The 72,089-nt window shown below is 41.5% G+C and overlaps 1 protein-coding gene across 3 annotated transcripts; it reads right to left on the reverse strand.

The window, feature by feature from the left end:
- Window positions 1-34,390: 34,390 nt before the first annotated feature.
- LOC307127998 (myosin heavy chain, fast skeletal muscle-like) lies at window positions 34,391-48,096 on the reverse strand. Of its 3 annotated transcripts, none has more exons than XM_079819510.1 (41): window positions 48,062-48,096; window positions 47,897-47,939; window positions 46,330-46,548; window positions 46,114-46,257; window positions 45,876-46,032; window positions 45,742-45,769; window positions 45,471-45,579; window positions 45,230-45,322; window positions 45,059-45,122; window positions 44,867-44,965; window positions 44,681-44,784; window positions 44,460-44,598; window positions 44,081-44,199; window positions 43,834-43,983; window positions 43,571-43,741; window positions 43,180-43,480; window positions 43,014-43,078; window positions 42,848-42,935; window positions 42,638-42,755; window positions 42,430-42,553; window positions 42,189-42,325; window positions 41,840-42,095; window positions 41,505-41,747; window positions 41,241-41,417; window positions 41,006-41,151; window positions 40,820-40,910; window positions 40,327-40,716; window positions 39,295-39,421; window positions 38,939-39,057; window positions 38,656-38,852; window positions 38,389-38,572; window positions 38,119-38,284; window positions 37,515-37,639; window positions 37,117-37,425; window positions 36,794-36,997; window positions 36,585-36,710; window positions 36,323-36,493; window positions 36,126-36,230; window positions 35,901-35,996; window positions 35,663-35,794; window positions 34,391-35,436 (listed from the first exon to the last, which is right to left on the reverse strand). In XM_079819510.1, the coding sequence occupies exons 3-41, from the start codon at window positions 46,534-46,536 to the stop codon at window positions 35,422-35,424; spliced, it is 5,796 nt and encodes a 1,931-aa protein (XP_079675636.1). In that variant the 5' UTR covers window positions 46,537-46,548; window positions 47,897-47,939; window positions 48,062-48,096; the 3' UTR covers window positions 34,391-35,421. The 3 variants fall into 3 exon arrangements, with proteins under 3 accessions (XP_079675636.1, XP_079675638.1, XP_079675637.1); XM_079819512.1 differs by having other exon boundaries at window positions 47,893-47,939; XM_079819511.1 differs by lacking the exon at window positions 47,897-47,939 and having other exon boundaries at window positions 48,062-48,095.
- Between the last annotated feature and the right edge of the window lie 23,993 nt (window positions 48,097-72,089).

Raw genomic sequence — 72,089 nt, forward strand, 5'->3', positions numbered from 1 at the left:
TTGTAAAGTAAATAATTCTGGAGATTGTTATTTGATACATTACATCCTGTATAATGTGTACAGTGCTTACTTAGTGGTTAGATAATCTAGAAGTCATTAGTTGTTATAACTTGTTCTTTATGTCTAATGGAGAGGGGATGTAGTGATAGTATAGTTGTATATACAGAAACTAACCACTAGGTGTCAGTATTATTATACTTACCGGCAGAATATACAGAGAGTGAGTTAGACGACCACATGTGTTGTTGCTGTTCCTGCTCGTGACCTGAAAGTGAATTAAAAGATAAGTTTAATTACAAACAGTTTCTTCATTGAAATAAGAAACATTACACCAATGATCATGTGTGAAAACACTTATACATAAATTGATCACTTAGAAATCAAAACTAAGGTTTGAGAAAGAAAGAATATGCATACAACAAAATATAATTGTTTCATAGCAGCTTCAGTAACAAGTTCAAAACAAATTCTGCTGTAAACCGGCTCTAACAAGCCAATATAGTGTCAATATTCAGCTCAAGTGACTTCAGTGTTGATTCAGTTCAGTTGATTTCAGTTCAACTGTAAAATTCCTCAGTTGTGCATATTTGTGTGTAGTTAGATATATGCAAAAACAACATTTTTGGAAGAGTTAAAATAGTTTTGCACAAAGTGTTGCTTTTGCCAGCGATGTCTGATGTTTTGCATGTTGTGTGTTTTGTGTGTAAAATTACAATAAATGGAGCCATATTTTCAGAAATTGTGTGTAAGCAATTAGATAAAACTGTAAATGAATCCAGTTTATTTTAGTTCAGGACTCATAGTCCAGGTGTTAGTAATCTGTGCTTAATCTTTGTTCCAGGCAACAATTTTTTAACTCACGATTAACTAGATTAAGGCCTACTCTTGGCATAATTTAAACCCTGTCCAGGAAACCACCTCTTGAAAATCTGCATTGATAATTCATAAAATGTGGTGTGAGCTCAATTTAAATGACAATTACAGAAAAACACAATCTGACTTAACTATTAACACACAAACTCGTACTTTTCACATTTATGATTAATAGCCATTTAGAAATCATTCACAGTGCAGGGTGGAAAAATTAATTTTGGTATGTAAACTGTATGCTTTACTTGCTTTATTTGTGTGCTTTGGTTCATTGTCTTGTTGCATCACATAACCTCTCTAAAGGTTGAAGACATGAACTGCTGTCCTGTATTTTTTTTTTTTTTTTTTACATAACATTGGTTATTGCTAATGACATACAGAGTAATTAATCTACACTGTGAGCCCGGACAAGTTGAATCTACTTAAAAAATTGGAGCAAACTGGTTGCCCTAAAAATTAAGTAATGTGAACTAAAACGAGTACATTTAACTTAAATTTTAGTTAACATTTTAACTTAAACTTTAAACTTGTTTTAGTTAAAAAAATTCAGAACCTAGATAAAACTCCCCCTGCTGCTACTCTGATTTGCATTTGTGTAGCTCACAGCATGTTCATTTACATGATAAAGCCTCCCCTAGAATTAAGGGGAGGGGGGGTCATGGGGGGACAACTGCCAAGCAAGGCCCACGTCAATTTCCGACAATTTACGGCAGTTTTCGGTGTTGCCTGCAAATTGCCGTGCACAGTCGTAAACCTGAAGTTCCACGGCAATCTACAGTGCCACATACTGACGAAAATCCCACTTTTCATGCAGTGTATTATGAAGTGTATTAAAACCACAAAACTAGTTTCTTTAAAGTAATGGGTCCGTAATGGATGTGTTTCCTTCACTCTTGTCCAATTAATTATTTAATAATTTCTAAAATTCTTAAATTAATTTTATATTTGTAATATGTGTAAATAAATACATTCAGTCAAGTGTATCAGAAATTTTGGCTGGAACTGTAAAAAGAAATAAAATATAACATTTCGTTATTTAGAAATCGTCTCGGTTACGCATATAACCCTCATTCCCTGAAGGAGGGAATGGAGACGTACGTCAGAATGTGAACCGACGAATTGGGATATCGCATGAGAGTCCCTGGGATGGCTCCAGCCATAGGAGGGAGACAACATCTGTCAGGGACAACAGAGCAGACCCTGTCCAGGGAAAGACACGGGCTCACAGAGGGGAGCCTTACCATGGGAGAATACACAAATGGGGCCGCAACATATGGCACCCAGCCAACACAGCAATATTTAGTGCTGGCCTAGCGACAGACACTGCAATGTCGGAAGTTGCAGGGGGTGGTGGAGGAGCTTAACAGAGTTCACCAGTGGGGAACTTACTGAAGCAAAAAGCGCACTTATCCACTCTGAGGAAGGGAATGGTGCAGCAAGCCGACACAAGAAATGGGGCTCCAGAAACAGAAACAAAAGGATGTGAGGACACAAGCTTCTCCACCCGGCCTTTACCGTCTCCCAAAGAGCAGGTCTCCGATCCTCCGGGCGCCCTCGATGACCAGCAGGCGGAGGAGCTGCGACCGGCGGGGCAGGATGTGCCGGATCGCCTCCGTCTGCTTCTGTGCAGCCAAAAACTGTTGGGCGAAGTTCTCGACCGCGTCGCCGAATAGGCCCACCGGCGACACGGGGAGTCCAGGAACCGATACTTGTCGGTTTCCCTCATGTTGACCAGGTTGAGCCATAGGTGGCACTCCTGGACCACAAGTGTGGCCATCGCCTGACCAACCGAGTGCGCTGTCACCTTGGTCAGTGGCGGTACGCAGCTTATCCATGAGTGGTTGGTCAGGACCACCCTGGTCCATGTCCATGAGTGCCTTGGCCTGGTAGACCTGCAGCAACACCATGGCATGGAGAGTGGAGGTGGCCTGTCCACAGGCTCTGTAAGCCTTGTCCGTTAAATTGAACTTACACACTCAACCGGGGAAATGCCTTAGTACCCCTTGGCCTCCCCACCATCCAGAGTGGTGAAGAAGAAGGAGGGACCGCGGTTATCTCCTCATGCACCTCCGGGAAGAAAGGAACCGGGACGGGATGCTGAGAACCCGGGGAAAGCATAGCTGCCAATTTGGGATCTGGCTCGGGCATCGGCACTCTCCCAGGAGGTGACAACGTATCCGAGTCATCATCTCCCGATCACAGCTCACCTTCCGATGCCACGATATCGACATCTTCCAGCATCACCACTGGGTGCAGTGTGGAGGGAATAGGGGCCGAAGTAGCACTCTCCCAGTTTCCACTGGAGGGAGCGTTAGATTGGGGCATATGGGTGGGTGCTTGGCCACGAGAACCAAAGTAAACAAGCCTGGACCGTAACACTGCGATAGTCATGTTCCCGCAGTGAGAACATAAACTATCCACAAACGCTGTTTCAGCGCACTGAACGCCCGAAAACGTGACGGAGCGATTGTGACCATCATCAACTGCTACCTCCTCTGTCAGCTCTAGCCACTGAAAAAAAATAAGCAGAGAAATCAGGTCAATTACAAAAGCTGGTCAATCTGACGTGATGTTGCCTGAGCTCATTACTATTCATGAGCTTGCCCAGTTAAGACCCCGCCCACAGAATTCATCTATCTCAGTGACAGTTTTTGGGGCTTATTTTCCGATAACTACCGGTAGACAATACATTGTCCCGCTTATTATACGACTACTTGCCAAAACGAGGAAAAAAAAACTTAACAATGGGTCTTTAAAAATGATTTTACTACCGTTTCGTGGCTTCCACTGGCAAAATAAATAGTTCCCCACACAGATAGAACTTGACAGTTTCAGGTGTGCGTGGCAATGTCTTACTAGCTGACTTTCACTTTCAATGAAATTCCATTGCAATAAGCGAACAGACTTCTTGCGGAATGATATGAAAGATGTGAATCAAAAGCACAAAACCCGCCATTGACAGTGCTGTCATTCATTATATACTTTGCAGCGGTAATTTTATACTGTAGTGTAGATTTAACAGACCTCTGAACATTGGGAAGGCCCATTCATGTGAATGGAACTTTCTGCAGCACTCTGGTATCTTTGGCATCTCAAACCATCTTTGCTTCTGTAATGCCAAAATTACAAGTCGGCTATTTGTCTTTGAATGTCTATCTAAGGCAGTTGTCGGGTGCCTCACGTTTTAACCGCCTGCTGCGCCTCGCGTTTTTGAAGGAGCGCTCTGAGCACATGAAGTTGAAAAAGAAAATCAACTCTGAGCAGAAAAGCGCCCGACGTCATTGCGTTTTTTTCCCCATTGTCCAATCGAATGAATGGAGAGGTGGGCCTTCCGTTGTGGTGACGGTTATTTTGTTTAGACCGACAGCACAACTGATTCGGGGGTTGCCTAGAAACATTAAAAAAACGCAGCACACTTATTTTTCTAAATTAAAAAATGTAATGTAACGTTAGTGACTAACTAATGGGGGTTTTGCCTAGAAGTCAATCATCTTCGAGATCTTAGAAAACGCCCAATGGCAGTGGCAATGCCATGGGCATGCGGAATTTGCATATGTAACTCCACCCCACCGTGTGGGTATATAAGGAAGTACGTGGGCAATATCGCATTATGTTACCTGCTGAGGAGCCAAGACTGAACTCCCGGCCGTTCCAGCAGTACAGCGGATGTGGCAAAGGGACGTTACGTCTCTGTTCCCTCCTCAGGGAATGAGGGTTACATTCGTAACCGAGACGTTCCCTTTCGTTCAGTCACTACGACGTAACGTTAGTGACTAACGAATGGGGTCCCAATATAATCACGCTACTCGGCTGTCTTCCAGTGCCCTGCGTAAGTGCGAGTGCCCTGTCGTAAGACTAGTACGGACGAAAGACTCCCACTTATCACAGGAATACCAAGGTACACTGGGAAGCATATTCCAGTGGAGATATGCCAAAATGCCTACCCGTAGGGAGGACTTAGAGAGTACACATATGACCCGCTAAGGGCTGCATATGGGAAAACTCTGGGGTACCAGCCGAAGGTGGATTTTTAACCCCAGGGGTGGCAGGGACTTGCCAAGGGAAAGACACCTGCTCACAGAGGAGACTTAGAGTGGAAATATACGTGTGGGGGTCGCCGGAGGGGAACCATGCACACGGGGCACCTGGCCGAACACGAGGGTCTGGGCTCGAGAGAGGGCAGATTGAACTGGCGTCAGCGTAGACAGTGCTGGACGAACTCAGGGCTTTCGGGAAGCTCACCTGAGGAAAATAATCGCACGTATCCAGTCCGTGGAGTGGAATGGCGAGCAAGCGAAGACACCTGAACCTAGTCCATTACCGGCCACTAGTAGAGGCGAGTACATAGTCGGACACTGGCTCCACTCGGAGATTGTAGAATCTGGCGAATGTGTTTGGTGTCGCCCAGCCTGCAGCTGTGCAGATGTCTGTTAGCAAGGCGCCGTGCGCTAGAGCCCAAGAGGAGGCCACACTCTGAGTGGAGTGGGCCCTAACCCCAAAGGGACACGGTCGACCTTGCTGCTGGTAAGCCAAAACAGTGAGACAGCCTCTGTTTTGAGAGAGCTCTTCACTTCCGCTCTCCACCAAAATAGACAAAGAGCTGGTCTGAGGTCCTGAAACACTGCGTCCTGTCTATGTAAGCGTGGAGAGCGCATACTGGACAGAGCAGTGCCAAGGCTGGGTCTGTCTCCTCCAAAGGCAGCGCTTGCAGGTTCACCACCTGATCTCTGAACGGAGTGGTGGGAACCTTGGGCACATATCTGAGCCAGGGTCTCATGATCACGTGAGAGTTGGCCGGCCTGAATTTCAGGCACGCTTCGTCAACCGAAAATGCTTGCAGGTCCCCTACCCTCTTGATGGAGGCCAATGCGGTCAGTAGCGCTGTCTTCATAGACAAGAACTTAATATTGTCCGACCGCAAAGGCTCAAAGGGGGACCTCTGCAGAGCATCTAAGACTACTGAGAGGTCCCAAGAGTATATAAGCTGTCGCAAGGAGTAAGAGTTCGGGGAACCAGGTCCAGCCGTGCCAGTACGGGGCGACCAGAAGGACCTGCTCCTTGTCCTCCCTGATCTTGCACAAGAGCTGTGTGAGAAGGCTCACTGGGGGGAACGCATACTTGCGTAGGCCCCGCGGCCAGCTGTGTACCAGTGCATCCGTGCCGAGCGTGCCCTCGGTCAGGGAATAGAACAGGCTGCAATGGGAAGAGTCGTGGGAGGAAAACAGATCTTCCTGTGTGTCGCCGAACTGTTACCAAATCTCCAATCTCCCAGAAGTGGCTGAAGCCGTGAGAGCTCGTCGGCTGCACGGTTCAGGACTCCTGGAATATGGACAGCACGAAGGGACCTCAGGTGCTTCTGACTCCATAGAACGAGATGGCGGGCGAGTTGAGACATACGGCGGGAGCGTAGACCGCCCTGGTGGTTGATGTACGCTACAGCGGCCGTGTTGTCTGTCCTGACCAGTACATGTTGACCCTTCAGCAACGCCCAGAAGCGGTGCAGGGCGAACGGTACTGCCAGCAACTCGAGGCAATTGACATGCAGAAGGCGCTGGGGTCCTGTCCATGAGCCTGTCCATTGCACATGGCACCCCAACCCGTGGCAGAGGCATCCGTCGATACGATAATATGCCTGGAAACTCATCCTAAGGGCCACCGGCCTGAAGAAATGAGGTTCGGCCACGGGGTGAGGGTCTGCAGGCAGGCCCGAGTCACTGGGACCCGGAGCGTGCCCGAATGCCATGCCCATCTCGGGACTCGATCGCGAAGCCAAAGCTGAAGCGGTCTCATATGAAACAATCCGAGCGGCGTTACCGTGGCTGCAGATGCCACATGCCCCAGGAGCCTCTGAAATAACTTCAGTGGGACCGCACTCTTGCTCTCGAATTAACGAAAGGCAAGTAAGCAGTGACTGTGCGCGCTTGCTGGTAAGCAGCACGCACATGGCGACCGAGTCGGAAACCATACTGAGAAAAGAGATCCTCTGCACGGGGCAGAGTCGCTCTTCTACCAGTTAACCCGAAGGCCCAGACGGGCTAAGTGCCGGAGCACTTGGACTCTGTGTTCGCACACCTGCTCTCGAGAGTGACCCAGTATGAGCCAGTCGTCGAGGTAGTTAAGGATGCGAACCCTGTGCTGCCTGAGTGGTGCAAGGGCTGCCTCGATAGACTACTCCATCTACGATAGATGGATTTTTATTTTATTTTATTAAACTGTGTTCCACAAAAGAAAGGAATATACATGATGGTAAATAAATGATGAGATAATTTAAACTTTTGGGTGGAGTATCCCTTTAACATTTAAAATTCTGGCAAAGGAGAAGCTAAAAGACAAGTGCAAAAAGGGGGGTTCTATGACCTTTTAAAAATAAGTATCAGTGATCATATCAGCCTCAGATTCCCTGATCAGTGTGCTACTAATATTTTGAAACATTCCGGTCAAGGACTTTGTGGACACAGTCCTTTACATCCTTTCCTCCAATTCGAGCAAGTTGCAGCACCTGTTGAAAGTCTATACAAAGTCCTTAAAAAAAACAATTTTTTTCACTGAAATATACCCTAGGAAAAGCAAATAGTGTACTTTATTGCTATACTATTAATAACAGTACTCATATACAGGTGCTGGTCATATAATTAGAGAATGACTGAATTTGGGATTTTCCTTAGTTGTCAGTTATAATCATCAAAATTAAATGAAATAAACAATTGAAATATATCAGTCTGTGTGTAAGGAATGAATATAATATACAAGTTTCACTTTTTGAATGGAATTGGTGAAATAAATCAACTTTTTGATGATATTCTAATTATGTTACTAGCACCTGTATATTCATTATGCCTGAGCATGGTGAAGCAAATTGAGTGCTTTTAACAAATTATAATCCACAGCAACTTTTCACAACCATATAATTTTATATACATTCATAGGTGAAAGAGCCCCGACACATGTTTCTCAGAGGAGTATGAGGAGAAAACTGAATTTTTTCAGCAAGCAATGCATTTTTTTCTTTGCGCAAATTAAGTGTATGCTTGTTACGGCCAGCTCGTTTCGACCGTACATAAAGTATACAGGTACACCGAAATAATGACTTGCAAGATTTTATTAGTCTTCAAAAATACAAATAACTTAATATAAAGAAGTCTAGGGTTCAAAATCAAAGGGGAGAAATCAAAATCCAGATGGGGAGCAGAAAAGGTTGGTATGGGCTGTAAACAAATAAAGGTTCGCAAAACAAGTGACTTCCCCAGAGGCTGTCGATCCCCTGGACGAAGTGAAGAGGAGTGTTTGAATCCAAGGTTTTATCCTCTCCATAATTAAGTGGTGAACAGGTAACAGGGGTGTGCGATCTCCCACGCTCTCCTGAAAGAACACCGCCACCAGCAGGCGATAAAAGTAGAACGCAGGGTCGTAACACCTCCCTCCTGAAAAAAAAAAAGTTTCGGCAACGAATCTAAAAACAAAAGAAAAGACTGTTAAACACCATCCAGAATGAACACAATAAGTTCTGGTGGTCCAAAGGAACGTCGTTTGCTCTTCATTCTTTAACACCTCTGGGCCCTAGAGCTGCAAAGAAAAAGGAACAAACACCGCAGAAATGATGTTATGCTCTGGAAAGTGTGTCAGCTAAAACATTATCTTTTCCTCGAATATGTTTAATCCATCGCATAAGTCGCTGATTTCGATTCCTCATTCGATTCAGGAAGACCAAAGGATTATGATCCGTATAAATGATAATAGGTGCAGCAATTGACCCTAGATATATCTCAAAATGTTGGACAGCCAACACTAGGGCAAGAGCCTCTTTCTCAATGGTGGAATATACCTGTTGATGTCGATTAAATTTCTTAGAAAAGTAACTTACAGGATGTTGAACCTGGTTCGAATCTTCCTGCAAGAGAACAGCGCCCGCACCACAAGCACTCGCATCAATTGCAAGACTAAAAGACTTTTCAAAATTCGGAGCTGTCAAAACAGGGGCACATGCCAGCAAAGCATTACAATTTTCGAAAGCCTGCTGACAGGACTCAGACCACTGAAAAGATAACTTCGGACTCAATAAATCGGTAAGAGGTGAGACTACACTGGTATAATTTTCGCAAAAACTCCGATAATATCCCACCATGCCGAGAAATCGTCGCAATTCACGACGAGTGGTGGGAACTGGAAAGTTACAAATGCCTTCTACCTTAGTCTCAATAGGCTTTACACAACCATTTCCCACTACCTTACCCAAATAGGTAACGGTTGCCTTCGCGAATTCAGACTTAGCGAGATTGACTGTAAGATTAGCCTTTGCTAAACGAGAAAAAAGTTCTTTAATCTGGTTAAGATGCTCAGACCAGGAGGAACTATACAACATGACATCATCAAGATATGCCTCACACCCGGACATTCCATACAGTATACGGTTTACGAGTCGCTGGAAAGTCGCGGGTGCATTTCGAACTCCGAAAGGCAATACCGTATACTGCAGGATGCATCAGGCGTAATGAAGGCAGATAATTCCTTCGCACGATTAGTCAAAGGCACTTGCCAATACCCCTTTAAGAGGTCGAATTTACTAACGTAACGGGCAGAGCCAATATGATCGACGCAGTCATCAACTCGAGGTAAAGGGAAACAGTCCGGCTTTGTCACAGAGTTACGTTTTCGATAATCTGTGTAGAACCGATATGAGCCATCAGGTTTATTTACTAGAACACAAGGAGAACTCCATGAACTGAAACTAGATTCAGCCAGATTATGAGTAAGCAGATAGTTCACCTCTTGTTTCAGCAAATCTCTTTTAAAAGGATTGACTCAATAGGCGTTCTGTTTAACTGGACATGCGGTTCCTACGTCGATATCATGTTCTATGACAGAAGTGCAACCAGGAAAATCAAGGAAAAGAGAGGGAAATGACACCACCAATTCAGTGACATCACTCTTCTCTTTCTCTGTCAAATAAGAAAGATGAGAGGACAGGTTAAGAAGAATCTCAGAGTTTTTAAGTCGCCCGTCGACTTTTTCTCGAGAAAGAAAACTCTCATCTTCATCAACATTCTCTAAAGAATCCCCACTCGTGCTGGGAAAGAGAGGAGATGATTCTGGAAAAGGAGTTTACCACATTAAAAGTAGCAGAACGAACAGGAGCTATATACAATTTCAACAGGTTACTATGACAGACTTGTACTTTTTTCAACAGATAATTATTATTGGAAAGACGTTTAACTACACTGTAGGGGCCTGTAAATTTAGCCTGAAATGGGTTGGCAGGTAGAGGCAGCAAAGCCAGTACTTGATCACCCAGTTGAAACTCTCTTAACTTAGCTTTTCTGTCAAAATGTTGTTGCATTTTTATCTGAGACTTACTCAACTTCTTTTTAGTGAGAGCTCGTGCCTCATACAATCTATGTCGGAATCCATTCATATAATCAGAAATGTTTTCAGAAGGTTGAGACATTCGCCACTGCTCAGCTAACACAGCTGTAGGTCCTCGCACTACATGTCCAAACACCAATTCATTTGGGCTAAACCCAAGGCTTTCTTGGATTACCTCACGTATCGCTAATAACATCCACGGCAGACCTTCTTCCCAATCCGCATCGAGTTCCACACAATATGACCTCAAAAGGGACTTCAGGGTTTGATGAATCCTCTCAAGAACTCCTTGACTCTGTGGATGATAGGCACTAGAAATATTGTGGTCTACTCGAAGTTGACGCAGGGCTTTTGAGAACTGTTTTGACATGAAGTTCGAACCCTGATCGGATTGAATAACTTTGGGAATTCCAAAGGTCGACATAAAATTAGTGAGGGCCTTCAAGACAGATTTTGTAGTGATGGACCTTAACGGATAAACAGTAGGATAACGAGTAGTCTGGCACATAACGGTTAGAAGGTATTGGTGCCCAGTCTTAGACAGAGGCAAAGGACCAACACAGTCAATGATCAGATGCTCGAAAGGAGTGGAAACGACGGAAATAGGCTGCAACGGAGCAACAGGCACTTTTTGATTCGGTTTACCCTTGATCTGGCATGTATGACAAGATCGAATATGTTTTGCCACATCTCGTTTTACCTTAGGCCAATAGGACTGCCGCAAGACCCGATCATACGTTTTACGAACTCCGGTATGACCAGCAAGTCCTTGATGAACCAAATGCAACACAGAGTCTCTCACTGCAAAATGAACCACAATCTGAATTTTAGGTTCTAGAGAAACATCTTTATGCAGGACCACTGTCCGACAAAGCAACCCGTCATCAAGAAAGTACGAAGAGGATGGAGCATCAGAACACTTCTTAGACCCTGCTGCAGAAAATAAAGGTTTAAGAGTGTCATCGCTCCGTTGAGAACAGGGAACGAAAAGCTGCGTCTCGTTGCCATGCTTCAGGGCCTATCTGCCATACAGTCCCTTCAGACGAAAGATGTATCTGTGTTGGCACAGCGCCCTTATATACTTCCGGGTCGCACGAAGATGACTTCATGGGCTGACGTCGGTCAAAGACTTTGCCGTGATTCGAAAGTAGCTTCAGACACCAGTCCCGCCGAGGGCGTTCCCCGTAGCGTCAGCTGACGCAGCGTTTCGTTCCCTGTTCTCAGGGAACAGAGGTTACATACGTAACCTGAGACGATTTCCATTATTTTCTGATGAGAATGTATTTCTACATTTATTTTTCGACCTTCATTTTTTCTCTGTCATGTCTTTTTGTTGTACTACTGTTATGATTACATATGCCTGTTTATTTATTACCCTGAATGTCTGAAATTCACCTGATATCACAAGCTCATAGCATGTTAAATAAGAATTAATTTCAATCACAAACTGATTAATTTCTATACACCATATAAACTGACTTATTGCACTGCTTTAAAGATGTATTTAACAGCACAAACCTGATGGTCCACTGCTAGTGGACGTACGTGGCTCCTCTGTAGGTGTATCACTCTCAGCCTCAGTCTCTCCATCGGTCTCACTTTCCTCCTCTACTATTCCTTCACTCTCAGTCTCTCCAATGGACAACTCTTCCTGCTCTCTCTCTCTGGATACTCTCTGCTCTCTAGCTCTCTCCACACCTGAACCATCTGGCTCTGTCTCACTGTCTACCTTATCTTTTCTTTGGAAGAACAACATGATGTCCCTTCATTCTCTTAATTTTTCATTCTTCTATCGCCCTACAATCCATTGCGCTCTTTAAGATCACTAAACTCTAGGCTTCTGGTCATTCCTAGGATATCTAAGTCCACTAAAGGAGGGAGGGCTTTTTCACATTTAGCTCCTAAACTCTGGAATAGTCTTCCTGATATTGTTCGAGGTTCAGACTCGCTGTCCCAGTTTAAAACTAGATTAAAGACGCATCTCTTTAGCCAAGCATTCACATTATAATTATCTTTTTATACTACAGTTAAATCGGATCAAAAGCATTAATATAATATTCTGAACAGCAGCTACGCTAATCATTTCCCATCTGCTTTTCTGTTGTCATCTCGGGACACTAGTCCCGAGGTAAATAGTTCATCAGCTCCAGTTTGTATCCAGCCTCTCATGGAGACTTCGGATGCCCCGACACCTGTGATGAGACGACTCCACGCCTGTGAAGAGACGACTCAACGCCAGCGTTGTTATGGCCTAGATTAATACACGATTGATTAACTTTTTCGAACATTATTCTTTAACATTGTCTTTTTAACATTTTTACTGTACATCTATGAAATGCACTTTCTGTAAAGCTGCTTTGAAACAATGTGTATTGTGAAAAGCGCTATACAAATAAATTTGAATTAAATTGAAATTTGAATTTTGGTGAGAACTATAGAGCAAAAGCAATGGGTACCAAAAAGCTTATGAATTAATTTACTGAAAATAACTGACTTTCTAGGTAACTACCTATGTCTAAACATTTAATGTTACAACTCATTTACTGAGTAAAAACACTCAGAACCATGAGTTTGTTGATCATATATATTTTATCCCTTTTCAAACTGCCACAAAATAACAAACGGCCAGGTTAAGATTACCTGATCTAACTTTATGCATTTATGCATTACTTCTGTAATGCATTTAATACAAATACAACATATTAACAACTTTACTTACCTCTATGTTTCCTTCTTTGCTTGAAGTCTTCAACTATAATATTCGCGCAAAACTTCCACCAACTTCTGAGTAGAAAAAACCTGCAGACGCATGATCTACGATACTGTTGTGTTCCGCTTTAAGTAGTCTCTCTAGAAAATGTGTGGGTTACCTTTCTATTCAACGTTGCCACTGTCTAATAACGGATGTAAAAAAACAAAACAAAAAAAGAGTTTTGTAAAAAAAAATTCACACTCCACATTTAGGGGGGCTACAAGTGGGTCCAAGCTTGTTGTCACAGGGGCACTGCCCCCCCCCCCACCGCTAGTGGTATCAGTGTATTGGATCCCTGCATTTGGCCTTAAAGTGACAGCAGCTTTATATAAAGAGCTTTGTAACTTTTATACAAGTATTTAAATGAGTCTAAGGTAGTCGTACCTATGCTAGCATGTCGGATGGAGCATCACTGACTGGCTTAAACCACCATGGTGGCATAATGTGCATTTATACAACAATGCAACAATAATAAAATAATGCATTGACATAAAAAATGAAATTTACTTTTGATACTTAAGTACTTTTAAAAACAAATAATTCTGTACTTTTACTTAAGTAAAAATCTGTTTTTAGAACTGTCCCTTGTAAAGGAGTAATATTTGACTAGTAGTACTTTTACTTTTAATCAAGTAATAGAGTTGTGTAATTTGTCCGCCTCTGCCTGTGCTAAAAAAAAAAAAGAACTGGTCTGTTGCTCAGTGGTCCAGTCCTCTAGACTGGGTAAACCCAGCATGATCTGTGTATGATCAATGATCAATTGGACTATCCAATTGTGTACTGAGTCATTTGAATTATGCAGTTGAAAATACATTGCAGACTCCCCAGACCATGTTCAAATTTAAAATTGAGCTTATTCTGGTGACAACCAGTCCTCTCTACTGATGAGAGCAAATTTTGCATCTAATTTGGAAACCAAGGTCCCAGAGTCTGGAGGAAGAATGGGGAGGCACACAGGCTAAGATGCTTGAAGTCCAGTGTGAAGTTTCCACAGTCTGTGTTGGTTTGGGGAGCCATGTCACCGGCTGGTGTTGGTCCACTGTGCTTTATTTGTCCAGAGTCAACGCAGCCATCTACCATGACATTTTAGAGCACTTCATGCTTCCTTCAGCAGACAAGAGATGCTGACTTCATTTTCCAGCAGGACTTGGCACTTACCCGCACTGCCAAAAGTACCAAATCCTGGTTCAATGACCATGGGATTACTGTGCTCGATTGGCCAGCAAACTCGCCTGACCTGAACACCATTGAGAATCTATGGGGCATTGCCAAGAGAAAGATGAGAGACATGAGACCGAACAATGTAGAAGAGCTGAAGGCCGCTATTGAAGCATCCTGGTCTTCCATAACACCTCAGCAGTGCCACAGGCTGATAGCATCTATGCCACGCCGCATTGAGGCAGTAATTCATGCAAAAGGGGCCCAAACACAGAGTAAATATGCATGATTATACTTTTCAGAGGGCCAACATTTCTGTATTTAAATCCTTTTTTTTATTGATTTCATGTAATATTCAAATTTTCTGAGATTTTGAATATGTGATTTTCATAAGCTGTAAGCCATAATCATCAAAATTATAACAAATAAAGGCTTGAAATATCTCACTTTGCATGCAATGAGTGTATATAATATATTAGTTTCACCTTTAAAGTTGAATTACTGAAATAAATGAACTTCTCCACGACATTCTAATTTATTGAGATGCACCTGTAGATGCAGGCTTTCTGGTTTATTATGTGTACCAGGATGGATATAGTCTTTCATACAAATGTATGTTTATCTCTTTATCACTTTATCTCTTTCTTCTTTTTGTCAGCAAATACAAAACTGGTCACAGTGGCCCTCATTTATCAATCTTGCGTAGAAACGGGCGTATATGTTGGCGTAAGATTATGCTTACACTCCTCTCACCGCCTGATTTTTGAAGCTGTGCGCACCTCTGAGATCCAGACGTACGCAAAACCTGCCCTTGATAAATGCCGTGGCTGAAAACGATCGTCATTAGAATAACACGCCCCTATATATTCAAGTCTCTGCCTCCCCCACGCCCTCATTTTACGCCATAGACACACGGAAGACGGCAAAGAAGCGAAACTTCTCTGACGTGGAGATCGAGACCATCACCAGGGAAGTGGAAAAAAAACTAAATTGTTTTATTTGGGAGTTTAAAGAGTGGGATTAAAGGCGCCCACAAAAAGGTGTACGGTGGAAATCCAGTTTAAATAGCTGTTTGGATGAGAAATTACCTATCACAATTCATTATTTTACAGCTCGTGTTTTGAAATAATTAGCGTTTAATTTCATATCACGTCACATGTATTGGGGTGTACAATAGTGATGATGATGTGATGTGATTATTATTATTATTATTTATTTTATTATTATTTAAAAGAAGAAGAATGTCATTTTTATTATTTTGTCAGTCTGAATTATTTTCAGTCCCAGTCCGTGCGCAGCTGCCGGGCCTAACCTTGCGCACAGGCTCGCAACTGGAGGAATACATATGCCTACAAATCAAATGCTTTGGTAAAGTCACACAAATTAAACATTGAAGTCCATGTTGCACAAAAATAAACACTAAAGTTTATAATTACTTCCCTATTCGCACGGGATTAGTATATGTGGGGACCTCTGGTGATTTGTAATAATTGCAGAGAATGTCTGTGATCTTAATCCCTTGCGAATCGGCCATGTCTGTAATATGTAAAGTAAAAATTCCCCCGCAAATGACCTACCATATTTCGCCAAACACCGAGGTCCTGTGATAACATTAGTCCCGTGCGAATTGGCATCTCTGGGATTTGGCCGGGATTAGGCGGATCATTTTTGCAAGGTATATCATTTTTGCAAGGTTTTTGTGTCCTGTACGCATGTAACGAATCATCACTCTGGCAGGGATCCATTTGCATGCTTTTATTAGAGACAGTCGTAGTTGTACAGGCAGGGTCAGACAGGAGCAAAACAGGAATAACAGGGGCAAGCAGAATCGTAATCAGAGGACAGGCAGAGGGTCAGGACAGGCAGTAAACACTCACAGATCGTCAAACAGGCAGGAGTCAGAGGCAGGCAGCAAAGGGTCGAGAACGGGTAGCAAACAGGATCGATAACAGACAGTTGTAATAGAGCAGCAAATAGGAATTTACTTTCACTGTCACTTTAAAATGAAAAGGGTGGAGTAAAGTAATTAGCGAAAATGAGTATATAAGGGCGAGGTCTATTTCACCTGAGAGTTGGAAAAAAGGACCCGTCAATGTTGTTGTTGGTCAGCATAAGCGAGTAGTTAATTTGATTGAGAGAAGTAATTGGTTACCGTGGAAAAAACGTCCGCTTGTTCATCTCACGCTGTTTGGTACGACGCGGAGTCTGTGACTTCTGATGCGATGCACTTCTATGATCGGCTGGAAACGAGACAAGTTCAAAGGCTGTTTCTTTCATCCTGGAGCCTGATGAGGTCCCTCAAAACTCCCCATTCACACCAAATTGGTCAGTGTGCTCACCGCTGCAGTCTCACGCCAACACTCATTCACAGATGCACCTGCTAACATACACGCACACACATACACACACACACACACACACACACACACACACACACACACGCACGCACGCATTCACTTACGCACTTTCTCCTATTGCCTATCTGTATGTTTTGTTATTGTTTAAGTATAATGATTATCACTAAATTTAGATTTGTAGTTGTTTTGGGTTCTCAGCCCCTAAGTACTGTAGCAACAATGAGTTTTGGGGAATAATTAATTCAAATGGTATGAATATTCATGAGTCTATGAATATTATTTGCTTGTTGTACAGACAAAATTTACGTATAACGGAACCTTTAATCATTTAAAAGTAACCTTTATCCAAATTGATTTCTTCATCAATTATCAATCTTACAAACCTTAAGAAACATGGATCTGTTTGATCAGGACAAATAATATCTCTTATGTTTGTACGATCTGCACTACTGAAGTAGTACTACATGAAAATCAAGCTTAAATGGGTAGCTTAGATCTTACGCTTCAGTGACTTCGAGATTTGTGAGCCAAACAATACGGATTCAATTTAATGCAATTATTGGGTTTTAATAAAACAACTACAGTTTACAAAGCTACGATTCATACGGGGAAATATGCATATATATGTAGGAGAAAACAAACAATATGGTACAAACAAGGAAACATGAAACTTAAACGAATAATAAAAAGGGAAGAAGAATTAACAAGAGAGAGAGAGAGAGAGAGAGAGAGAGAGAGAGAGAGACAGAGAGAGAGAGAGAGAGAGAGAGAGAGAGAGAGAGAGAGACAGAGAGACAGAGAGACCGAGACAGCTTCACAGTCCTTTCGTAAGAGCTCACAAGAAATTCATATAAATTTATAATTCAGACAACCTTTTCCAAGCAGTTTGATTGTGAAATAGAATACTTGCATTACTACGGCTTCTCGTGTAAGTGTCTGAGTTCGAATCGTCGGGGAAGTTCGCTAAGGATTTGCGAGTCCCAGGTGAACTTCTTTGAAGTTTAGGAAAGTCCAGAAGTCTGCCGGTTTCTCTCTCCGTGCGGGGAGGCCTTCTCTCAGGATTGGGAAGACCAGGGTTGGTCTTCCCCTTCAAGGCGAAATGCCAAGAGGTCCGTTCCTTGTGGTGGCGGAAATGCAAAGAGCTGACGGTCGGTTCCAGTTTTTATAGAGGGGAAGGCCGACGCCCAAAGAGTTCAACTCTCCAATCTCTTGCGGCTACATGATGCGGTTCGGATCTAATCAGCGTAACACACAGGCCCTTTGTTTAAGTATGATTTGATTAGACAAGTCACGAGGGCTGTGAGGTGTTCAGACTTTGGTCTATCCTGCCACATGACTGATTGAATCATTACTGTTACAGTACTTATTTAAAGTGTTTTCTCTTTTTTCTTTCTTTTTATTGTGTATAAAGTTTGGCGAGAAGGTGGAGGAACGAATCTGCCGACGCAAACTTTCAGGGGTTTGTGACCAGTGTCAGCGGGGATTGCAAGATTTCACCTCTATTGTCGAATAATGTGATTAACACGGACTGACCTGTCACCTTGATATATATTTTTTTTTTCTTTTTCTCTTTGATTTATGTGTCTTATCTGAAACCATGATGAGTGTTTGAAGTGTTGAAAGGAATAAAAATTCCTGTGTGAAAAATGAAGTGACATTTTCTGTGTCTTTCTGTAACTGGGGTTTTTTTTATTGCTATCTTGGGTTATGTAAATTTTGGCAGTTTTAGAAAAACTGTCTGGCGCTCGAAATTTTGAAAGTCATTTAATTGAGGTAATGGCGGCCCCACCGTTACAGAGTGGCGCCCGAACAGGGACTTGAATATGTTTAACCATTGAATATTGGCACAATGTGATTTTGAAAGAAAAAAAAAAAAAAAAAAAACTTCGATTTTGTAAACTTGAAGAAAAAGATTAATAATTTTTTTTTAAACTGTGTTTGAAGTGATACAATTAAAGTACTCATGTTAAAAAAAAATTCTCCTTTTCCTCCCCAATGTGTCACAGTAATTTTGTAATTGTGAGAACTGAAGGTGACTTACTGTGAAAACTTATTGTTTTTGATTTACATACTGGTTTTGTGAAAACTATTGAATTGACTATTTGAGGAAAAGTGTATTGTTTTGTACTGAAAATACTAACAAACACAGGCAGTTATTCATTTACTGATATTTTTATTTATTTCCACACCACACTTTTGCATCCAAACAAACACAACAAATGGCATCTACCCCTCCTTCCCCATCTTCTTTTGTAGAAATTGAGCCTCCACCAGACATATCAACTCCAGTATGGCGACCTCCAATGCCTCTGGTACCACCAACTCCACGTGCTCCTGTCTTCTATCATCCTCCCACTCCATTCAGCCCTGTTCATCCCGGAACCCATGTGCACATGTCCACTCCTGCTCTGCCTGGCAGCACTCCTGTGCATACTCTCACCTGGGCACCACAAGGGGATAACATGCACCTTTGCACCTCATCGGAAGGTGAGACTCATTCTTCTATGGCACAACATGACCTTCCCAATGTTTTACCAACTCCTGGAAGGGAAATGCAACAATTTACTACTCAGGTAAAATGGAACTGGGATGCTTTGTTTGATGTAATAAAGAAACAGGACAAAACAGTGACTGAACTTACCCAGGACGTGAAAGATGCTAATTCTCACCACAAGAGCCAGATTGATGATCTTGCTGCAAAAATGGAGGATAACAAAAATCAAGTTTTCACCCTGTTTACTACTGCTAAGCAACAAGAGGAGTCTGAAGTAGATAAGCTGACTAAAGCAATTAAATGAATGATCACAGGGGAACTTCAAAAAGTGGAATCTACCGTGGTGTCTGAAGTACGTTTCATCGTTGATCAGCTCTGGCCAGAGTTTCAGCAGGACATCCAAGCTGTTCAACATTTATTCCAAACAAGCCATGATCAGATTACTGTAAAGCTACAACAATGTGTTACACAAACGGACAAATGTCTCACTAGTTTAAAAGAGGTAAAAAATGAAGTGGAGAAAGGCTTTCACAGTGTCACAAAGGACAGTGCGGATCAACACCTAAGTATGTTGGCCCCACCAGTTCCTAGCACCACGCCTTCCTTGCCATCTGAAATTACTCCAGTGATTCCTCCAACTTCTTCACCATCTGTGGTTAAAAGTGATCATATAAAATTAACTTTCCCCACATTTGGAAGGCCTTCAGATGATGCAGATCCCTTACTGTATCTCACAAAATGTCAGGACTTCCTGGCCTTACATCCCCTCAGTGATACAGACATCCTGGCTATCTTCCGTACTGTCTTATACGGAACAGCTCGTGACTGGTGGAGGTCAGACGTTCTACCATAAACACCTGGAGTGAGTTCGAGACTGCATTTCTGTCTGCTTTCCTGGCTGAAGATTATGAGGACGAACTGGCTGAACGGATTCGTACAAGAATTCAAGGTGAGAAGGAATGTATTAGAGAATTCACATTTTCTTACAGAGCTCTCTGTAAAAGATGGAAGACGGACCTAACAGAGGATGAGATGGTAAAGATGATACTTAAAAATATAAAGCCTTACCTGGCCAGCCAACTGCGTAGCCGAGTGAATACTGTGGAGGAGCTTGTCAAACTAGGGCATCAGCTAGAAAAAGATTATGAACAACAACTGCGGTATGAAGGTCGAATGGGTTCCAACTATCCACCCCTGACACAAAAAAACCCAGTAAATCGATCTGTTGAAAAAGTTCCAGTTCAGTGTTGGAAATGTAGGGGACAGCATCCACCAGGCAAGTGTCCACACCATGTATTTCCACAGTCATCTGGACCACAATATTCCACCAACTGTAAACATTCCTATCAGTCTAAGTCAAGTGGTCAATCTTCGAACAACTCTGTTGTTGCAACAAGAATGCACACCTCACCATCCGCATCCAAGAGAACCTCTTCTTCTCCAAGTTCTAATGAACAAGTGGTGGTTCCTCAACAATTAGTTGTCCCCATCCGTATCGATACCTGGTTAGGAAAAGCCATTATGGATACTGGTGCAAGCTTCACACTCATTCACGAAAGTCTTATGAGAGCACTTGTATCACCAGACCAGCTTCAACCCTGGTCCCGTGGTCCTCTTTACCTGGAAAATGGAGAGGCAGAGATTCCATTAGGATGGATGAATATTACGATACATCTGCATGACCAAGCTTTCGTGTTACCTGCTGCTGTACTTTCTTCCCAAGCCCTAGCCTACGCTGTAGTTTTGGGGTTGGATTTCATTTTCTTCAGTGGGCTGCAAATCAGTGTCATTGATCAAAAGTATTCTTTTAAGCTTGACCCAACAAAAGAGTACCCCTTTCAACCAGGAAATCCCAGTGTGCCGATTGCAACTCTACCAAAAGAACAACGAGCCCGTCAGCAAAGCCCACAAACTCTTTCCTTGTTGACTTCTATTCCCCCTCCATCATCTTCACTGTTAATTCAACACCTTGACAATATGGATGAAAAGACACTAATAAAAAATGCTGTGGAAGCTGCACATTTACCTTTTGAGGGGAAGCAACAATTACTACAAATCCTGGATGGCCGACCTCGGGTGTGTACTCTTCGTACTGGACGTACTGAGGTTCTCCAACACTGTCTCTACACCACCAACCAAGTACCTATCAAACAACGACCATATCGATTGTCTCCCATGAAGCAACTGGCACTGGAAGAGCAGCTTGAGGAGATGTTAAGCGAGGGAATTGTGGAGCCATCTCACTCTGGTTGTGGAGCCATCTCATGCGTACCCTCTGCCAAACATCACAGAAATTCTCGAATCCCTGTCTGGAGCAGCAATCTTTACCACTATTGATCTCAATAGAGGATACTGGCAGGTGACCATGGATCCCGACAGTAAGGACAAGACAGCCTTCATTACTCCTGCAGGCCTATATCATTTTAACGTTATGCCATTTGGTCTTAAAAATGCCCCTGCAACTTTTCAGAGGCTCATGGAGACCGTTCTGGGAGAACTACGGAGGAAAATATGCTTTGTGTATATAGATGATATCATCATTTACTCACCTTCAGTAACCCAGCATTTCCACGATATCCAGGCTGTGCTTCAGAAATTAGAAACTGCTGGACTGACCATTAACTTGACAAAAAGCAAGTTTTGTCTTCGAGAAATCACTTTCCTAGGACACGTTGTAAATGTAAATGGTATTTCAGCCGACCATGGAAAAACTGAAGCCATTCATTCCTACCCTGTGCCCAAGACCTTGAAGGAAGTTCAGCGGTTCCTTGGGTTAGCCGGGTGGTATCACCGATTTGTTCCGAACTTTTCCAGAATTGCTGAACCCCTCAACGCAGTGAAAAAAAGGGACATCAGTTTCAGTGGACAACACAGTGTCAACAAGCGTTCAACCAATTGAAGTCTTGCCTCACCTCACCCCCCATCCTTGGGCATCCTGATCTTCACCGCCCATTCATAGTATACACTAATGCCAGTGACACTGGTTTGGGTGCCATTTTGGCACAACGGAGGGATGCTGGTAGAGAAGAAGTTATAGCCTATGCAAGCAGAACCTTAACAGGAGCTGAGATCAACTACACTGCAACGGAGAAGGAGTGCCTTGCAGTCGTCTGGGCCCTGGAAAAGTGGCAACTACGGTGGCCCAGTAGTGCACAACACAACGAAATTTAAAAAGCATACATAAGTTCACAACACAACAAAATAAATCCACAACACAACGGAATGAAACCACAACACAACGAAATCAAGCCACAACACAAAGAAAAATCCACAACACAACGAAATCAAGCCACAACACAACGAAAAATCCACAACACAACGAAATAGCCACAACACAACGGAAATGCTCCCAACCACTCGGGGGCACTCGGAGCGCTGTAAAGTTGCCACTGTTCTATAGAGTTGGCAATCTTACAAAGATATCAATACCACAATTAGTTTCAACAGTATGAAGGCTAACCATTGTTTATCTATATGAAATATTAATTTTAAATCACATCACCTACATGCATTATAGCTGCATATTTATGCTCGAGAATGCTTTGACCCGATACCACGGCGCTAAGGCAACGTCTGCCAATTCCACCAATTGGTTGAAATGTATAATTTGTATGAATTAAAATTACTTTTTAACATTTAAAAACAGACATGTTAAAATTCCACAGCTTGATTGTATTGGTAAAATTGACTTAATAATGCACAACACAACATTGGAATTTGAAAATTAAAAAAAAACAAGTTAATTTAATTCATACAAATTATTTCAACTTGGTGGAATTGGCAGACGCTCCCTTAGCGCCGAGGCAGCGGGTCAAAGCGTTCTCGAGTATAAATATGCAGCTATTATGCACGTAAGTGATTTTTAATTGATATTTCATGTCGATATACAACTGCACACTTAAAACTGATCGTAGTGTTTAAATATTTGTAAGATTGGCGAATCTATATAGAACAATGCAAGGAAAACTAACTTTAGCGCACTCCGAGAGTCCCCTAGTGGTTGGGAGCATTTCCGTTGTGTTGTGGCTATTTCGTTGTGTTGTGGACTTTTCGTTGTGTTGTGGATTTTTCGTTGTGTTGTGGCTTGATTTCGTTGTGTTGTGGATTTTTCTTTGTGTTGCGGCTTGACTTCCTTGTGTTGTGTCTTGATTTCGTTGTGTTGTGGTTTCATTCCGTTGTGTTGTGGATTTATTTCGTTGTGTTGTGAACTTATGTATGCTTTTTAAATTTCGTTGTGTTGTGCACTACTGGGCCACCATAGGCAACACTACTTATAGCACAAACTTTTCACAGTTGTCACCGACCATTCTGCACTGCAGTGGGTAATGAACTCCACCAAAACCACTAGTCGTCTCATCCGTTGGGTACTGCGATTGCAGACATTTGATTGTATCATTGACTACAGAAAGGGAAAGCTAAATATAGCTCCCAATGCTCTATCAAGGTCTTCTGTTGCCTCCACATGTAACCTGTACACAAGCAGAGAAGATCCAGAACTGCCTGTGTCTGATGTCGCCTTGTGGGAAGAAAAACACAAAGACCCGGAAGTTACAAAAATACTGCAAGCAGTTGCAGAAAATGTTGCCAGTCTGATGGAACAGTATGAAATTGTTGAAGACAAACTGTATCAGAAAACATACCTGTCAAATAACCAATTGCATTATCGAATCTACATTCCAACCAGTCTCCGATCCTGTCTAGTGAAGCATTATCACTCCACTCCCATGAGTGGCCATGGAGGGATCTACAAAACAATCAAACGGCTTCAAGAAGTAGCGTTTTGGCCTGGTATGTGGACTGACGTGAAACAGCATGTGAAAACCTGTGTTAAATGTCAAACAGTGAAACACGATAATCAAAAACCTGCCGGAAAACTACAGCAAACCACAACCAACCATCCAAACCAAATGTTAGGAGTTGACATCATGGGCCCATTACCAAGGAGTACAAACCAAAATGAGTACGTGCTTGTGTTTGTTGACTATTATTCTCGATGGGTTGAGGTGTTCCCCATTCGTAAAGCCACAGCACAGAATGTCGCCTCCATTTTTAGAAAAGAAATCCTGACACGGTGGGGCGTACCAGATTTCATCCTATCAGACAGAGGTGTTCAATTTGTCTCAGCTATATTCAGAGAGTTATGTGAAAACTGGAGTATTTCCCAAAAACTAACCACTGCTTACCATCCGCAAACCAACATGACGAAGAGAATGAATCGAACTCTCAAGAACATGATGGCAGCCTACGTGGACGATAATCACCAAAGGTGGGACCAGTTCTTTCCAGAATTTCGATTCGCCATGAATTCAGCCGTTCAAGAGACCACTGGTCTATCCCCAGCAGAACTCCAGCTTGGCAGGAAACTTCAAAGTCCGATGGACAAAATACCTAACTCCAGATGCTGCCTCATATGACGTGGTTCATCATCTTCATCAACTGCAAACTCAAGCCAAAGAACACAGCAAGAAAGCAAAGATGAGACAACTAAGAAATTACAATAAAAATAGGAGAGAGTTGACATTCCAACGCAAGGATCGCGTATGGTTACGTAACTTCCCACAGTCTAGCGCCCAGCGTAAGTTTAGTGCAAAGCTAGCACAGAAGTGGAAAGGTCCTTACCGTATCCTCAAGCAGCTGGGTCCTTTGAACTACCAAATAGTTCTGGAAGACACCGGAGAGGATGTGCGTACTGCTCACGTCTGCAATCTGAAAATGTGCTATCCAACGGCTGAAGAGTTGGAGTTGCAGGAAAAGAAAAAACTCCTGGATCTATTTCAAGAAGTTTCTGATGAGGAAGATTTCTTAGGATTTTAAATCTTGATTATTCCTTAAAACAACCAGGGGTTGTTTTCTTCCAGGGGGGAAGAGTGTAACAGAGCAGCAAATAGGAATTTACTTTCACTGTCACTTTAACCTGATAAGCTTCATGAGCGCGTGCACGGGTTGAAGCGCTATTTTTAGCACGAGTGTAATGTTTGTTAATAGATTTAACGTAAAAAAACATCATTAATCTTGACAAACTATATATCATTCTAAAGGTCTAAACCTCAAGCATCGAGGACAGACCACTGTTTTTCATTGAAAAGCTTATAACGGCTGTATTTTTGCATCAATGTAAGCAATACACATCAACGATTTTATAAATAAAAACAGAGTACATACCTTTAGTGTCCTAATTACGAGCCACACACGCATCCATTGCAAACAATTCCAGAACGAATGGAAAGGTGAGGGTCCACTGAATAACATCCCATAGAGCATTTTAATCCAACGAAACAATAACGGTGTAATATTGATGGTTAATCCTTTGTTTACATTGCATTTCTGCGGAGCGAAGTATCATACTAGACTGTTATGCAATAAAATAATGCACCAAAAACAGTCTCCCGGTAGAATAAAGTGGCATGGGTTTAAAGCTTAGAATGTTACGAACAAAATCCAACTAACCCCACTCAAAAACATGCAAAGATAGCCGCGATATAGTCAAAAATATCCAACCATAGCGATCGTTTTATCTGATGTCATGACGTGCTCATCCAATGATAATGTCTGTTTATCTGGAGCCAATAAAAGCATTGAATCGTCATGACTGACAGAAAATGTAGCCAATGAGCACACGATTCCAACGAGACCTTGCATGTGTATGTTTGTCACATGGGCGTGAATATTTATTCATCTGAATGTGCCAATGTGGCGCTATCTCCGACGAGATGCTGCGAGCCTGACACCCCCCATCTGACAGCTAAAAGCTAACGCGCTAGTAAACAAACAGAGGTCTCTTTGTAGTAACTGTTTGCTAATCTTACTAACTGGACGGAATTTATTATCCAATGGATCGTCAAAATAAGTTTTTATTGTGCTGAGGATGTTTTATTTGAGCTCACTCGAAGCAGCGATGTGGAAAACATTGAGGAGAGTGAAGACAGCGATGACGGTGATATGCTTGTTGACGGAGCTGATCCAATAATATACCGGTGAGTTGCTATGTGTAGTTGTTTATGTATATTGAGAATGTGTGTGAGAATGTATGTATTTTATTGTTTCTGTGTGCTAGAAAAAATGCAATATACCAGTATGCATTATACATATGCTGATATTTTGCATTTTTCCTAGCACACATGGGGAAAAAGTATATAATTTTTCCCCATGTGTGTGTAAATAAAACATATATATATATATATAACACATGTAATTGTTATATATATATATATATATATATATATATATATATATATATATATATATATATATATATATATATATATATATATAGAGACTGTATTTATTTTATGTTTTTCCTGTGTGCTAGAAAAATTACAATATACCAGTATGCATTATACATATGCTGATATTTTGCATTTTTCCTAGCACACATGGGGAAAAAGTATATATAATTTTTCCCCATGTGTGTGTAAATAAAACATATATATATATATAACACATGTAATTGTTTATATATATATATATATATATATATATATATATATATATATATATATATATATATATATATATATATATATATATATATATATTGAGACTGTATTTATTTTATGTTTTTCCTGTGTAGAAAAATTACAATATACCAGTATAGATTATACATATACTGATATTTAGCATTTTTTCTAGCACACACAGAAAAAAAAAAAATATATATATATAATATATAAAATGCATTTTTTTCCCCTGTGCTACAAAAACAAATTGACGAAAAAAGAAAAGTTCTGGACGGCCGACCATCTGTGTGATTGTTGAATGCTCACTGTTTCACCGGCCATTATATTGATTGTAGGACTGTGTGCGAATGTATGGGCCGCCGTCAATATGAATGCTCACTGTATAGCCGGCCGTTAGATTGATGCTTGGGCTGTGTGAGAATGTATGGGCCGCCGTCAATATGAATGCTGTCTAACCGACTGCCCATCAGTTTCATTGTTCATGGGATGGCCTGTAATTAGAGTGAATGATGACAGTGTGATTGTTGATTGAATGGGCAAACTATACAGAAATAGGACATGCAGTGCTAATTCTCATTCCTTTCCTTGCCATTCTACAGGCATCAGGTTGAGTCTTCAGATGAGCTATGGCATCCAAGCACCAGCCAACCAGCAGAAAAGAGAAGAACGCTTTCAGATTCTTCAAGATCTGCACTTGCTGTTGTAGACCTGAATCCGCCAGTAAAAGGCCAGTAAATGTTTTTTTTTTTTACATTTGCAAATTGTGTGTGTTTTTATAGCTATATATTTATATTATATTGTTATTTATATTACTAGTTATATTTATAGTTATTATACTTATATTACTTGTTGTATTTTCAGTTGCAAAGAAGTTTAGCTCTTTTTTATTAATATTTCATTTTTATTATATTTTTATAAGTTCTGTTGTACAAATAAATCACTAATACAAAGTCTTATGGTTCTGCCTATTATTTTATAGTTGAAAAAGCATTCAAGCATCATATATGATGGCTAAAACAGCTTGCAGTACACTTCATAACATTAGGTTATCAAGTCTCCTGTAGGTTTCTTGGCACCTGGACATATTCTTAGAAAAAAGCATGCAGGAACCCCATTTTTCATGATATCTTCGTCAAATTTTAAATATAAACTGATGAGACTTTTGCCTTTCAATTCATTAACTAACTGGATTCCTCCAGGCTTATTTTCATATATTTTTACATCAAATAATAAAGTGTTCATTGTAGCACAAATCATCTTCAAGACACTTCAACTTCTATAACTGTTTGTCTTTCTAAGTTTTTTTCTACTTTAATGTTTGGGTAATAAACTGTAAAGTGTCTTCTTTTTAAAGATGTCTAAATTGTGCATGTAGTGCAAATTGTTTAGCAACTGCAATTGTTTTAGTTGGGAGATGTCATTTCTGGGGATGTGCCTCAAGCAGGCGGAGGGAGAAATGGAACAGACATAGTCTTGGAAAAAAGCTTGCAGGAACCACATTTTTCATTATATCTTCCTCAAACTTGAAATATAAACTGATAAGTCGTGTGGCTTTCAATCCATAACTGAACTGGATTCCTCCAGGTCTATTTTCATATATTTTTACATGAAATAATACAACATTCTGTGTAGTGCAAATAATTTTTGAGGCATTTCAACTATTATAATTTTTTATCTGTTTGAGAATTATCAACTCTGATTGCTTTTTAGTAGAGTCCCAAGTGTCTTCTTTCCAAAGATACCTTAATTGTGCCTGTAGCACACTGTTCTCAGGAGCTATAATTGTTTTAATTCAGGTAGGTCGTTTTCAGCTGTGAGCCCCAAAGTGGGGTTGCAGTTTAACAGGTTAAAATGAAAAGGGTGGAGTAAAGTCCATCCATCCATCTTCTTCCGCTTATCCGGGGCCGGGTCGCGGGGGCAGCAGTCTCAGCAGAGATGCCCAGACTTCCCTCTCCCTAGACACTTCCTCTAGCTCTTCCGGGGGGACACCGAGGCGTTCCAAGGCCAGCCGGGAGACATAGTCCCTCCAGCGTGTCCTTGGTCTTCCCCGGGGCCTCCTCCCGGTTGGACATGCCCGAAACACCTTCCCGGGAAGGCGTTCAGGAGGCATCCGGAACAGATGCCCGAGCCACCTCAGCTGTCCCCTCTCGATGTGGAGGAGCAGCGGCTCTACTCCGAGTTCCTCCTGAGTGACTGAGCTTCTCACCCTATCTCTAAGGGAGCGCCCAGCCACCCTGCGGAGAAAGCTCATTTCGGCCGCCTGTATCCGGGATCTTGTCCTTTCGGTCATGACCCAAAGCTCATGACCATAGGTGAGAGTAGGAACGTAGATTGACCGGTAAATCGAGAGCTTCGCCTTACGGCTTAGCTCTTTCTTCACCACGACAGACCGGTACATCGACCGCATTACTGCAGAAGCTGCACCGATCCGTCTGTCAATCTCCCGTTCCATCCTCCCCTCACTCGTGAACAAGACCCCTAGATACTTAAACTCCTCCACTTGGGGCAGGAACTCTCCACCAACCTGAAGAGGGCAAACCACCCTTTTCCGACTGAGGACCATGGCCTCGGATTTGGAGGTGCTGATCCCCATCCCAGCCGCTTCACACTCGGCTGCAAACCGTCCCAATGCATGCTGAAGGTCCTGGTTAGAAGGGGCCAACACGACAACGTCATCCGCAAAGAGCAGAGACGAAACCGTGTGGTCCCCAAACCTGACACCCTCCGGCCCTTGGCTGCGCCTAGAAATTCTGTCCATAAAAATTATGAACAGAACCGGCGACAAAGGGCAGCCCTGCCGGAGTCCAACATGCACCGGGAACAAGTCTGACTTACTGCCGGCAATGCGGACCAAACTCCTGCTTCGGTCATACAGGGACCGGACAGCCCTCAGCAAAGGACCCCGGACCCCATATTCCCCCAGCACCCTCCACAGGACGCCGCGAGGGACACAGTCGAATGCCTTCTCCAAATCCACAAAACAAATGTGGACTGGTTGGGCAAACTCCCATGAACCCTCCAGCACCCTGTAGAGGGTATAGAGCTGGTCCAGTGTTCCGCGACCAGGACGAAAACCACACTGTTCCTCCTGAATCCGAGGTTCCACTATCGGCCGGATTCTCCTCTCCAGTACCCTGGCATAGACTTTCCCGGGGAGGCTGAGAAGTGTGATCCCCCTATAGTTGGAACACACCCTCCGGTCCCCCTTCTTAAAAAGAGGGACCACCACCCCGGTCTGCCATCCCAGAGGCACTGTCCCCGACCGCCACGCGATGCTGCAGAGGCGTGTCAGCCAAGACAGCCCCACAACATCCAGAGACTTGAGGTACTCAGGGCGGATCTCATCCACCCCCGGTGCCTTGCCACCGAGGAGTTTCTTGACCACCTCGGTGACTTCAGCCCGGGTGATGGACGAGTCCTCCTCTGAGCCCCCAGCCTCTGCTTCCTCAATGGAAGACGTGACGGCGGGATTGAGGAGATCCTCGAAGTATTCCTTCCACCGTCCGACAACATCCCCAGTCGAGGTCAACAGCCGCCCATCGCCACTGTAAACAGCGTTGGTAGGGCACTGCTTCCCCCTCCTGAGGCGCCGGACGGTTTGCCAGAATCTCTTCGAGGCCAGCCGATAGTCTTTTTCCATGGCCTCACCGAACTCCTCCCAGGCCCGAGTTTTTGCCTCCACGACCACCCGGGCTGCAGTCCGTTTAGCCTGTCGGTACCTGTCAGCTGCCTCAGGAGTCCCACAAGCCAGCCAGGCCCGATAGGACTCCTTCTTCAGCTTGACGGCATCCCTTACTTCCGGTGTCCACCACCGGGTTCGGGGATTGCCGCCTCGACAGGCACCGGAGACCTTACGGCCACAGCTCCGAGCAGCCGCTTTGACAATGGAGGTGGAGAACATGGTCCACTCGGACTCAATATCTCCAGCCTCCCTCGGGATCCGGTCGAAGCTCTGCCGGAGGCAGGAGTTGAAGATCTCTCTGACAGGAGACTCGGCCAAACGTTCCCAGCAGACCCTCACAGTACGTTTGGGTCTACCGAGTCTATCCAGCTTCCTCCCCCGCCATCGGATCCAACTCACCACCAGGTGGTGATCAGTTGACAGCTCCGCCCCTCTCTTCACCCGAGTGTCCAAGACATACGGCCGCAGATCAGATGAAACAACCACAAAGTCGATCATTGACCTACGACCTAGGGTGTCCTGGTGCCATGTGCACTGATGGACACCCTTATGCTTGAACATGGTGTTCGTTATGGACAAACTGTAACTAGCACAGAAGTCCAATAACTGAACACCACTCGGGTTCAGATCAGGGGGGCCGTTCCTCCCAATCACGCCCCTCCAGGTTTCACTGTCATTGCCCACGTGGGCGTTGAAGTCCCCCAGTAGAACGACGGAGTCCCCAGTCGGAGCACTTTCCAGCACCCCTCCCAGAGACTCCAAGAAGGTCGGGTACTCTGCACTGCCGTTCGGCCCGTAGGCACAAACAACAGTGAGATACCTATCCCCGAGCCGAAGCCGCAGGGAAACGACCCTCTCGTTCACCGGGGTAAACTCCAACACATGGCAGCAGAGCTGGGGGGCTATAAGCAAACCCACACCAGCCCGCCGCCTCTCACCATGGGCAACTCCAGAGTAGTAAAGAGTCCATCCCCTCTCGAGGAGTGTGGTTCCAGAGCCCAAGCCATGCGCGGAGGTGATTCCGACTATCTCTAGTCGGAACCTCTCAACCTCACGCACAAGCTCAGGCTCTTTCCCCGCCAGCGAGGTGACATTCCATGTCCCAAGAGCCAGTTTCCGTGTCCAGGGATCGGGTCGTCTAGGCCCCCGCCTTCGACTGCTGCCCGATTCGCTTTGCACCGGCCCCTTACGGTCCCTCCCGTGAGTGGTGGGCCCACGGGAAGGTGTCCCCACGTCGCTCCTTCGGGCTGAGCCCGGCCGGACCCCGTGAGGGAAGGCCCGGCCACCAGGCGCTCGCATACGAGCCCCAACCCCAGGCCTGGCTCCAGGGTGGGGCCCCGGCTGCGCCATACCGGGCGACGTCACGGTCCTCTTTTTTTTGGTCATCATAAGGGTTTTGAACTGCTCTTAGTCTGACCCGTCACCTAGGACCTGTTTGCCTTGGGAGACCCTACCAGGGGCATATAGCCCCGGACAACATAGCTCCTAGGGTCATTCGGGTACTCAAACCCCTCCACCACGTTAAGGTGGCAGTCCATGGAGGAGTGGCAGTCCATGGAGGAGAATGAAAAGGAAATGAAAAAGGGTGGATTTTAAAATGAAAAGGGTGGAGTAAAGTAATTAGCGAAAATGAGTATATAAGGGCGAGGTCTATTTCACCTGAGAGTTGGAAAAAAGGACCCGTCAATGTTGTTGTTGGTCAGCATAAGCGAGGAGTTAATTTGATTGAGATAAGTAATTGGTTACCGTGGAAAAAACGGCAGCTTGTTCATCTCACGCTGTCTGGTACGACGCGGAGTCTGTGACTTCTGATGCGACGCACTTCTATGATCGGCTGGAAACGAGACAAGTTCAAAGGCTGTTTCTTTCATCCTGGAGCCTGATGAGGTCCCTCAAAACTCTCCATTCACGCCAAATTGGTCAGTGTGCTCACCGCTGCAGTCTCACGCCAACACTCATTCACAGATGCACCTGCTAACAAACACGCTAACAAACACGCACACACATACACACACACACACACACACACACACACACACACACACACACACACACACACACACACACACACACACACACACACGCACGCATGCCTATCTGTATGTTTTGTTATTGTTTAAGTATAATGATTATCACTAAATTTAGATTTGTAGTTGTTTTGGGTTCTCAGCCCCTAAGTACTTATTTAAAGTGTTTTCTCTTTTTTTTTCTTTTTATTGTGTATAAAGTTTGGCGAGAAGGTGGAGGAACGAATCTGCCGACGCAAACTTTCAGGGGTTTGTGACCAGTGTCAGCGGGGATTGCAAGATTTCACCTCTATTGTCGAATAATGTGATTAACACGGACTGACCTGTCACCTTAATATATTGTTTTTTGTTCTTTTTCTCTTTGATTTATGTGTCTTATCTGAAACCATGATGAGTGTTGAAAGGAATAAAAATTCCTGTGTGAAAAATGAAGTGACATTTTCTGTGTCTTTATGTAATTGTTTTTTTTTTATTGCTATCTTGGGTTATGTAAATTTTGGCAGTTTTAGAAAAACTGTCTGGCGCTCGAAATTTTGAAAATCATTTAATTGAGGTAATGGCGGCCCCACCGTTACACAGTCAGACTTGGGAATAATGCTCAGAAATGTTCACCACGGCAAAACAAGACTTCGGTCCCATGGCATGGCATTTTTCTATTATTTTATAATGTTTCCTGAGGTGTACTTATATTGTTAGTATAATTTTTACATCATAAAATGTCATAATTTAGAAATAAAAGGCATTTTTTCTATACTGCTGTTTGACCTGTGGCTGAAGGCCCTGTTACAAGAGGCGTGTCTGCTGTGAGACTTCAGTAAAAACGCCCACTGTTGTGATTGGCTGACATCTTTGCATTTGATATGAGCGGAGGGGGCGTGGTTTAATGAGGTCTACGAGGCACGAGCAGGCACGAGCTGCTGCCAGAGAGACGGATGGACCGGAGTTCACTTCACATCGGTTCTGTCAGTCTCAGTTCAGTGAACTGTTTTAATTACAGCATATACTTCAGGTTATTAGTCTATTTCTAGTCGGAGGGACTGTCACTCATGTCAGAAAGTTAGTAACTTTAGTAAATTATGGATCAGCGCTGACTGGAGACGCGAACCGTTTAGAACGATTCAGTCCGATTTGGTGAACTGATTCGGTTCACTAAAAAGAACCGGTTCAAAAGAAAGATCGTTCGCGAACCGGACATCACTAATGTACCAGAGACTGAGCTCTAACAAAGTTATTTATAGTAACTACTGAGTTATGAGAGCGCTGTCAGTCAGCGCGAGTTTATTGTGTTTGTATCTGAGAGTTCTGAATAAACACGAGTCCCAGTCACGCCGAGTCCGTCTTCATCATTATTCTACCAACTTTGTAGCACATGCAAAGTACCATTACAGCTGTCGAGATGCACGAGTTATGAGTAAGTGTTGATAATACCATTATTTTTAGATATGTCATATGGAAAGCGTCAGTGACGCGCATTGAGTACACAGCGCAAACAAAGACACAACAGCAGTAATCGAATGTAATCCAGTTTATTGTGGGGCTAGCTGGCTAGCCCAGATAGCCTCATGCTTACCCCCCTTCTGCTTAATCTCGCGCCGCGTTTGGTGCCTCCGCTGTGGGCCAGATGCAGTACTGGGGGTCGGGGATGTTGAAGGCCACCAACCAGTGCAGCCCTTAGCTTCGGCGTGTGTGAGGTTTATCTCTAAAGATGTGACTCTGCTGATTTTGAGCAGAAACGACTGTATGCACATTGTAGAACAGATAGACGCGACGAGGACGTACAAAAACACTGACTCACAAGATAGAAAACACGAAAACACCGTTCTGTCGGGAGAGAGAGAAGGCGCTGCGTGTGCACGAATAATAAATAATTAGCTACAAATCAGAAATCACTGATCACAGATCAGAAGGAACTGAAAAAAGACTTCTGTTTTCATCTATACATCCAAACACTGAGAAACTGCCAGCATTCACTCGTTCACAAGCCTTGATCTCTCGAGCGTTTGCATGGGCGTGCCAGATTCTCTGGGCGGAGGAAAGGGAGGTAACCGTTCCTGCTTGGACGTCAAACCAGGAGACTTCAGGATTGGTTCGTCTGGCCTGTCATTTTCTCAAAGGCAGAGAAAGACAGCCAGAACTCGGGGTTACACCGATCAACATTTCTATCCACTTGGGGACAATATTCAGGCTAGGGGAACTCATATTAATGTTGAAAAACCTCATACAATGAAAATTTCATGCCATGGGACCTTTAATGAAAAACACAAAAACAGAACAGTACAATGACAACTCGCTTAAATGGGCACTTTTACATTTAGCTAGAAACTGAATCTTCCGTCGTATATTGTTATTATATTGCTCAGTTACGTTTTTAATTGCGTCTGTTCTCTAACTGAACAAAATTATTTTTATTATTATAAAACAATCAAAATGATATCGATACGACTGTTTAATTTCATACAGCTATATCTATAACGAAAAAACATTTTCAAGTCTTTACATCATATCCGGGAGATAAGTCAGTAAATTTGAGTAAAATCACAACTTATCCCGTGCGAATGCGCCACGCAAAATTCAGATGTGGGGGAGTAATCTCTAAATCACACGAGGTCCCCAGATAATAGCCTACTTATCCCGTGTGAATAGGGTTCAACTCAAAACGTGCGTACACCACCTCCTGAGCTGGCGTAGGATTTGAGCGTGCCGTACGCCAACGTCCATATTGATAAATCTCAAAGTCACCGTGGTTTTGGGTGTACGCCAGGTGTACGCTGGAAATTTGGTGTACGCACTTTTGATAAATGAGGGCCATTGTGTATAAAGAAAATGAAATGCAAATTGGTATGCATTTCATGCTTATTTTGTGCATAATTGAATGTTTTTATGTTTAATGTTTTCATAATACAGAGATTGAGGGAAAAACAACAAGTGTTCGTGTTGTCTGTTCTTTAAAATATTTCTGTTCCCCTTTTCAGGGAGACTACACATTTATGTGGACAAGTGTAGATGGAACAGTTTTAACAAATTAGATAACTATCCAATCAGAGAAAATGCATGAAGTGACCAGGTATGTAGTCATACATCAGATATTTCTATTGTATAATAGTGTATTGTATAATATTTGTATTCTATAATAGTGTATCTTGCTGAAAATCACTCAAAGGCTAATTATTTGCTGAAATATACAGGTTTATTAAGACAGGTACTTTTACAATAAATATTCATATTATATGACTTCAGTAAATGCTCCTTTCAAGTTTTAAAGATTCATTCTTCTTTGACCTGTGAAAGAAGGAAGAGGCAAACATTAGCCTTATTAACAAAAATGCGCTCCACTTTACATAATGAAAAGAATACTGATGTGGCAATATCATACAGGATAATGCAATTATCAGAATAATGCAATTATCATAGTTCCACTACTTTTGCTAAGAGATAGTTCATGTATTTGGATAAACAAGTTGAATAAATAATGAACAAACAAACAAAAAAAACTCATCAGTCTAACCTTTCCAGCATCACGGCTCTTAACTTTGAGCTTGTTGACCTGAGACTCAGAAATATCAGCACGCTCCTCAGCCTCCTCAAGCTCATTCTGCACCTTCCTCAACTTGGACAGGTGAGTGTTTGCTTGTTCCTCCTAAAGGTTTATATATATATATATGGTTCATGTATCACATATCATCAAATTAGCATTCCATTATAAATAAATACAGTGTCAAGATGTTCTATTATATTTTACATACCGCCTCTTCAGACTGCCTCTTGTAGGCTTTGACCTTCAGCTGCAATTTGTCCACCAGATCCTGTAGTCTGCTGATGTTCTTCTTGTCCTCGTCAGTCTTCAAAAAAATACACATTTACTAGATTAAGTCTTGATCCTTTACTAAAATTAGGCATTGTCAGTACATACACTATTATGCAAACTCTTTTGTCTGAACAAACTTGAGGAATGAGGAATATGGCCATACCTGGTAGGTGAGCTCCTTGACTCTCCTCTCATATTTGCGGACGCCCTTAACAGCATCAACTCCACGTCTTTGCTCTGCTTCAACTTCAGCCTCAAGCTCATGGACCTAAAGAATATTATTGTTAGTCAAACAAATCATAATATATTAGAATATAACAAACTTCACTTTGCCCACATCATAACTACAAAGAGGCTTACTCTGGACTCCAACTTCTGGAGTTGTTTCTTTCCTCCCTTCATGGCCAGATTCTCAGCTTCATCCAGACGGTGCTGCAGGTCCTTCACTGTGACCTCCAGATTCTTCTTCATCCTCTCAAGGTGAGAACTTGTGTCCTGCTCCTTCTTCAGCTCTTCTGCCATCAATGCAGCCTTTTGCATGAATGCAGAAATTCATTAGATCCACATTTTTTTTAAAGTATACAAGTGTCTTGTGAAACATTTGGAAGCTACTGTTGCTCACATCAGTGATGGCCTTCTTGGCCTTCTCCTCTGCATTTCTGGCTTCCTGTACAGTGTCATCAACTTCACTCTGGACATGAATAAGGTCAGCCTCAAGCTTCTTCTTGGTATTTAGGAGACTTGTGTTCTACAAAATGGAAAGCAACAGTTTGAACATTTTGAATGATGCTCTCAATTTCTTTAAAAATCTGGGAAACAATGTGCACTTACCTGAGAGTGCAGCAGCCCAACACGCTCGCTTATATCCACCAGCTCTTGTTCAGCCACTTTGCGGCCTCTCTCGGTCTGCTCCAGAGCAGCTCTCAGCTCCTCAATCTCAGACTGCATCAGAGTGTTTCTGCGCTCCACCATGGCCACCTGCTCCTTCATGTCTTCCTCTCCTCTCTGGGCATCATCAAGGTGCAGTTGGGCATCCTGAAAATTACAAAAGCTTTACAATGAGCATTTCAAGTGGTTTCTGTTGGGCTTTACTTAACATATGTTAGATTATAAAAAATATGAATACATCCCAAAGTCGAACAGATGTCACATACCTTGAGTTGTCCCTGAACATTCCTGAGCTGTTTCTGGGCCTCAGCCGCCTGGCGATTGGCATGGCTCAGCTGAATCTCCATCTCATTAAGGTCTCCCTCCATCTTCTTCTTGATTCTCAGGGCATCATTTCTGCTCCTGACTTCAGAGTCCAGAGTGCCCTGCATGGATTCAATGACCCTCTGGCTGTTCCTCTTGATCTGCTCCATCTCCTCATCCTTCTCTGCAAGCTTCCTGTCAATCTCTCCTTTGATCTGGTTTAGCTCGAGCTGGACACGAAGAATCTTGGACTCCTCATGCTCCAGGGTGCCCTATGAAATATAAAATGAAAATATGCATGAAGACCACAGCATTCATGCAAGTTCTAGCAATAATTCCATATTGATCTCCAGATACTGACTTCAGCCTCTTCCAGGGCGGTCTGAATCTCTGACTTCTCAGTCTCCACTGTCTTCTTGGCCTTTTCCAGCTCATGGATGCTCTTACCAGTCTCACCTAACTGCTCTGTCAGATCTGAAATCTCCTCTATAGAAAGAAAAAATATAATATTTATCATAATGAACATTAATTAATCATATGTGCTTACTTTTTAATGCTCACTAAAATTAGAACATTAAAGGCATAGTTCACCCAAAAAAGAAAATTGTCATTAATTGTTTACCATCATGTCGTTCCAAACTCATGAGACTTTCGTTAATCTTCGGAACACAAATGAAGATCTTTTTGATGAAATTTGAGAGCTTTCTGCCCCTCCATAGACAGCTACGCAATTGACACTTTCACATTTCAAAAAGTTCATAGAATGATCGTGAAACTAATCCATATGATTTGAGCGGGACAGAAAGCTCTCAGATTTCATCAAAAAGATCTTCATTTGTGTTCTGAAGATTAACGAAAGTCTCGTGATTTTGGAACAACATGAGGGGGATTAATTAATGAAATAATTTTCAATTTTGGGTGAACTATACCTTCAACTTTTTCTAATTTAACGGTTTCATTCTTACGCTGCAGATTCTTGTTCTCTCTCTTGAGGGTCTCCAGGTGATCCATACTCTCCTCATAGGAGTTCTTCATCTTGAACAGTTCAGTGCTGAGTGAACGAGCCTCTTTCTGGGCACCTTCCAGCTCTGCCTGACCTTCCTCATATTTCTGCTTCCATTCTGCCAGGACCTTTGATGGAGATATTTCAGGATAGAATTTGTTTAAAAAATGTTAAACAAAGCCCATTCCAGCAATATTTACAAAGAGAATATCATAAGACTAAAATTGTTTACCTTGTCAAAGTTCCTCTGCTTCTTGTCAAGGTTGGCAGCCAAACCATTGGCTCTCTCCACATCAATCATGAGGTCCTCCACCTCACCCTGGAGTCTTTGTTTGGTCTTCTCCAGAGATGCACATTTGGAGTTCACTGCCTCAACTTGTTCCTCTGCCTCTTGCAGACGCTGAGCCAGCTTCTTCCTATTAAGTAACACACACTATTTTGAAATCTAATCTATAAAATAGCTGTGAGAATTGGGAATATAATACAATAATATACATACTTGGACTCTTCAAGCTCTTCAGTGCGCTGGATGGCATCCGTTTCATATTTAGTTCTCCACTGAGCAACCTCACTGTTGGCCTTTGACATTCCCCGCTGCAGCTCAGCCTTTGCCTCCTGCTCTTCCTCAAACTGCTCACGGAGCAAGTCACAGTCATGACGGGCTGATTGCACAGCATGGGCCAGTGCGTTCTTAGCCTAGGAGACAAGGTAACATAATATTAGCTTGTCTCTACAGTAAAGAAATTGACAAGTTTGTACATGTATTGATTATGCTGTATTACCTTAACTTCCTCTTCAACATGCCTCTTAAGCTCCTCAGTTTGCTGAGTAGAAGCTTGTTTGCCTCTGGTGAGCTGAGAAACCAGAGCCTCCTTCTCCTCCAGCTGACGGCCAAGCTCACCTATACAGTTTCACATTCATTGTGTCAGATTGTGATCAGTTCATTTCAAAATACATGGATGTAAGATTGTATTAGTCAACATAAAAAAGTCATCTAACAAGACTTTGTTACAGTGTTATTTGTAATGTTTGATTAATTATTGTTGCTAATTATTACTGATTATTGTTAATTATTGACATTAATTACTTTTGACAATATTAATTTGTTCATGATTGGTCATAATTTGTCATTAATTACCATTTTCAGTCTGAAATCTTGCTCTTTGAGTACTGAGATCATTTAACTGTCGAATGTTCTCATCATTCTTGGACTTAATTTCACTAAGTTGGTCCTCAAGTGTGCGGCACATCTTCTCAAGATTGCCCTGTAAAATAAAAAAGTCATTAGATATTTCAAAAACTCCAAGACTTCTTATATGCTGGGAAAATGAGTCACAATCAGCACATTTACAAAAATCTAAATTATTTTCACTATTATAATGATGTATGATTTGTTGGAACCAGGCATAAAAGCACTGAGCTACACCTATCAGTCATTATTAGTCAATTTTGAGAAAAATCGAGTTAAAGTTTTCTGAAGGTTCCAAAACAAAATCACCTAGCAACCATACCTTAAAATCCCTGGTAATGCATAATCCCATGGTAAAGTAACACGCCAAGTTAAAATGCATACCTATAGGAAAAATATATTCTCAACAATTTTTTCATGATACCACAATTGTTTGATTAACATTGAGAAATACAGCCAATATATTAAGACCTACTGTAATGCAAGGATCTAATTTTTCCCCAACAGTTAACCAAACGTTAACTTAAGACATAACAGATAATGTTTACGTGAATACTTGCCAAGACAGATATTTTGAAATACTGTAATTCTGTGTTCATGTGTATATTGGCATCATACGATCGTCTGAGAAGTGTATTTGTGCGCACACTTCGGATCTGTCAGTCAGCCAGGTAAGATCATCAGCATCAGTTTGACAATCACATTTCATTGGTTCAGACCATCAAGAATTCACTATGAATATTCAAAGTTGGAATGCCGTGAAAATGTACAACTAAAGATACTTTTTAATGTTGAATTACTATTTGGAGCATTGGGATCACTAGAAGAGGGCTTCATGAACACATTTTTGTGAATGAAAATTTTTTTTGACCAAAATTTAAATTTTTCATTTGTTTTGCCTGTAGCTCGCAGTTAGCCTGTGCGCATTCCGACTCATTTTGCCAGCACGGGTCAAATATATTATTTAGAATATTTCTCAACCTTTGCTTTGGCAACAGCTTCCATGTTGCTGGAAAGATCGTCAATCTCCATTTTGTATTCGCTCTTCTCTTTCTCAAGCTTCTGCTTGACACGCTGCAGGTTGTCGATTTGCTCTCCCAGCTCGGCCACACTGTCTGCCTGCTTCTTGCGGAGGGCAGCAGCAGTAGCTTCATGCTGGAGGGTGGACTCTTCAAGATCACGACGCAGCTTCTGAAATTCAGCTTCTCGCTTCTTATTCATCTCGATCTGAGCAGAAGTTGCTCCTCCAGCCTCCTCAAGCCTCTCACTGATCTCCTCAAGTTCCCTGGAGAGATCAGCCCTCTGCTTCTCAACCTTGGCACGAGCAGCGCGCTCGGCCTCGATCTCTTCCTCCAGTTCCTCAATGCGAGCCTATGGTGGAAAGTAGTCAATTAGATTTTTGGTTATCTGTATTTGATCATAATTATCTTTTAGTCTTTTAGATCTTTAGTTTTAAAAACAAAACTCAAAATACCTGAAGCTCCTTGATCTTCTTTTGGAGTTGAGCACCCAGAGATTGTTCATCTTCTATCTTGCTGAGAAGCTGACTTGTTTCAAATTCTTTCCTGCGGGTGTTCAACAATAAGTAGTTGTAAAAAAAAAAATGATAACACAACCATAAAAGTTTTCAATGTTTTCAAAGATGTCCTGCTTTAATTACTTTTTAATTTTTTCATCAGATTGCTGCTTGTCATTCTCCAGGTCCATGACAGACTCTTGGGCTAATTTCAGGTCACCTTCAAGCTTTCTCTTGGATCTCTCAAGATCCATGCGAAGCTTCTTCTCTTGTTCAAGGGAACCCTCAAGCTACAGGACAATGATATATAAAAGTATGTTCACAGCAGAAAACAGTTGAATTGATGAATTTATATAATTAATTTACATAATAAACTCACATCATCAACTTGCTGCTCAAGCTTTGTCTTGGATTTGGTCAAGCTGTTGACTTTGTCCTCCTCGGCCTGAAGATCATCCAGTGTCTGCTGATGTGCCTCTTGGAGGGCTTTCTTCTCCTTCGTAAGTTTGGCTATGCTCTCATCCTGAGCTGCCATTTCCTCAGTCAAGTTCTTGACCTGTGTGTTTTGTTCCAAATAAGCTTACATTAATTCATATTCTATATCAATATATAAAACAAATATTAAATCTAATCTTAAACCAACCTTATTCTCAGTGGCATGTTTCTCCTTCTCCACTTTAGCCAAGGTGAGCTCCAGGTCATCAATGTCTTTCTTCAGCTCAGAGCACTCATCCTCTAGTTTCCTCTTCTTGGCTGTCAGTTCAGCATTGATTTCTTCCTCATCCTCCAGTCTCTCAGTTGTCTCTTTGAGTTTAGCTTCAAGCTGGATTTTGCTCTTGATCAGACCCTCACACCTCTCCTCAGCATCAGAGAGACCCTCAGATTCCTGTTGATAAAATAGATTGCTATTTCATTGGAAACCATATTGCTCATTTTTAATAGAGCCAAAATTCAGTTAATTCAAGGAAATGTTCTCACAGATGCTACTTGCAGCTGCAGATCATTTTTCTCTTGCAGCAGTGATACCATCTTCTCTTCAAGCTCCTTCTTTTTGGCTTCAGACTTTGCTAAAGCCTCTTTGCATTTTGCAAATTCCTCTTTCATGCTTGACAGCTCCTTCTCAGTCTCCGCAGTCTTCAGCAAAGGCTTAATCTTGTAGTAAACCTTCATCCATGGCCAGTGTTTGACATTCATGAATGAGCGGATGTTGTATTGGATAGTGTAAATGGAGTCCCTGTGAATAATTCATCATTAAATGGCATAATCATCAATATGTACTGTTTGCACTGTTATCATTGATGTTATCTTTACTCATGACAATACTAACCTGCTTTCCGTCATTTTCACAAACGCCTTCCTCATCACGTAGCCACGGCCGAGAGCCTGAGTCATTGTGACCAGAGCAGCCAGTTTCTCATCACGCATCTCCTCAAGAGTACCCAGAAGACCAGCTTTGAAGAACACCTGAATTTATGTAAAAAAATAAATCAAAAGATATTGATTTATCCTGTATAGGCTTTATGATCAGGATCAGTGAATCTTTGAAAGTTGTAAAGCTGAATATGAACCTTTGTGTGTCCGAATTTGTACTCCTCATGATCAACGTCGATGGATCCCAGGAGTTTCTCACTGGCCTTCTTGTTATCCATAAACTGTCCATCTGGGATAACCGCGGCATTCAGCACCTTGTATCTGTGGAAAATGAATCAAAATACTTAATGTCTTTTAATTAGGAGCCTCCTACAGGAAATTGTATTTTCACGTAGTCCCATTTACCTCTGCTTAAAGTCACCATATTGGATTCTGCTGGGGAAGCCCTTTCTGCAAATTCTGATACCTTCCAGTACACCGTTACACCTCAGCTGGTGGATAACCAGGAAGTTCTCCATGAGACCTATAATGAACAGTTCACACCATGAACTTGGTAAATTAACTTCATCATATATATTGAGTGCCAGAATATCTGTAAGCTTTTTAATACTTTACCTGGAGTCTTGGACTCATTAGGAATCAGGCAGCGCACAAAGTGAGGGTGAGTGCTCCTCAAGTTGGTCATGAGTTTACCCAAGTTCTCCTGTGGAGAATAGAAAAGGGTTGGAATGCTTTGAATTTCTTTTGTTCAATATTGCTGTGATGTCATCTCTATACATACCCTGAACTGGGAGGACACAGTCTGCATGGAACCACCCTTCTTCTTGCCTCCCTTTTTAGTAGTATCTATTGATATAAAAGTACAAAGGAACATGTATAAATGCAAAAAACAAGAAAGAAATTTCAAAATTGAATTCAAGTTCAGTTAAATCGATTTTTTTCTTTACCCTCAACAACAGGTGGGTAGAGGGTAGCCAGCAGCTTGTTAGAAGACTTCTGGTACAGCAGCAAAACAGAATCATTTAATGGATCCTTGTTCTTGTCCAACCAGCCAGTGACGTTGTAGTCCACAGTTCCAGCGTAGTGAACTAGGGAGAAGTGGGCTTCAGCCTTGCCTTTGGCAGGCTTTGGTTTCTCGAAAGCTTTGTTCTTGCCAAGATGCTGATCATACAGCTTGTTCTTGAAGGAAGCGTCTGAAGCCTTGGGGAACATGCACTCCTCTTCAAGGATGGAGAAGATACCCATGGGCTGTTTATAAAAGAATGTTGTTTATTACCAAAAATATAAGATTTTGAGAATAGACAATGGAAATTAATAAATTCATAAACCATTAAAAACCTTTTCAATGAGCTCTATGCAAGAAGCCAAGTCCATGCCAAAGTCAATGAACTCCCAAATAATGCCCTCCTTCTTGTATTCTTCTTGTTCCAGAACAAACATGGTGTGGTTGAAAAACTGTTGCAGTTTCTCATTGGTGAAGTTGATGCACAGCTGCTCCATGCTGTTGTACTGATGGAAGAAAAAATAACAGAAACATTCACTGACTAAATACTGAATATGATTCAATTTGACATAAAAATAGATACAAGAATCATTCTTACATCAAAGATCTCAAAGCCAGCAATATCCAGCACACCAATGTAGAAATTTCTTTGTTGTTTTGTGTCCAACATCTGGTTGATACGAATGACCATCCACAAGAACATCCTCTCATAGATAGATTTGGCCAATGCACTAACCGAGTTGTACACCTGTAAGAATAATAGAGTGGATAATTTATTCTGCATCTGCAATAATTAGCCAGAATTTTAGGTAAAACACATGGACATGCTGGAAATGTTACTATACCTGTGGCACTGTCTGGCCTTTGGTCACATACTCATTTCCGACCTTGACTCTGGGGTAGCACAAAGCCTTCAGCATATCAGCAGAGTTCAAACCCAGAAGGTAGGCAATTTTGTCAGCCTCTGTTAAATACATTTTAAAATAAATTGTCTTTGCTCTAAAGAGTCTTTTGTGCATGTGTAAAAATTATAATAAATCAGGCACCAAGTACTGTCACTTTTATTTTTTGATTTATTTTTATGCACAGCGTTGCATACTTCTAATTTATATTTACACTAAACATTTTACACACAAGTTCTGTGATTTATCAGCAAAGTCAATGCAACTGTTACTATTGTAAAGGCCAGAATGAAAAATAAGCAATTAGACCGAGAAGTCTCACCCTCATTGCCATCAGGCTCAGCCTGCTCCTCACGCTGCTTCTGCTTGAACTTCATGTTACCATGATGAAGCACAGCTCCAGTAAACTTGTAGATACCCATTTTCTCCTCATTATTGAAACCCAGAATGTCAATAGCGTCCTGTAAATTACAGAAAAGAATGAGATCTATGATTTTCCATATTTATATAGAATATGTCAATGTTCAAACAGCAATGACTCACATCAGTAGCATCCAGCTCCACTTTATCATCAATGCTGGCCACTGTGATCTGACCCTGACTGCACATGGGGAAGTCATATGGGTTGGTGGTGATGAGCGTCATTTCTGTAAAATACATCGATTTTTTGAAAGAGTATCTTACAATATTATCTGGCATTTAAACACTGAATGAAATATGTGCACCTACCAATCAGCTCAGGCTTATGGTTGGTCATCATCTGGTAGAAGATGTGGTAGCCTCTCTCATCTGGAAGCTGGAATGACACTCTAGACTTCTCCAGCAGATCTGTTGAGAGAATGTACTTGAGTCACAATCATCTGAAGAGTGACAGACAAAGACAAATGTGCCAGATGGATCAATGAAATTATGTCCACCTACATGTCTCAATGTCAGCACTGGCCAGTTTTCCAGATGTGCCGAAGTGAATTCTGATGAATTTACCCTGTTTAAAACAAAATAGCATAATACATAAATAAATAAAATAACTCTGTATAGAAAAATCAAACACAACTGACCAACTTTACTGTAAATAAAAAGTGGTGAACTTACAAAACGAGAGGAGTTGTCATTTCTCACAGTCTTGGCATTACCATAAGACTCAAGCAGAGGGTTGGCAGCAATGATCTGGTCCTCAAGAGAGCCCTGTGTTGTTTGAAGGGTTATTTTTTAAAAGTTATTTTACATTTAAAGACTGTTTGCAGGCATTTCACAAATTCACACATCATATAGTTTGTGAGACGAGTGTAACATCTTTCAAAATAATATATATGACATAGTTTATATCTCACACCTTTATTTTGCTGTCCTCTTTCTTCTTCTCACCACCTGACACTGCAACTGTGGCAAAGTACTGGATGACACGTTTGGTGTTCACAGTCTTTCCAGCACCGGATTCTCCACTGGTTTATGAGAGATTAGAAAACAGATGATTAAAAGACATGTAGACTTTTCAAAGTATATTCAATTATATTTACTAAATATCTCCATATAGATTTGCCATCTGCATTATACTTTAAATGTTTTATTTTTGTCAAGGTCTAAGATTAAAAGAAAATACTTACGTAATCAGGACAGACTGGTTTTCTCTATCTGTTGATTGTAATTTGTAAAATATCCGGTAAATATTTCTTATGTTAACAGCATCATCTAATTCACCTTAATGAATTCTACAGAATTCAATTCCATAAAGTCTTACCAGTCTGCATAAACTGATAGGCGTTGTCAGAGACAGAGAAGATGTGGGGTGGGGCCTCCATACGCTTTTTGCCTCTGTAAGCACTCACCACTTCTGAATCATACACTGGGAGCCACTTGTAGGGGTTCACAGTTGCGCAGAAGAGTCCAGAGTAAGTCTGAAATGAGCAGAGAAGTGGTCAGATTGCAATAACACAGACAAATTGAGCTTAAATGCTTTTTTATGTTTCAGAATTTACATAGATCATCCATGCAGCATAACGCTCTTTGAGGTTATACAGCACAGAGGCTTCATTGAGATGGGTCATCATGGCCATGTCCTCAATCTTGTCATACTTGGGAGGATTCATTGGGTAGACATCTTCTTCCTTAGCAACTCTTTCCTGTTAATGTGATAAATTAGATATTAGATATAAAATAAAACAATGTGATAAGTCATTTAAATTAAAAATTACCTCCTTAGTGTCAAGCAAAACAACTGTGACTTTGCCACCGTCTTTGCTCTTGATTGTTCCCTTGAGGTACAACTCTTTGACATCAGCCACATAGCAGGCAGACTTGGCATCAAATGGTTTGGTTTGAGCCTCGATTCTCTCCTTCTCAGGCTTACGAAGGTAAATGGAAGCCTTGCCATAAGCGGCCATCTCCGCGTCCGTACTCATGGTGGCGGCTTACTAAAGAGAGAAAATATAAACTTATGCATGAAAAATGTAATCAATATTTCATGTAACAATAAAGGCAAGACTCATGAAATGAAACACATGAATTGTGTTAGGAAAGAGGCATATTCCTAAGTTTAGGATTACACATGAATACAGACACATAAAACAATACTAGATAAACATTTAGATAGCAAGCAAGAAGCAGGTAAGGGGCCCATGAACGGCAAAAACTGAATAGAATATAGAGGCTGAATATGTCTTTCTGGTGATGAAACTGATATGCTGTTGTCAGGACACAGCACATACAGTACAGTATGAATTGTGGCATATATGAAGTTTCAGGTCAATACAGAGATTCTCACTGTCGACTATGAGTCTCACTTGTGGACTTTCTGCTAGAGTGCATCCTCCGGCTACGAGCATGGATTAAATTACATGTGTGTACTCGCTAATGCTCACAACACCCTGTATTGGGTAAAAATAGAAAAAATTAAAAAATTTCTCCACTGTAGATAAGTGTATTTGGGTTTTTTTTCTTCGTGGATGCATAAGATTTCCTGACAAAAATGAAGAAATTACTGTCACAGATTTTTTATCATAATAATTTAATGTTACGATAAAACTTTAGATCTTTCTAATGATTTATATTTATGCAAATGTCATCATAGATTATGATAGCAACACTGCATGCCAACAGTTCTGTATAGAGCCAATTTCATGTTTTGCTATATTTTAGCATCATCAATTGGCCCTTTCCCGCTTCTTTTTCCTTTTCGAGTCTACACAGAAAGGTGTCAAATTTGGTGAAAATGTTTAATTTAATTTAAGAGATATAGCCACTTATAAATAGTTGACATACATGTATATATCATAACAGAAAACTAGATCAAAGGGAGCAATCAACTCACCATGAGTTAAGATTTTTTTTGTTTGTTTTTTAACAGTTTTCAAGTTATTAGCAAGAGTACAAGTATGGATAGTTTGTGGTGCTAGAGGGTTTGAGTTAAAGACTCCACATTTGCTGTGTTTCATGTTCAGACTATCCTCTATGCTTGTGCCAAATTTGTATAACTTTCCCACAAGGGGTTCTATGGGCTCTCATAGACTCAAAAGTGAATGGAGAAAAACAGAATACAATCCAACACACAATAAAAACCAAATACAATATGCTTGGCCCTTAAATAAAGGGTCAATGGGACCCCTTCCTTAAATTCATCTTACATTTTAAACACATTTATTTGAAAATAAATTAACCAAGTTTTTGAAAGCAACATGCTTCCCCAGTTTTCATCTATAATACAGACTATAACAACTGTTTTCCTCTACCCTAATCCACACACTGAATCATAAACTCACTTGCCTTTTGTCCTGTGAGACCAGATGCAATTTTATCTACCCTTGAACTAAAAGAAAATTAAATTCATTAAAATGTATAAATAAATAAAAAAACACAGTTACTTTAAGTACAGATGCATAGGTGATGATGATAAAATGCCCTTCAGTCACAATCACTACAGGCTCTTACCACTGGATGGAACTTCTGAGGTCTTCTCTGCATCCCTTCTGGTCTACCCTCTTGGCTTTTATAGAAGTTGATCATGCACACTAAGCAGAATCTATACATGGGTAACCTCATATATTCTGATATATGATAAGCTTTCTTGACCCATTTTATAAGAACTTTATGGAAAGACTCACAAACATCCTACCTAATGGAATCAGTCATAAGTCAAACCTTTATTGCTTAAAAATATATAGGTAACAGCTTCAATCTCAGAGTTCATGTGTATTATAATTATTTATTTTTAGTCTATTAATATCTTACTTTGACATATGACACACACTGAAGTAAATAAATCCTTTTTTGGGAAGAGAGTGCATTCAGCTACCCCTCCCATTTTTTTAATCAGAAAACATTTCACCTTTCACCTTTTCACCCATGGATGTTCTTGTAGCAGGCTAGTGTGGCAGCAATAGGGCTAAACAATAAAATATATTACAAATCTGACAAGATATATAGTTCAAGAATATAGAAAAATACTGGAAAATATGTCTTATACAGTACTTATTTGAATGAGTTAAAGCAACGTTACAACATGTCATAACTTATTGATAATTTGTTCATAGAATTTTTTACAGTGTAGGCATCGTACACTTAACAAATTTATAATAGCAACGCTCTTGAAACCACACTGAACACCCTAACAACACCCTAGCAACCATGTAGCAAAACCCTTGAGACCACACTGAACACCCTAGCAACCTTGTAGCAATGCCCTTGAAGCATCAATGAACACCCTAGCAACCTTGTAGCAATGCCCTTGAAACCACAATTAACATCCTAGCAATTGTGTAGCAACTCCCTTGAAACCACACTGAACACCATAGCAACCGTGTAATAACATCCTTGAAACCACACTGAACACTCTAGCAACACCCTAGCAACCATGTAGCAATGCCCCTGAAACCACACTGAAAACCCTAGCAACCATGTAGGAAAACCCTTGAGACCACACTGAACACCCTAGCAGCCTTGTAGCAATGCCCTTGAAACCTCAGTGAACACCCTAGCAACCGTGTAGGAATGCTCTTGAAACCACACTGAACACCCTAGCAACACCCTAGAAACCATGTAGTAACGTCCTTGAAACCACACCGAACACCCTAGCAACCATGTAGCAACAACCTTGAAACCACAGCAAAACCCTAGCAACCATGTAGCAATGCCCTTGACACCACACTGAACACACTAGCAACCATTAAGAAATGCCGTTGAAACCACACTGAACACCCTAGCAACACCCTGGCAATGGGCAGACATTTGAGTTCAAAATCTCAGAAAACGAACAAAGATTTAGACGATGAATTAGAAATAGATGATGAGATGATTAGATAATCAGACGAAGACGATCAAGGCAGAAAAAGATCAGAGAAAATGGGTTAACAGTTCATTCAAGCCATCTATACTCTCCTCTCACTCACTTTTCTTTCTTTTACTTAAGTTATTTTCTTTGCGTTGAGTCTCATGTTCTAAGTTAAGTTTTGCCTCAAAGTTTCGGACAACGATTCTACAGCCTTCAACTGCCTCAAAACTTCAAACTTCATCCACAAGACTTTCCATCCATCCGCCAACACGCCACGTGATTGGTTTCCCACGATGTCGGTCAAAGACACGACAAGACCGTCAGCGAATCAAAGAACCTGGGAAATCCATTCTCCAGCAAGGACTGAGAAGGAATTTCCCATTCAAAGAAGACACAAACTAACGCAGTTAGTTACTTCAGACTAGTCCCTTAGTCTGAAGTAATCCCTCCAGATTCTAACTGATACATTGATATCAAATTTAATAACTACGCCTAAGAAACGAAAGGAGGGTTAAAGTAATGATTCATGGTTCATTCAGGTCATGTCTTATAAGTGCATATCTTGCTACAAACTTAGTATTTCATCATTTCACTCTTTTAAAACTCCTAATTTCCTAACTTTCTTTCTTTCTGCAACTCGTGTGAATGTGTGTGTGCGTGGGTTCTCTTTCATCATCTCGTGGTATGAGATCAGATTCCCGCCAAAAGTATTGAAGTCACGCATGAAAAAATAAAAAACACATGTGAAAATATAACGCACAAAACTGAAAAATCAATGCAAAGTTTATCAGAATCAGAAACAACACAGTCACGGAAATAAAAATAATAAGCGTAAATCAAATATTTAAACAAGTTTAAAATTATATTGCTCAAAACTGAATCATGAATTCAAAATTATCTGAATCGCTCACAAAATCATGTTTTCTGCTCTTGTTTTCATTTTTTTGCATGTCCGTGCTCTTTTTTCCTTTGTTCTTGTTTCCACATTCTGTGCTTGCGGTTTCAAATGTTGCAGTTCAAGTTTCATGTAAATTAGGGCGGGTCTTAGCATCACCATTAGTCCACTAGTTCTAGATTGACAGTTTATCCTCTAGCCAATCAATCGAAGAGGGAAGTTTACGTCACTCCAATGCGACTCATGCCGCAGTTCAGCCAGCCACCATTGAGCTACGAGTATAACGCATTCTCTATCACTATATCTGCAAGGAAATACATTATTGTATTGTTATGAATATAATCTTAGGACTCTATTCTTTTGTATGATAGACGTTTTAGGGGGGTTTCTCACAATTAAAGCAGTCAAATTCTGAGGCTTGACTGGCCATCCACCAGCCGCTGTTGAGCTACAAGTATAATGTGTTCTCTATCACCAGTGGTGGAAGTAATAGGCTACAAATAACCAGAGACATATTGACTTTAGTAAAAGTAGAAGTACCACAATGACAACCCTACTTAAGTAAAAAAGTACCTGATTTGAAATGTACTTTATGAGAATTAAAAGTACTTGCATGACAATTTATTCTATTAATGTCTATTCTAATAATTAAAAAAAGTTTAAATAAGTTAGTTTTGGCTTAATGTAATTGTGCTTACCATCTGTGGCCCAGTTTGCGTAGAAAGAGTGGTCATTTTCCTCCAGATTGGAGAGCGACTTTCTGAAGATTTTGTTCATTTCTGAAGCTCATTCCGCTCGCCGCGCGCTCAACCCAGAATGCCCTTTGTGACATGCTGGTTCGCATATAGGCTATCTGAAATAAGTAGATAGGGCTGCCCCTAACAACAAAAAAAAAATTCTAGTAGCCTATTCGTTCATTTAAGCCGTTGTTCACACAGCGCTGGCGCCTCCATGTCATTGTCGGCTTACTCTGCTATATTTGCTTATTATTAATTAAATCCAGTCAAATGGTTTATAAAACATTGATTAAAATTAAGATACAATTTATACAAAACGAAATTCACTTAAAAGAAAGGCTTTCAACATAACAGTGTTGTCAAAATCAGTTCTGTCCCCCATGTCTTCTGTCACATTGCGCATCTTATCCTGTTCACTTTCATAATCAACGTAGATTAAATAAATAATTAGTTTTTTTTTATAATATTTGAACATGTGAACTTAAATATGTGTTTTATTATCTACAACAAGCAGCCTATAGTAGGCTACAGTACAGAGAAATGTCATGTTTGGAGTGGGATTTGAGCGCACGTCGTTTTACCGGTGAGCAGTTCATGAGTGGAGCTCCGCTCCGCTTTGCTCACATGCTCTGGGCTGTATTTTGCGTGAAAAATGTTTCCTGCCGCTGTGCAGGCTCTTTTATTGTATATGATAGTTTAAACAGCTCAATAACCCTTTTATTTAAAGGTTTGATGTATGCCCTATAGTCCTAGTCCATTGCATTACGATTGCAAGAAGGATCAATAATGTAAAACATTTTATGTGCAATCAAATGTCCCAGTTTGTATGTTGTATAAACGTGTTCTCGTTGTGCTTCGTCGAGCATTCCACCACTGGCTGCCAAAAAATATTTATTTGGAATGAGAGTGGCACTAACCAACTATTTGGGGTCATGATCATTTGACCAATTTCTGATTCACCTCTCTAAAAGCCTCTCGAAAAACTTTTCTGATTGTGTAAATTTATATATTTAATAATATATTCATGATTGTAAACAAATATATTTCTTTGCACAAACAGTGGGCCTTAGAGATGCACGGTTACAGCCGCGGATAAACCGCGGATCGGGTGGATGACGTGACGAAAAATAATATTTTAATCAAATTCGGGCGGGTGGCGGTTCAATCATTCAAATTAATAAATAAAAAAAAGATATAGGCCTACATTGTTTAATATTGTTGCAGTGCCTGGTAGGCCACTAAGCAAACCTGCAAGCTATGAGCCTAGCTGTCAGTATGGAGGCCTAAACATCTCTTACATGAGACTGCCTGGGTTTTGTTTCAATATCAGTTATATTTTAAAACAGCCAGTCATAGTCACTCGGGGAATAGGCATTTAAAAGAAAGAACGCAAGAGCAAAACTTCTACAAATTCAATAACATCCACAGCAGAAAACGAAAAAATAGTCGGAAAACTTTGCCCATTAATTAGATGTACAAGGCAAGCTGGCAAGCTTTAGAGTTGTTATGGACTGTTAAAAATGTGAACATGCGTTGCACAGTTGTGCGGTGGACTTTCAGCAAATTTCAGTGAACAAATAGAGTCTGCGTTTCTTTAATATCGAGGCTCTACAGTTTGTTTCTTGTATGATTGTTAGGCCTACTGTATAAAATGAATTGCACTGTATGCCTGAAAAAGACCGGCTCTCTTCCCATTTAGTCAAAATTAACGGTTTAATTTCTTCAGGCTCGTCCTAGTCGTCACCCTGACATGACAGTGTGTAGAGTTAATTAGCCTATAATGTGAATGACTTGTTATTTTATTCTTTTTGCAATAGGCATTAATTAGTAGGCCTAGTAGGCTAAATAGCAGCATGTTGAAATGATGTGCCAAATTGCGTTTTTTATTACAATGATAAAATTGTACAGTAGCCTATTCAGGTAACGTCAGCTTTGCTGATGTGCATTTTATTTATGGTGTTTATTTATTTTTGTCCCTGTGCGCCGATCGGTTCACTGCTGATATTCTGAGGTACAATAGGCTATTCAGCCAGTCGGCTAGCAGGAGCACGGGAAGTGGGGGTGCTGCAAATTTTAATTCCTAGCATGTAGTAATTTATTTGTACACTTTAAGTGGCCATTAAAAAAAGGCTTAATATTTATATGTTGAATTATGTTTTTAAAACATACATGAGTATATAGAGAACTCTCGTGTATATAGAGAATGCGTAGAGCGGTAATATTTCCTCCAGAGTGAGCGCCTTTCTGAAGATTCCGTTTATTTCTAAAGCTCATACCCTTTGTGACATGCTGGTTCGAATATATCTGAAATAAATAGCTATAGGGTAGCCCCCAACAAATTTTTTTTTTTCTAGTTGTTCATTTAAGCCAGGGGTCTCAAACTCATTTTACCTGGGGGCCGCAGGAGGTAGACTCTGGGTCAGGCTGGGCCGCATCAAGTATTCCACATAAAAAGTGTTTCAAGTATTCCAAAAAAAAGTAGCACGTTCAACTGATCCAATCTTTATTATTAACAGTTCTTCAACATGAATGTTTCTTCTGAACATGAACTGTTCCTCTGAATTTAAACTAAAATATAGCCTATAGAAATTAAATCATGTAATATGAAATAATGAATGATTTTAATTTTACTTTAAATAATAGACTAATTCACAGCAAGGCCTTAACCAGGTCAAACAGAAATTCTAGGTCTAATTCTAGTTGGGAAATAATCTTTTTGGATATATGTTTTAATGAATATTTGCATTAATTTGCAACGAGCGCTGTTAGACCACATTCGTTTCAACAGTCTGATCAGCTTTGTTCGTCTGTCAATCACACGGTGTCAACCAATTATACTGCACGAGGGAGGGGCAAGCCAACTCTCTCTCTCTCTCTCTCTCTCTCTCTCTCTCTCACAAACACACACACACATACACAAAAGAGGCAGCAAGCGTGGCAAGCGCGGCAAGCGCTGCACACGCAACGACTCAGCAAATAAGGTGCTTTTCAGAGCAACGCGCGGGCCGTACTAACACTAAACTTTGATGTCAAGAAGGGGGCTACAAAATATCATCCTGCGGGCCGCGAGTTTGAGACCCCTGATTTAAGCTGTTCATGCTGCGCTGGCTCCATGTCATAGTTTGCTATATTTGCTTATTATTTATTAAATCCACGAAATTAGTTGACAAAAAATTGATTAAAATTAAGATATAATTTATACAAAACGAAATTCACTTTAAAGAAAGGCTTTCAACAAAACAAAACAAAACTTAACAAAACTTAAAGTGGTCGAAATCATTTCTGACCCCCATGTCTTCTTACATATTGTACATCTAATGGGTTCTGTTCACTTTTCACTATGGGCCTATAGTGAACGCGTTTCGCTCACAGCCAAGCGTAGTAAGCATCCAGTCGTGATCACGTTCATTTGACTGTTTTAATTGTGAGAAACCCCCCTAAAACGTCCTAAGATTATATTCATAACAATACAATAATGTATTTCCTTGCCGATATAGTGAAAGAGAACGCGTTATACTTGTAGCTCAACAGCAGCTGGTTGAACTGAGCGGCATGAGTTGCATCGGAGTGACGTAAACTTCCCTCTTCGATTGATTGGCTAGAGGATGAGCTGTCAATCTAGAACTAGTGGACCAATGGTGATGCTAAGACCCGCCCTAATTTACATGAAACTTGAACTGTAACATTTGAAACCGCAAGCACAGAATGTGGAATCAAGAGTAAAGGAAAAAAGAGCACGGACATGCAAAAAATGAAAGAGCAGAAAAAGAGCAGAAAACATGATTTTGTGAGCGATTCAGATAATTTTGAATTCATGATTCCATTTTGAGCAATATCATTTTAAACTTGTTTAAATATTTGATTTACGCTTATTTTTTTATTTCCGTGACTGCGTTGTTTGTGATTCTGGTTAACTTTGCATTTATTTTTCAGTTTTGTGCGTTATATTTTCACATGTGTTTTTAAAATTTTGATTCACGCTTATTATTTTTTTATGCGTGACAGCAATACATTTGGCGGGAATCTGATCCCATACTCGTGTTCGAGATCCACCTATGGGAAGGGCATCCGTACCTGCCCTCTGCAGAAGCATCCAATTTCACCAAGTTTGGCAAGACAGACAGAAGCGCACAGGCAATGCCCGGTAGGGCTGTCAAAATGGCTAAATTCAAAATTATTTTCATTAATTTAAATATAATTTAATTAATGAGCATGTAAGGAAAATTACGTAACAAAAGTGCATAAAACTGCAAGTGCATCAGTCACCTGAGAAAACACGCTTCAACAGACAATGTAATGTGAACACAAAATAGCACAAAATAGCAAAAATTTTCGTTTTTGCATTCGAATGTGCAGTTTTTTGGTAAATTCGACGAATATTCAAAATACATTTTTTTATTTGACAACCCTAATGCCCGGTATGGCCCCACCCCTTACCTGTGGGCATATAAGGCCTGCGTGACAGTTCTATTCTGCCAGTTTAGCTGTGTCTACTCTCGGAGACGCCCATGCTCTCACCATGGAGTTTTTCGCTGGTATGTCGTGCTCTATTTCTGCCGCTTCTCCCGGGAACAGCTTATCACGGCCCTGCCCAGCTGTGTGTGGTGCGCTGATCGCCGCGAAGGACCTTCATCTGTTCTGCGATGTTTGCTTGGGCCTCAAGTGCGGAAGAGGCCTTGAAGAACCCGGAGAATTGCAGTCATTGCCTGTTGCTGCCTAAAAAAACTCCTGCGACGCCGCCTTAAAGTTGCTGCCACCCAATGTGTCGAGCTCAACTTTTCTGACTCTGATGTGGAAAACGGTGGCGACTGACATCTCTCATCTGGGCTGAGCAGCCCAATCCTGCATTCCCCCGAAAGAGGACATCGTCGCAGGCAACCTCCTGCTCGCCGACAAACCGGCCAGGTCTGGTGATGACTACAACGCAGGCCTTCTCGGGGTCTCAGAGGACGTGGAGGCAATCCCGCCCTCTGGCATTCCCCAGGCCAGCACCACGCGGCCATGCCTCAGCCCATCCTCCGGCCGCTCGCCTCAACATTGAGTGGCCAGCTTCACAGAGCGCCACCCACCAGGAAAGGGACATTTATGACGGGAAAGTGCTGGGTACCCCTCCCGGCCAGAGGAACAACTCTTCCCAGTCCTTACAGCGTGCGCGGAGCACATGAGGCACTACTGGAGCGAGCCTCTCGATCTCAAACATGGTCTTGTGGGTCTAGAGGTGAAGGATATGGCGGCTCTCAGCATGGGTGACCCCCCCGCCCTCGATCGCCAGGCAACTCAACCCAGTCCAGGGAGGGCTGCTCGCTCCCCCGAAGCTGGTCTTGCCTAACAAGATGGACCATTTTTATGCCTCGGTGCACCAGGCCGCCTATAAGTCCTCGGCCTTGGCTGTTAGGGCCCTAAATGTCTCCTCCTATAAAGAGACTAAAATACAATTTTCTTTGACTAAAACTAGACGAAAATAGTCATGGATAATTCGGACAAAAATAAAACTAAAATGCTAAGACTTTTAGTCAACTGAAACTTTACTAGACTAAAAAGAGTATGAATGTGACTAAAACTAATAACTAAAATGACAGTTTGACACAAAGACTAGACTAAAACTAAAATTAAATCAGGCAGCCAAAAACAACACTAGTGGAGAGATCCACCAGCTTTGCCCCGCTTACCGCACGAGAAGCGAATATACTTACTGATGAACAGTAGCATGTGCAGGCCTTATGTGCCGGCAGGTAAGGGGTGGGGCCTTACCGGCATTGGCTTTGCGCTTCTGTCTGTCTTGCCAGACTTGGTGCAATTGGATGCTTCTGCAGAGGTCAGGTACGGATGCTCTTGCCATAGGTGGATTTCTCCACTCGATGTTTCAGAGAACCAGGGTTACGACAGTAACCTATTGTTTGTGTTAGATAATAGTTTTATGTGTTAGAATAATAATAAAAGTCAATAAAGGATTTTCAGTTACACTTTATTTTAAGGTGTCCTCGTTACAGTACAATTATACATTTAAGTACAGAGTAATACTAATTAACTAAATTTTCTTAGGGTTAGGATTAGGCGTAGAGTTATTTGCATGTAATTATGCATAATTTATAGTTATTACTACGTGTAACAATGACACTGTAAAATAAAGTATTACCAGATTTGCAATCATTTAAACTTATACGAATAACGTTTTCATTTGTTGGCCTGATTTAAACTGCTTTTTTCTTCTCATTACAATCTATACCAGCAGCTACCTCCCCCCTATTCTGCTGGCAAGCTTACCTCATGCAAATACTCAGATCATTCCCTTTAGCCTGACCTTTCAGTTAACCTAGCTGTAATTTCAGCCTCCTCAATATGTTTTTCCATATCTCAAGATTCATATCTGGTGATAAAATGAGTTTAGATGATGGAAAACCACATTTCCATTCCAGTTAGTGAAACACACATGGTCCTTTCGGACTGCTTTAAGTCACAGTATGCCCTCTAAACTATTAAAATACAGGAGGGATGATTTCTGCTGTTATGAGCTGTTATCAGCTGTTTGCCACAAACATGTGTGCCACATATACTGTAGGTAATTAATTTTTACACCCAAGTGTAATAATTTAATCTGAAGTTTAATGTTGTGTAAATGTGTATACGGTAGGGGTGGGAGAAAAGGTTGATGCATCGATGCATCGCGATTCGTTATCCAACGATTCAGAATCGATTCTCAAAAATTCAGAATCGATTCTGTGTTCAATTCAAATGGCCACTGTGCGCGCACACGCGGTCACCGGCCAATCAGAACCACCTGTTGATTGCCGAACGTTCGTATGCTGGTGAATTGCCTTCGTTTAAGATCAAATGGACAAACTACGACCTGCTCAGGGGCGTCGCACCCGTGGGGACACTTTTCCCGGTGAGAGGGTTAAACGCTAGGGATGCCACAATTCTCAATATAATATTGAACCGTTCGGTACGGCATTCACGGTTCAATACGCGCTTGTGAATTGCGTTTTTTCCGGTTTCGCATTTAATTAATTATTTTTCTACAAATTCTATCATTTGCCTCCATCCCAATACTGAACAACGCGACATACATTCATATCACACGTTAGTGGTGGAGTTATACTCACGGAACACTAGAGTTATTCACAATCACAAAAGTTCATTATTTGCATGCATTTTACAGCCTTGCCGGTTTCATTCGCGTGCGCGGTTTTAACATGCGCTTTTCAGAGCGCGCGCACTAAACACCTGTCAAACACGTGATTACTGGACTAAATAGTCATCTTACTGCGCTAATACTGTCAAATACACACAAGGTTAACATAAACACAGTCGGTTATGTCTAAAGTGAAAGTAAAATCGCAATCGTGTCTGTATATTAGATGCACGGAGGTCTTAAATTGACAGTGCAGTAGTGAACACGCTGTCCTTAAAGGGACAGTTCACCTTTAAAATTATGTCATTATTTACTCACACTAATATTGTTCCAAACCTGTATTCATTTCTCGATGACAGAATTTTCATTTTTGAGTGAACAATCCCTTTAATGTTAATACAACAACAAAAGACAGAGGAAATCACTCACTGCTCTTGACTGAAAAACGAATACAGTAGCTTTAATAAGAATCAGTGTATTTTATAGTGAAGTCTATGTGGTGTTTTATTTTTACATTCATTAATTCAATTTTATATGTAAATGCTGCTGTACAGCTCTGAGCTGCCGGTGTAAATCTTTATATATAAGTTAAGTTTAAGTAAGGTTTTTAAATTCTTTGAAGTAAAATAAAGAAAGAGTATTGCAATAAAAAATAGTATTTTTTCTCTTTAACCTCTTGCTGTTCCTGTCGCCTAAGAATAGAATAACAAAATATTTATGTGACTAGCCATCAGAACCGAACCGAAAACCCTGGTTAAAAACCGAGGTATGTATTGAACCGTGGACTAACTGTATTGTTGCATCCCTATTAAACGCCCACACGTTTTATGCAGTTTTTTTCCACAGTTTTGCTCAAACGCCTCGCAGCAGTCACTCCTCCGTTTCTCTGGCCTAAAAATACTAAAAAATGTATTTTGCCTATTAAATGCAAAGTTTTTAATTTCAAAAGCACTTCTAAATTAAGTTAATATTTCCAACAAACGAAATTCTGAGCCAAAATAACGAAGTGGTGCTCAAGTAAGCTATACGCTGCTGTCCTTGCCATTAATGCTTAATAACACTCCTATAATCTCCGATGCGGTGGCCGGGACATAAACCTACCAACATCATACTTTTGGAATGACTTATCAAATATTTCTGAACTACTGCACAATGTTTCAAACGAATGGAAAATTCCTAACAAAGACTTCGTTTTGGCGAGTGATTCGTTAAATGTCTCTATGACTGTTGCAGCTCGGCAAGTTTTTTCATGTGAGATGTTATGAGCACACACTGAAATTTGACTTCTCAGCAAGCGCTAAAGTTGTTTTTCTTCTGCATTAGACTATGTTTTAAATACATTTTTGGTAAAAATGTTCTAAAGAAACTAAACAGTTCTCAATTTACAACTAAGTGTGACAATGTTTCATTCTTAATGATTGTTCTTTGCAATTGTATTTATGGCTTATCATGTTTCATTCAGAGCTTGTAAATCTTGAATATAACTTTGTTAATAAAATACAAGTATTGAAAGAAATCTTCATAATCATTTTTAATATGGCAATACTGTCAAACAGATATTCTAACTAAAAACAAAACCCATAATAGCTCCAATTTTTTTTTTTTATGTTTCCATCACTCATTTCACAGGAGCTGTGTTTACATGGAAATAATCCTAATACCCTAATAATGCGATTGTATTTGAACTAGTAGCACAGTGGGAATAAAAACGTCACATGTGAACACATCACTCAGAATGAATTGGCCAAATCCGATTGAAATTTAATCCAGAATGTAAGGGGTGGTTTAAACCTTTTAATCTGTTCGAAAGGACATGTAAACACTTAATCAGGTTGAAAAATTAAACTGGAATGTTCTGTACATATAAAGTGAAAGTGAAGTGGCGCAAGGACGTTTGACACACAGAACGAGCTGTTGTTGAATATTGTGTAATAAATGACTGTTCATCTGTGAAGTGGTACATCAGGAAACTATGTATATTTGTGCCGTTTGCGCATGTCAAAAGATCAATTCTTGTGCTCCGGTGTTCTCTCACACACTGAAAATGTCAGAAACTGTCAGTAAGCTGTATTCAGCCTTATATGTTCGAACCAGAGTCTGACAATGATGGACAGACTCAAGAAGAAGTGACAACATGCAACAGGACGATTCTGAATGGTTAATAGATTAATTTATGTAGTTGATGTGGAGTTAACTATCTTCAAGTCATCGATTAGCATGTTCCGTCATGATAATCTATAAATCGCTGTACAGGTGCTTGTGTGGGAACTGTTGTAAAATGCCTACAGAGCCAGACTGATCACCCTAAAACAGGCAACGTGTACCACAGGATACATAGTATTTAGTCTCGTGTAGGAGGCACGAGAACTAATTTTTCATCCAGTACTGTTGTCAATATCATAGTTTAGTCTGTTTGGAGTATGTGGATCATGTGACTTGGTTAAAATTTTCTGTGCTCATTTTGTCAGTTTGACCTAAAGCCAACATGCCCGCCCATGGTGCTGGACATTTTGATTTTGTAGAAAGTAGGCACCTTTTAATCTTACTTTTTTTCAGCAAAAAATGCAAAACAACTGTTAATATTAATTGTGAATTGTCTTAAGATGTTGAAAAAGAAAATTAAGTTATATGTTACTCATGCTGTCATACCGCCTTTTGAAAAGTATGTATCTCCCAGGACACGTTGCCCTACTAGGGTATAAAAAATTGATTATCCACAGTATTGACAATGTGTGGTGTCTCAAGGTAAACTGGGCCCTAAACTGGTCATTGCATTATTGCGTATTCTGGGGTGACAGTTGTGGGGGGTCCACTAGAAATCTCGCTCCAGGACTGGGGCCCTTACGAAAGTCCCTTATAGGCCCTCATGGCCCACCTTTCTCAGTCAATGTATTTTGAGTTAAAAAATTGTGCAAATGTTAATATTCACATGTAAAACTGATATTATTACATTTAGTTTACAACATCTTTGCATTTTTAACTAAATATTTTCTTGCAGAGTTTCACATAGCTCATTTTATTGCATTTGTGTTACGTACTGTATTCCAAAAAAGGTGAAAAGACAGATGTGACAGCTTGAGCAGACTCCCAAATTAATGAATGATCATCCTGGACTGGAACCTGCTTATTTAAACGTGTATTCAGAACTCCATAGACTCCCAGCATCCGAGATACTGAGGACACCGTGGTTGAATTTCATTTTCGAAGGAAATGTCCAGAAGAATATCGCTCAAGTCTTGAGCCAATGACTTATGTTCATTGGTACATCCAACAACAGAAATTTTTTTATTTTTAAATCTTTATTCGAATACGGCAACTACAATATTTCTATCACTGACTTTTATTAGTACAGCAGTGAGAGTAGAGCATCAGAGTCAGCAGAATAGATGGTGTCTGGAATGGATAGTGCTTGGCAGCGCAGTGACCCAATGGACAACCCAGATCCTTTGTGGAGAAGTGAGAAGCGATCCGTGATTTCAGTCTCTGACGAGATGAAGCAGTGCAATCCCCACCGGGTGATCCTCCGTGAAGACAGGCAGAGCGATCCACACCGGGTAATACTCCGTGAAGACAGGCAGAGTGATCCACACCGGGTAATCCTCCGTGAAGACAGGCAGAGCAATCCACCGTGCAGGATAATCCTCTGTGAAGACAGGCAGAGTGATCCACAATCTGACCGGGAAACACAAGGGCTCAGGAGACAACCAGGAGACAGACATGCACACGGGAACAAACCCAACGGTCTGACAAACACAAGACGCAAGACAATGAGTATATATAGACACACATGATGAGTGGCAGCTGGTGCTGATAATCAGCTGAGTGGTAATCAGCGGCCACACCCACACACACACAGAGCGAGAACGAGTCAGTGAATTCATGAATCGTGACAGTACCCCCTCCCCTAGGAGCACCTTCTGGCATTACCAGAAGAACTTAGCCGTTGATTGTAATTATCAGAGTTCTGAGTAATCCAGTAATCCAGAATGTCCCTAGCAGGAACCCAACTTCTCTCCTCCGGACCATAACCTTCCCAGTCCACCAAGTACTGAAATCTGTGTCCCCTCCGTCTCGAATCCAGAATACGATTGACCGAATAAGTAGGTTCCCCATCTACGAGTCGTGGTGGAGGGGGTACCGGGACTGGTGGATTAATATGTGAATGAAACACAGGTTTTAATTTGGAGACATGAAAGACGGGATGAATTCTCCTGTACGCTGGAGGAAGTTTAAGGCAGACTGTCACTGGACTAAGGATCTTGGTGACAGTGATCGGGCCGATGAATTTGGGAGCAAACTTATTACTAACAGAGTGGAGAGGAATGTTCTTGGTTGAAAGCCACACTTTTTGACCAACAACGTAAACAGTTGGCTTCGACCAGTGGCGATCGGCCTTAGCCTTGGTTCATGCTCCCACCTGGAGGAGAGTCTCACCGAGGGGACTGTGACTTTGGATTCCAGACAGGAAAAATAGGTGGCTGGTACCCTAAACTACATTAAAACGGGGTGAGGCCCGTGGATGACACTGTTTAAGAATTATGTGCGTACTCAACCATTGGGAGTTGGTGACTCCAGGAGGAAGGATTCTTGGAAACCAAACATTGCAACACTCTCTATAAATCTTGGTTGGCTCACTCCGTTTGGCCATTGCTCTGGGGATGGAAACCCGAAGACAGACTGACCATCGCCCCCAGTAATTTACAAAACTCTCGCCAGAATTTGGACACAAATTGGGGCCCCCTGTCGGAGACCACGTCCGTCGGGAGGCCATGTAAACGAAAGATGTGGTCTACGAAAGCCACCGCTGTCTCCTTGGCAGAAGGTAATTTAGGCAAGGGAATTAAATGAATCACCTTCGAGAACCGGTCCACGACGGTCAAAACGGCAGTCTTTCTCTGGGAGGGAGGTGATAAAATCTAGCGATATGTGGGACCAGGGTCTCGTAGGGACAGACAGCGGTTGGAGTAACCCATCTGGAGGATGATTGGAAGTCTTACCAGTGGCACAAATCGAGCAAGCCAAAACAAAACTCTGAATGTCGCGAGCCATAACTGGCCACCAGAATCGTTACTTAACTAAAAAACTGGTACGGTTTATGGATGACATGCCACGTTGGAACAATTACCCCATCGGATGACGTCAGACCATAGTCCCTCCGGCATGAACATCCGACTCAGTGGGCAACCGGGCGGAGGCGTTACCCCTTCTAAGGCCGATTTGACCTTCGACTCAATCTCCCATGTGAGTGTGGAGACAATGAGTCTCTCAGGTAAAATGCACTCGGGAGTGGATGGGTGTTCGGAACGGTCAAAAAAGCGAGACAAAGTGTCGGGTTTAATTTTTTTGGAACCCAGACTGTACAAAAGCAAAAAATCAAAACAACCAAAAAACAGAGCCCACCGAGCCTGCCTGGAGTTGAGTCTTTTGGCAGATCTGATATATTCCAAGTTCTTATGATCGGCCCAGATGATAAAAGGTACCCTCGAACCCTCTAACCAATGACACCACTCTTCCAACGCTAGCTTGACCACCAACAATTCTCTGTTACCAATGTCATAGTAACGTTGCGCTGGCGATAGCCGATGCGGAAAAAAAAACGTGCATGGGTGCATCTTGTCATCTGAGGAAGAGCGCTGGGACAGAATCGCACCTACCACCACCTCTGACGCATCAGCCTCCACCACGAACTGACGTGATGGATCAGGGGCTATCAGAATAGGAGCCGAAACAAAGTGGCTTTTGAGTTTGGAGAAGGTAGCTTCGGCTACCCCAGACCACTTGAACGTAGTCCTGGGGGAGGTCAAGGACATCAGAGGAGCAGCTAGTTGGCTGAAATTGTGAATAAAACTCCGGTGGAAATTGGCGAACCCCAGAAACCTCTGTAGGGCCTTACAGGAATCTGGACTTGGCCAATCTACCACAGCCTTAACCCCCTCGAGTCAGCTGTCGCACCGGCGTGATCAACTGTGATCAAGACTGTTAAGACAAGATTTCTTTGGCCTGTTTTGGACAGATTATGAAGTGTTTATTGTAAAATAGCCTAGTGTCACATCAATAAACTCTGCTACAATAATATGTGAGCAGCATGTGTGTGAAAGTTTGTAGTTTTGAGAAAATTACATTTATGAATGGTTTGTGGAAAGAAAAAAAATGAAGTTGCTGTTATAAGGCTATAAAACCTATACTGAATATTTGTTCACAAGACTTGATAACTGGATCACGTAGGCTAGAATTTTTGCTTCAAGACGATGTAAAAATCACTCTGGCCACTCATTCACATAAAACAATATACTGGTTTAAAATTTGTGAGACATGTTTTGTATCAGGAAGGCTTATGCAGGGAGGGTGTGAATAATGAAAATTGATGTGTCTCACACCTGAGAAGGACAAAGACCCCTCCCCTAATCATAATGGCCCTATATCAGCTGAATGACTGTGAGGGAACTAGAACAAAGAATATGAAGAGATTAAAAGAATGGCTTTTTGAACCGTTTGCATTTATTTACAACACAACATAATCCAAACATATACCACCAAGGACAAAAAGTGGGACAAAAGTAAGGGACAATAGTGGTTCTTTATAAGGGACACTCAAAGTGTATGTTATTTCAGTGTCTGCAGTTAAGTGTGTGTATAAAAGGCTCTCAGATATAAACACATTTGTTTTGCTCAACCTATTAATGCACAATTAAATCCTAAAAAGAATTTTAACCTCATTGAATTAATGTCAGTTATTACACACAAACCTTCTAAAGCTTTTGTAGCATTATACACTACTGTTCAAAAGTTTGGGGTCAGTAAGAATTTGTTTTAAATTAATAGCTTTATTAATAATTAATAATTTTATATAATAGTTTTATTCAGCAAGAATGCCTTACATGTGTCAAAAGTTACAAAAGTTTATTTCAGATAATGCTGTTTTTTTAAAACTTTCTATTCATCAAATAATGCTGAAAAAAAATTGCATAACCTTTTTTCCACATGATTTCTCGTTACAGTATCACTTTGAATGTCATAATGATTTGTTTGCAATGTAATCTACAAATGCATACACAAACAGATGTTAGATGTTAGCCACGTCTGACATGGCTAAGCTTTTTGATATTGTTGCACATAGTCTGGGAAAACGAGCTTGGCGGCATTGCTCTCTGTTTGAGCGCACTTGACGAGCGTCTACATTTAAAATAACAAATTTGAGCATGCAAAAGACGCAATATATGTGAACGGCTTAGTTAGTGGTTACATCAACGGAGCAGTCAATAAACGGGACAGTCATGTACGGGACATTTAGGCCCAATAAACGGGACGTCCTGGCTAATACGGGACAGTTGACAACCCTACTTTTATATCATGCTGTGTTTGATATTATAGAGCATAAAAATATCCCCATGTTGTCTACGTGTATCTTTATTTAGCATTGAAAGGTTTCCTAACTATTTCATAGTACAACATGTTTCCGTTGATTTCACACATTTTAGTCTGGCAATAGTTCAACTAGTAGCCTACAATGTGAAGTGTATGCATTAATAACGCTAATATAAGTGAGAAGAAATGTTTTACCTTAAAAATTATCATGTTAAAATCACGGTAAATCCAAGGTAAACTCACAGCGCGTCTTCCGAACTCGATGAAAAGCATAAGAATGATGAAGATGTGTCTTTGTTTTGAGGTGATGGGAGGCGTTTACAGGTTTGCGTTCCTTCACGTGGACGATTTGCATGTGAATCTCTTTGTGCGCGCGTGGGTGTGGTCACATCAAATATAATGATGCTCCGCTGGAGGAACTGTGCCTCTCGCTGTTTTCATACGGATTACATAAACAGAGAATATTTAAAAAAGTTTTAAAAGTAGACATTCCAAGCTTTATAAAGAGATATCTGTCGTGTCTGTGTGACAATTTTTGCGTAGAAACAGCTCATTTTCAGATTCATTTCAGAGTGGACATCACAGGGAGACAGATGGGAAAATGCAGATCCTGTTTGTTTTCTTTATTTAGCGAAAAGCAAAACATTTAGTTTTTATTTTGATTGTACATAAATAAAAGTAGACACTTTAAGCTTTGTAAAGACATATCGTTCATGTCTGTGAGACCAAAAAGGACAGAGTATTTTAAGATGTTTTACACTGTCATTATGCAGCTCATTATGGGTTCCTTTGTTCTCTCAGGTGTAAATCACAGCATTATTCATGAACATTCACACCCCTTCCCAAACGGCCTTTGTAAAGAAAAAGTGTCTTACAAAATGTAAATAAATATATTGTTTTATGTGAATGAGTAGGCACAATGATTCTCACATCAGTTTGAACATCACCCATTAGTCAAAAGTCTTGTGGACATATAACTATTGTGTGTTTTGAGGCCTTAATTCAGTGTATTACTTTTTTTTTTATGCATAAACGTTATTCTCTGAAAAATACAAGCATGTACATACATGTTGCTCTCATATTGTGGTAGCCCAGTTTGTGCTGAATACAGTGTAATGACACTTTTGCCATTAATATATTTATAAGCAACTGAAAAAAGCACAAATTTCAGAGCATGTCAAAACTTCTAAAGCAGCCCCAAAACAGCTCAGACTTCAGAGGGTTAACCTTCTCGCCCAATAGTAGCCTTATACTTACTACCAGGCTCGATCTTGTACTGGACACTCTTTCAAGAAATGACCTGTGCCACCACTGTACAAACACAGTCCTCTGGTTCTCCGTCGTTGCCTCTCCTCTCAGGAAAGCCGAGCTCCACCCACCTGCATGGGTTTGTGATGGCAAATATTGAACATATGAACATATTACTGCCGGTGACGAGCTGACTCTCGAGCCTGGCTAGAACCATGGACTGGTGAGTACGTTGCTCCAATCGGTGTAAGTGAGCGTCCACTCATAAAGCCAACTCGATGAGTCCATCCACACTCTTGGGCAGGTCCAGGGTATATATTTCTCTTTGGATATGGTCAGCCAACCCATGCAGGAACATGTCCTCCTCGTTCCATTGGCACTCTGCTGCTAGGGTTCTGAATTCAAAAGAGTAGTCTGACACCGGTCTACTCCCCTGATGAAGATCCGCCAGTACTCGGGCTGTCTCAGTCCCACTGCAGCATGGTAGAATACCCTTCTCATCTCATCTGAGAGTGCCTGGAATGAGGAGAAGCAAGGTAGATGGTTCTCCCACACAGCTGTCCCCCACTGAGCCACGCGTCTATTCAACAAGGTCAACACAAAAGACACTTTGAATGCTTCAGAGGTGAAAGTCCACGACTGGAGCAAGAAAAACAACGAACACTTGTTAAGAAACGGTCTGCAAAAACACCTGCGCTACCAAAGCTTGCACCACGCGGCGCGTGATGGCCATCTGCTCCTTCTGCTGATACATACGAGCGTCAACTCCGGTGCACTCGCTGAATCTATGTTGGTCAGAACGTTCTGTCACGGGAAAGAATGCAGAGGATTTAATTGCGAGTGAAAAGAAACTCATTTATTAGTACAGCAGTGAGAGTAGAGCATCAGAGTCAGTAGAATAGATGTAGGGCCCTATAATTTCCGTGATCACGGAATCGCAGAAATTATAGGGTCCTACATTTATTCTATTGATGGAATTGCGGAATTGGCACATTAACGCGGAATCTAGTGTTAGCGCAGAATTTCGTGGAATTTTACACATTTGGAATGAAATTCTATTTTGTGTGGGAGCAGAATGAATTTCTGGGGAAAATGCAGAGCGGGGGAAGCAAATCTGGGCGACACAACCTCACCCGTCATTTCAGCTCCCCCTTCAAAACAATGAAAGTATGGCGAAGCGGCTCTCCACGGCTCTGCTTTCGTCTGCGAAAAAGTTAAGAAACTCGACACCGAGCAGTTCCTGCGTGACTTTTATGTGTCAGGTGAACTTTTGTTTTGGTCCTATATTTTTTACTTGAAAGAAAAAGCTAAAGGACCACTTTCATTTAAACTTATACAAACTATGTAACGCTTTACACAGAGAGGCCGGATAGCTGGCCTGAATGGTTGTAGCTAAGTGCAAGCAAAACTTTCACATGGGGTTTATTATCACACATGGGGCAGTTTGCAAAATCTTCACTGACAACTGCGCTACTGAACAGAAAAATAAACTGGGCAAAGAGCAATAGAAATATAGAACGCATACATGCAATGTTCACAGCTCGCGCTCCATCTACGGACTGCCCACTCATCTGCAAGTGAGTGAGAGTGCGTTCCGCCTTAAAGGAGCAGTACCTAATTCTACTGGTTACAACTAATATAATTTATTTTACTGGACAGTTTAAAGCTCATAACCATTAATATTTTGTTGTGACTTGAAGTACTTAGAGTGCAGTGTTATGTTGCATCATGCAGTATTTGTCCTGAAAAGTACTGAGTAAATGTTACCTCAATAAATTTAAGGTCATTCCTATTTTATGTTTTAAGTTCTATTACATTAACATTAAAAGAACACTCTTTTTACGACTAAAATAACAGTAAAGGGTAAAAAAAACTGAATTCCCAAAAATTTAAACGGAAAAACGTCATTTGCAAAAATGAAATTTGGGAAAAAATAAAACTGATTTTATAGGGCCCTATAGATGGTGTCTGGAACGGACAGTGCTTGGCAGCGCAGGGACCAAATGGACAACCCAGATCCTTTGTGGAGAAGCGATCTGTGAGTCCAGTCTCTGACGAGATGAACCAGTGCAATCCACACCAGGTAATCCCCCGTGAAGACAGGCAAAGCGTTCCACAATCCGACCGGGAAACACAAGGGCTCAGGAGACAATCAGGAGACAACCAGGAGTAGTGATGTGACATTTGAACCTAGGCTTCGGAGCTTGTGTCGAGAATAAATGGGCGTGCCAGATGAAGCCCCGATTCGAGACTTGTGTTGTTAACGGAGAAATCACGTGACCAATGACAAACGAGGCCTCGGTTTGTGTGGAATACATCATCGGTTCAATCTGAGTGTCGCTTCGGGTTCGAAACTCGCGCCACCTTGTGGTTGTGGTGTTTCAGAGAAGTGTCAGGAGTAGTAGAAGTGTGAGTGTCAGAGAGTTATAGAGTTGTGTCATTGTCGTTATTGTGGTTCTTATGTGTTAAGGCTATACATTATTACATTATGCTATTATAGGGTGAATTCAGTGATTGGGACCCTTTTTCCAAGTCATCTCAATGGCAAAAATTGTCCCAATCACCCTGAATTCACCCTACTACATAATTACTATTAGGTTAGATGGAGGTTTCTCTAATAGAGTTTCCCTCTATTATTAGGTGTCATTTGGCATCTGCTGGATAGCACGGTTGATCACAGTATAAATAAATAATTAATTAGCAGTGTGTCTGACAGTTGTCTTTGTGCAAGTAAAGTCAGACAGAAAAAGATACATATTTTATCAGGCAATGGACAAATGTCTGCTCAGGTCATTGGATCAGGATTAATGGATATGTCTGCTATTTTTTTGCACAGTAGCTGGGGGTCACTAGTGAACAATGATGAATGAAGCTTCGGGTAATGAACCTTTTGGTGAAGCAATGGGCCGCAAGGTCTCAGTGGTTCAGAAAGCCTCATTTTGCCATCACTAACCAGGAGACAACCAGGAGACAGACATGCACACGGGAACAAACACAACGATCTGACAAACACAAGACGCAAGACAATGAGTATATAGACACACATGATGAGTGGCAGCTGGTGCGGATAATCAGCTGAGTGGTAATCACACCCCCCCCCCCCCCCCCACACACACACACACAGAGCGAGAACGAGTCAGTGAATTCATGAACTGTGACAAATTTGGTGTCCAGACTGGAGGATAAAGAGAACTCTGGGCTGAACTCCGGGGTTGGAATGGACTTTGGAGACTCAGGGGCAGGCGTGAGGAGTGATTTTACAGAGTTGGATCCACTTGGCATGAGGGAATATAGGATATACTGATCCAGTGTGCAGTTGTTTGTTTCCAGGGCATCTGTGAAAACAAGGGCTCATCCAAGCCCTTGTGGAAAAGAGCCATTAATGCCACGTCATTAAAATACACTGCTGAAGACGGTTTTCAGAATTCCAATGCATACTACACTATTGGGCTGCCAATTTGGGAGTGGGAGATCAACAGGTCGGCTGGACAGATTGGAGTCATAACTGTTCCTGCAAGGTACTTGTTGTCAGTATTTAATAGACTCAAGAGACAAGAAGTGGTGTAACTCATTTTCAGGTCATTTATTTTTAATTTATTGGACAATATGTGCAGGAACAGGTGAAACAGGCAAGTAATCTTAAAGTAGAACAGATCGATGTAATATGCAGATGATTCACTTGGGATGTATCTTACTAGGTCCCCAGCAGAATGCACAGACACAGAAAATTATCTGATGTTACTTAACAAAGTTAACAAGATATTGCATTTTAGAGTTTTAGTCATAAAATAAAATATAAAGATGTATCTAGTGTAGGATTTGAGGGCGCACCAGACACAACTGAATCTTCAGATGATTTGTTCAAACATAATTCCACACAAGAACCAACTCAACACTCCAGACCCTGAAAAAACAACCATCTATCACTGAAAAGACGTAGGAGCCGGTCAGTCTGCATCAAGCTGACAAATACCCCAGCTAAGTGCTTATTGCCTTGCAAATGTTGACAAACATTTAACAACCTTTAAATGAACTCTGAGTGACACGGTTACAATACACAAGAAAAACCCACAGAAACTGTTTGTTGCATATAAACTGCATCAAATCATTCGAAAGGATTGATGGTCGGACTTGCATTCAAACAGCCTTCAACTGCATTATTCTATATCATGTCTATAACCAATACTCGTGACCATTATGCATATACACTTACCTAAAGGATTATTAGGAACACCATACTAATACTGTGTTTGACCCCCTTTCGCCTTCAGAACTGCCTTAATTCTACGTGGCATTGATTCAACAAAGTGCTGAAAGCATTCTTTAGAAATGTTGGCCCATATTGATAGGATAGCATCTTGCAGTTGATGGAGATTTGTGGGATGCACATCCAGGGCACGAAGCTCCCATTCCACCACATCCCAAAGATGCTCTATTGGGTTGAGATTTGGTGACTGTGGGGGCCATTTTAGTACAGTGAACTCATTGTCATGTTCAAGAAACCAATTTGAAATGATTCGAGCTTTGTGACATGGTGCATTATCCTGCTGGAAGTAGCCATCAGAGGATTGGTACATGGTGGTCATAAAGGGATGAACATGGTCAGAAACAATGCTCAGGTAGGCCGTGGCATTTAAACGATGCCCAATTGGCACTAAGGGGCCTAAAGTGTGCCAAGAAAACATCCCCCACACCATTACACCACCACCACCAGCCTGCACAGTGGTAACAAGGCATGATGGATTCATGTTCTCATTCTGTCTATGCCAAATTCTGACTCTACCATCTGAATGTCTCAACAGAAATCGAGACTCATCAGACCAGGCAAAATTTTTCCAGTCTTCAACTGTCCAATTTTGGTGAGCTTGTGCAAATTGTAGCCTCTTTTTCCTATTTGTAGTGGATATGAGTGGTACCCGGTGGGGTCTTCTGCTGTTGTAGCCCATCCGCCTCAAGGTTGTGCGTGTTGTGGCTTCACAAATGCTTTGCTGCATACCTCGATTGGTTATTTCAGTCAAAGTTGCTCTTCTATCAGCTTGAATCAGTCAGCCCATTCTCCTCTGACCTCTAGCATCAACAAGGCATTTCTGCCCACAGGACTGCTGCATACTGGATGTTTTTCCCTTTTCACACCATTCTTTGTAAACCCTAGAAATGGTTGTGCGTGAAAATTCCAGTAACTGAGCAGATTGTGAATTACTCAGACCGGCCCGTCTGGCACCAACAACCATGCCTTGCTCAAAATAGCTTGAATCACCTTTCTTTTCCATTCTGACATTTAGTTTGGAGTTCAGGATATTGTCTTGACCAGG

Source organism: Gobio gobio (assembly GCF_949357685.1).
Source record: "Gobio gobio genome assembly, chromosome: 6".
In the NCBI taxonomy this organism is placed as follows: domain Eukaryota; kingdom Metazoa; phylum Chordata; class Actinopteri; order Cypriniformes; family Gobionidae; genus Gobio; species Gobio gobio.

Excerpts from the sequence above, each read along its gene's own strand:
- LOC307127998 (XM_079819510.1), bottom strand. The coding sequence starts at position 46,536 with ATGAGTACGGACGCGGAGATGGCCGCTTATGGCAAGGCTTCCATTTAC. Across the intron at positions 42,936-43,013 it reads CTGTGTCCTCCCAGTTCAGG|GAGAACTTGGGTAAACTCAT; the intron begins GTATGTATAGAG and ends TATTCTCCACAG. Across the intron at positions 36,998-37,116 it reads ATGTTCAGGGACAACTCAAG|GATGCCCAACTGCACCTTGA; the intron begins GTATGTGACATC and ends TGTAATTTTCAG.